At 43.8% G+C, this 72,089-nt stretch overlaps 1 long non-coding RNA gene across 1 annotated transcript; it reads right to left on the reverse strand.

The window, feature by feature from the left end:
- Positions 1 to 26,891: 26,891 nt before the first annotated feature.
- On the reverse strand, positions 26,892 to 31,821 carry Gm39601. Its single transcript, XR_872268.1, has 5 exons — positions 31,697 to 31,821; positions 31,350 to 31,515; positions 30,609 to 30,690; positions 29,004 to 29,148; positions 26,892 to 27,270 (listed from the first exon to the last, which is right to left on the reverse strand). It is a non-coding gene; the product is annotated as a predicted gene, 39601 (long non-coding RNA).
- Positions 31,822 to 72,089: the final 40,268 nt, after the last annotated feature.

A 72,089-nucleotide genomic window follows, 5' to 3' on the forward strand; every position in this document is an offset into this window, starting at 1 on the left:
ATAGGGTATAATTTTCATTTTACCTTTTGCAATATAAAGAACCATGTGCCTCATCACAGCAGTACCTGACTCTTGCCTTGGTGGTCTTGAACTTTCAATGGAGGTAATTATGTTGCTGGGAATAAAACAGGTTTTTTTTTTCCTCTTCAGATTTTATGTATTTTTCCCCCTTTTGCTTATTTTATTCAACTGTCTGTGACTCTGATACTAGTCAGTTTAACAGCAGCAAGAGTGGACATTTTTCTCTCTCTTCTAACACTAGTTGTGGGATTTCTGAAGTTTTATTGTTATATGTTATAGGTTTGTTATGAGCCATTTTGGATTTTTGTTTTATGTGTCTGTGTCTCATGTAGGACACTTCCATACAAGTACATATTGTTTGTTAAACATGTCGTCTCCCATGCCTCCCCCTTTCTCACCCTTCCTGTCACGTCTTTGTCCCCTTAGAAAGTTTGCTTTTACTTTCATACCATATATTCATATATGATTAGTTATTTCTATAAAATCTGGGAACCACAAATGAGAGAAACGAGGCTAGTTATTTTATTTAATGGGCCATCTCCAGTTGTGTACATTTTTCTGCACACCTTGTTCTTTTAATTACATTTTATTCTTTACTTTACATGTGCGCTTGCATGTGTGCATGTCCATGTGCGTGCACATGTGTGTATGTGTATGTATGTATGTGTGTTTGAGTGTGTGTGTGTGTGTGTGTGTGTGTGTGTGTGTGCACGCGCGCGCATGTGCACCATGGCACACAAATGGAGGTCAGTGGGAGTCAGTTCTCTCCTTCTGTCATGTACATCATGTAGCTACCAAGGGCCACACTGGAGTTAGTAGCTGGCACCTTTATGGGCTGAGCGAACTCACCAAACCAACTTTGATCTTCCATGTGGTTGAAATTTATTCCATTGTGTTATTTACAAGAGTTTCTTTATCAGATGCTCTGTTGCTGGGGACAGAATCTGATCCAAACCGTAGCTACTGTGAGCACAGCTTCAGTAAACACGGGTGCATGTGCCTGTAGTGAGCTGCAGTTCTTTATAGACAGTCTTCCAAAGGGTGGATGCTCTCTCCTTAGGAGGCGGACAGTGAGGGCTGAACAGTAAATGTTCTCTGTCCACTTCCCCTTCTCTCTGATAACAATACATGTTACTAAGTAAAATGTTTGGATGGCTTCCTTTCATGCTAGGTCTAAACCTGACCCAGGAGTGATAACATTTAATTTTAGAGAAAAAAGGCTCTGTGTTCAAATAAAATTGGTCTACCATTTCACTATTTTTCTTGTTGTGTCATGTTCACATTTGCTAACAAAAAGCCTAAAATGTGTCCAGTAGCATTTGGCCTTTATGGTCCTCTGAAATATTTGCAAGATATTTCAAAAGATCACATAGTCCTTGAACATAGGTTAAAATCCCCCTCTGAAACTCTCTGGGCCTTGTATCTGCTATAATCAGATAGTCATCATGGTTGTTAGTGTATCTGAAGTTTGTAAACAAATTTCCATTTCCATCACTTTAGAGAATGTTCCATTTTCTAGCCTTACACTCTGCCATAGTTATTCACAATCTCCCTTAACCTCTTTAAGGGAGCTACAGTAAAAGTTCTTTTATGTATGCTTCTTATTTTTCTTTCATCAGCGGAGTCTTAAGTTTATAAGTACCACTGAATTTGCATTCTCTTCCAATAAATCATTTAAATTTGTTGCTTGCCTTTATTTTTGGTCTCATCAATTCATGTTTCTGCCTTTATTTGCCTCACTCCACTTCCTTTACATTTATAATGTTACTACTTACCCATCTTCCAGAGGTCATCACTTACCTTCCTGTCATATTTCCTGATAGCTAACACATATTTTGAAAGCTCTGGGTTCACCTATGTATGTGACTTTTCTTTGGGCTTTTGGACACTGTATATGGTGCTTTCATTGTGTCCATGCTGTTAATACTGTTATCACCCTCCTTTTGAAATATGAATTAAGTGGCTTTCTTTGTTGCTGTTAGCATATAATTCTAATTACATTTCATTGACGTCAAAAAACATGTTTTCTATGGCATTGATTCCCTGAATTTGTTGAAGTCCATTCCTTGCCATGCCTACTACCCTCCCTCTTCTCCCTGCCCCCAATTGTCACCTTTGCCCCCCACAAACAGTTTTGCTTCTACTTTCAAGCCAAAAATATATACATTATTGGGAGTGTATGTGGGGGGTTGTCTTAGCTAGGGTCTTACTGCTATGAAGAGACACCATGACCACAACAACTCTTATAAAGGAAAACATTTCACTGGGGCTACATTGGGACAAGTTTAGTCCATTATCATCATGGCAGGAAGCATGGTGGCATGCAGACAGACATGATGCTAGAGAGGGAGCTAAAAGTTCTACATGTGGATCCTGAGGCTACAGGAAGTGACTAGACACAGGAAGTCTGCCACTAGGCCTTGCTTGAGCTTACGAAACCTCAAAGCCTGCCCCCAGTAACTCTCCCAAAAAAGAGCACACCTACTCCGACAGGCCACATTGTCTAATGAGTGGCAACTCTCTAGAGGCCTAAGGGGACTTTTTACAAATCACGGTGTGTGTGTGTGTGTGTGTGTGTGTGTGTGTGTGTGTGTGTGTGTCTGTGTGTCTGTGTGTCTGTGTGTCTGTGTCTATGTGTATGTGTCTGTGTGTGTCTGTATCTGTGTGTGTCTGTGTGTGTCTGTAGGGGTGTGTGTGTGTGTGTATGTGTGTGTGTGTATGTGTCTGTGTGTGTGTGTATGTGTCTGTGTGTGTCTGTGTGTGTCTGTAGGGGTGTGTGTGTGTGTGTATGTGTGTGTGTGTATGTGTCTGTGTGTGTGTGTATGTGTCTGTGTGTGTCTGTGTGTATCTGTGTGTGTTTGTCTCTCTGTTTGTGTTTGTGTGTATATGTGACTATGTGTGTCTGTGTGTCTGTATGTGTCTGTCTGTGTCTGTGTATGTGTGTGTGTGTGTCTGTGTCTGTGTGTGTGCCTGTATGCGTCTATGTGTGTCTGTATATGTCTCTGTCTGTCTCTGTGTGTGTGTGTCTGTGTGTGTGTCTGTGTCTGTGTGTGTCTATGTGTCTGTGTGTGTCTGTAGGTGTGTGTGTCTGTGTGTGTTTGTCTCTCTGTTTGTGTCTGTGTGTATATGTGACTATGTGTGTCTGTGTGTCTGTGTGTCTGTATGTGTCTGTGTCTGTCTGTGTGTGTGTGTGTGTGTCTGTGTCTGTCTGTGTGCCTGTATGCGTCTATGTGTGTCTGTATATGTCTCTGTCTGTCTCTGTGTGTCTGTCTGTGTGTGTGTCTGTGTATGTGTGTGTGTCTGTATGTGCCTGTCTGTGTGTCTGTAGGTGTGTGTGTCTGTGTGTGTTTGTCTCTCTGTTTGTGTCTGTGTGTATATGTGACTATGTGTGTATGTGTGTCTGTATGTGTCTGTGTCTGTCTCTGTTTGTGTGTGTGTCTCTGTGTGTGCCTGTATGAGACTATGTGTGTCTGTATGTGTCTGTGTCTATCTCTGTGTGGGTGTCTGTGTCTGTGTGTGTGCCTGTGTATGTCTATGTGTGTCTGTATATGTGTCTGTGTGTGTCTATGTATGTCTGTGCCTGTGTGTGTCTATATGTGTGTCTGTGTATGTCTGTGTATCTGTATGTGTCTGTCTGTCTGTCTGTCTCTGTGTGTGAGTGTGTGTTGACACTTTGCCAACAATGTTATCAGTTCAGGTGTTATCTGATGGAGTTGTTAGAGCTAGGTCTAAACCTGACCCCGGAGTGATAACATTTAATTTTAAAGGAAAAAAAAGCTCTGTATTCAAATAAAATTTGTCTGCAATTCCACTATTTTTCTTGTTGTGTCATGTTCACATTTGCTAACAAAAAGCCTAAAACGTGTCCAGTAGTGTCAATAGTACTTGTACTGCCTTCTATCCATATCCCTTTGTTCCTTTCTTCTGCTCGTTGCTCTGAGACTTGAAGTCCTAAGAGTGAGAAAGTGAACTCTCCTTCATGGTCGTCATGGAATTGCTTTCAACTTTTCCACATTTAGTACAGAACGTTCACTTTTTGCAAATGCTTCATGTGTACTTTAAAAAAATAATAATAATATATTACCTATTTCTCTCTATTTGTTGGGCATAGTTTTTTTCTTTTTGTCTACATTCAGTTACTATTGTGTGCTCAATACATAAACGTATGACAAAATATATAGCAATCTCAGTCTAATGCTCTAACAATTGAGTTATTTCAGCTGTGATCATAATTTCAAATTTATAAAATTTCTTGTGCAATTTTCTAAAGTTCCACTTACTCTGTGGAACAAGACTGTGTGGTCAGATAATATGAATACAGGGTTTTAGGACTTATCCTGGTATTTGATGTTATTAGTTAGTGTCCACGGTTATAGTTACTAGTATTTTCTTAAGTTTATCTTATCTGATAATCTACATGAGATTTCTTCTGGTTTCCATTTGCCTAGTATATACATCCTCTGCGTCTCTCTGTTTTCAACATTCCTCTGTAACTTTGCTTTCAGTTTATAATGTCTGAATATTAATTTGGGTGAGTTTGGGGAAATTTTATTCCAACTTCTCTATAAAATCTTCTACCAGATGCCTGTTCCCTTCCCAAACCCTATCTTAGTTTGGTGAACCACCCATTGAGACAGTACATTAGGTGGCTGAATAGTAGTTTCCCTTGTCTTTTTTTTGGAACACAAAACAGGAAAAAATATCAAATAACCAAAGCAATCTTTAGCAAAATGAATAATATAAGATGAATCAGACTATATTACTTCCACATAGATTAAAAAGCTATAGTAATCAAAACAGCATGGTAGGAGCATAGAAATGCCCACATCACCATTGCCCATGGACCCAGCTTCCTGTTGATAGCTTATACAATACATCCAACGTGACAACATAGTTGGCTGACTTGCTATTATATCCTTCACAGTAGGAGCTCAATGGAGACAGGAACATGTAAATAAATAATGAAGACAACTCACTTTACCAGAAAGACAGCAAGGCAGCAAGTAACACGTTCATTTTTCTCAGCAGACTACAAGTTCTTGAGGCCAAAACTTATGTCTGATCTATCATACTGCCGAGTTTATTACCTTGCATATGGTAAATGGGCCATAAATATTTTCAAGGGCCAATACATTTCTCCTGTGGATTTTCCATATGGCAAAAAGAATGATGCCCCGGCTACAGGCAGCTCTGCTCAAAGGATTAAGTGAGCACCTCCTGGGTGTTGTAGCATGTTGGTTCTTCCTCAGAAAGTATTTTTAAAGAATGACTAGATAATGAAAAGCATTACATCTAAGCATAGAGGTGATCAGGCTGAAGGGGGATATTTCTCACTAAATTACATAAAATAGGTTATATCTAACTTTCATTAATCAAGAAATCAGACAGACTGCATATGTATCAAAAGATGGCCTAGTCGGCCATCACTGCAAAGAGAGGCCATTGGACTTGCAAACTTTATATGCCCCAGTACAGGGGAACGCCAGGGCCAAAAAGGGGGAGTGGGTGGGTAGGGGAGTGGGGGTGGGTGGGTATGGGGGACTTTTGGTATAGCATTGGAAATGTAAATGAGCTAAATACTTAATAAAAATGGAAAAAAAAAAGAAATCAGACAGAAACCTTTTCTTTCTGTCTTCAGACAGTATCAGGGACCAGCTGTAGGGGGATGCTAAGCGCTCACAATTCCTCTGGCTGAAATAACATTTTTCATGCCACAGACCAAAGGACAAGGGGACAAAGACATTGTCCTTATTGATCGATTACTTTTGGAACCAAGCCCAGCACAAGGAAAGTAGAGTCTGATGATAAAACGATGAGTCTAAGATCTCCTCCCCATCTCCCCATGAAGCAGCCACAAGATTTCTAAGAGACAAAGACCTTTAGCTGCTTTCAACTCAGAACTCACAAAAGGGGGGCATTCCCATATATTCTCAAAGTCAATCCACAGCTTCCAAATCAACAGCTTTGTAAACTGTGTATGTTTGAATGTCTGCTTGTGGTGACCTGACTAAGAACTGTTCCCCATAGGCTCAGACCATTGAGCTCTTGGTCCTCAATTGATATTGTTTCAGCAGGTAGTGGATCAAGCAAAATAAACCCTTCCTTCCTCCCATTGGTCATGGTATTTTATCACAACAATAAGTAACTACTACACTGCTGTGAGAGTGTTTCCAGAAAGGTCTAACTGAAGAGAAGTCTACAGTTGGTTCCATCCCCCACGTCCCCCACCCCTGGCCCTGACTGCAATGTAACCACACCCACACCCACCACCCACTCCCCATTCACTCGCTAGCATGCTCTCCTCAGCTAGCAGGCTGGCCCTGAAACTGTGAGCCAAAAGAAAGGCTTCCCTCTCTGCGTTGCTCTTTTCAGATATTTTTATCAGAATAATGTGAAAACCCAATATACAAACCCTCCATCTGTCTCCGTATATGTTCTATCTTAACCCGTGAAACAGGAGTGGAGACTCATGTAAGCAGAGTGGGCATGCCTGAGTTAGTTCATGAGGCTAGAAAGCCACAAGGCCATGAGGGTTAGGAGCCTTCCTGTGGCAGAGATTCAGGGCTTCGGTTAAGTGAGGGATGTGAGTTAGGTAACAAATTGTCTTAAAGCTTTTTCCAGTAAAAACATTAACAGGCTCTCTTCTTCATTCTCTGTAACAATTGCTACCCCTCGGAGGGGCATTTGTAACCTAGTAAACATCCGCCATTGACTGGCAAGGAATCCCTTTAAAACAGAGTGAGATCTTCAGAGGCATTTGCCTACAGGCAAAGGGAAAGTTCTCTCATCCTTCAAAAGCTCTTCCTCCTAGAAGTGAGGGCTAAGAACACCAGAGCTCCCGAAAGGACTGGAAATGGGATCCCAGGGGCTCAGTGAGGAAAAATAAATGGTACACCGCAGCACACAGCAGTGGAGCACACTCTCACATAGGAGGTTCATCACGGCTCAGTTCCTAGACCGGATGCGCCTCCCTGGAAAGTGCATCTGAAGGAAATGGCATTCAAGATTGACAACTGAGTAATATGAAAGCTTGATTATATGCAAATCATCACTTTCTGTTGACTTAATTGTGATCTAATGTAACATGTATAATTAACGCATGTGTTTAAAATAAATGTATATTTAATTGATATGCATATTTTAGAAGTGAATATTTACATTTATATGTTGTCTTATGTTTTGTTATCTTTTTTTTTTAATTGAGGGTAGATTTCTTTCCTACAGAAGTAAGGGGTTAGGAGCCTCACTGTGAACCAAAACGCAGGAACAAAGGGAGGAGAGCTTGCTTTGTCTGCATGAACCAGAGAAAGCAATGAGTCTAGCTCTAGACCATCTCCGTCCCACGCTGTGAGACTGTCATTTCTAGCTCTAGACCGTCTCCGTCCCATGCTGTGAGACTGTCATACTTGAAACACAGATTTTATAACTGGGAAAGGAAAGGAAAGGAAAGGAAAGGAAAGGAAAGGAAAGGAAAGGAAAGGAAAGGAAAGGAAAGGAAAGGAAAGGAAAGGAAAGGAAAGGAAAGGACACAATTTCTAAGTCAAGTTTGAGTGCTACGATTCCATTATAAACTCATGGATGATTCTGATCTTCACTTGCTTTAGTCTAAATAGTTAGACTCCAGCCACAGAAACCAGAGACTCTCAGATAGCATTAATAAGCTTGAAGATTGTACTGAGGTTACAGTCTGTGGTGGCCCCCAGTACCATACTGGATACCAGGCTATATCCTACTCTGTTACTCCATGTTGTACAAAACTGTTTCCTTGGTTTTGTTTTTGTTTTTGTTTTTGTTTTTTTCAGGCTGTATCTTGCCCGAGAGACATCATTCTATAAATAGCTTTGCCTCCAGTGAGAGGGTGAAAGATGATTGGGTGCCTGGGTGGAAGGCACACATCAGCTGTCCAGAACCACCCATGCAACACAGTCCAATAAATGAGTTACTCCTGGGACTAGAGACAACCCTGCCCTATAAATTGATTGGGGGTGAATTGAGACTGTAGGGACACATGAATGTAATAAAACCTTATCAGGGAAACTAAGCCCAAGAAGTCATTAGATAGGCTAGACCCAAGGAAAGGGTAAAAAAACACTCTCACCTGAACTTTATAAAGTAGTGGATACCTACCATTGCACTGACATAGCCCCACCAGCCTGTCATGTGACACCCATTGAAAATCACAGAACATGGGCAGAGAACTTTCAACTGTCCCTGTGGCTTTTCCTCAGCTCAGTGCCCTGCTGTTAGTATGGCCTACTCAACTGCTGTGTGCCCGTCCACCTGCTCATTTGTGTGGCGCTGCATGTGCCAGTCCGCCCGATCAGGTTCTGCCTGTAGTCTCTACAGCTGCCTCTCTCTTCACTCTCACCCTGACTCCCCCTCAGCCTGAGTACCAAAGGAACAGCTGTTTCTTCTCTTATCCATACAGACTCTATTTGCATTTCTAGCAGCCCTCTTCTGGAACTCTGTGAGCTCTGTAATAGTCTGGTTAATGTGTCTCCATTCTGTAAACCTCATACACATATATATGCACATTCATTGAGAGGGACTTACTGTGTGTGCTCTGTGATAGGAAAGTTAGTATTAGTAATTAAGATTAGAATAAAAGAAGCTGCATTCTTTCTCTTCAGCCAGATTACCAAGGTAGGTGGGATCTTCTGTTTAATTGATGCCATTGAATTACCCTCACCTGAACCTTGTGAATTTTTGTTATAAAATAAATTGTTATGTTGTGAAAAGAGATAAGCATGATTGTCTTATGTTTATGGCATGGTGAACTCATGTTAAACATCTGAACACTCAGAAAACAGAAGTTTTGGGCACAGACTCTTTGATAGTTTGTATGTGCTTGGCCCAGGGAGTATCAGGAGTAGTAGCCTTGTTGGAATAGGTTTGTCATTGTGGGCATGGACTTTAAGACCCTGTTCTACCTGCCTGGAAGCCATTCTTCTCTAGAGGCCTTCAGATGAAGATGTAGAACCCTCACTCCTCCTGCACCATGCTTGCCTGGACACTGCCATCCTCCCACCTTAATAATAATGGGCTGAACCTCTGAACCTGTAAGCCAGCCCCAAACATTGTCCTTATAAAAGCTGCCTTGGTCATGATATCTGTTCACAGCAGTAAAACCCTAACTAAGTCAGACTCCATGGAACAAGAAAGCAGGATAGCTCATTACAAAAGGTAGAGAGTTGGGGTGCCCAGAGTTGGGCTATTGTGAGGAAAGAGAAAGGAGGAATTGGACAAGGTGCAAGGTTTCGTTGTAGAAACTTCCTATGGAGAAGGAGCCTTGGATCAAATACTTGGAAATTCACATGGAAAGGAAAGTATAATGGGCAAATGACCAACCATTATGCCATCTGGTAGACAATACACACAGGAAATGTCTATGTGCTTTCATCATTAGTCTTTCTCAATCTTTTGCAAGTAAAATAACTTATGGTAAAATATTATATGGGCCAATGAATTAGCAAAACAATAGTCCCTAAAAGGCTTTCTGTATGCTAGGATCTTCAATATTTTTTTAGCAGTATTATAGAGAGAAAGAGCCAAGGAGCTTGGCAGGAACCCTGTCCTGATCCTGGTTGGACAATGACCAATCTTGGCATGTTCCTTTCTCATTCCTGCCTGCCACCCTCTTTCTACTGCTTATATTTGAAAAACATAGCTCAACCCTCATAGAGTATGTGCTTAAAGACTGTCCCCACTCAAAGCTAGGATTATAAATAGGAACAAGACACAGTATGTGTCTTGGTTACTTTTCTATTGCTGTGATAAAACACCATGACCAAGACAACTTTAAAAGAAAGCCTTTAAGTAGGTTTACAGCTCCAGAGGGTTAGAGCCCATGATGGCAGAGCAAAGGCACAGTAGTGGGAACAGCTGAGAGCTCACAAGCAGAAGGCAAAGAGAACAATGGGGAAGAAACCCGCAAAGCCCCACCCACAACAGCACATCTTTTCCAACAAAACCAACCTCCTTAATCCTTCCCAACCATTATATCAGCTTAGGACCAAATATCCGAGCATATCAGCCCGTGGGAGTCATTGTCATTATGAGCATCACAGTGCACTCCCTCACAGGCTCGTAACCATATCACAATGCAAAATGCATTTAGTCCAACTTCAACTGTCCCCATAGTCTGTCTGTCTCAACGCTGCTTAAAGGTCCAGAGTCTCCTCTGAGACTCAAATCAATCTCTTAGTTACAACTCTCTGCAAATGCAAAAAGCAAATTACATACTTCCAACATACAATGGCACAGGATCAACCATCTCAAAAGGGGGGACTCGGGGCAATGTGAGGAAATGCTGGACCAAAGCAAGACCAAAACACAGCAGCGCTGATTTCAAATCTTGTAACTAGCTCCATGTCCAATGTCAAGGGGCTTAGATGGCTCAGCCCCTCCAGTGTTTCTACCTGGAGGGTAGAATTCTCTTTTAGACTGGCTCCACTCCCTACCTCCAGTTCTTCTGGCAGATATAACTCTGGCATCTCTGACATTTGGGGTTTCCAATGCAATCCGGGTTTCACTTTTATCGCTTTGTACAACTCCCTCCCATCCTCTCTAGCCCTTCCTGTAGGAGCTGCCCTGCCACACATTACCTATCCTCAGCAGCTCTCCTCAGGTATAGAGGGAGAGTGCATAAGCCCATTACTCATGTGCCTTTCATGACTCCAAAGCCAGAACTACAACGATCACATTGCCAGATTTACCTGCCTGATTGGAGTGAGCTCTGTACCCGCCCCTTCTTGAAGCACACTTGTGCCAGCTGTTGGTAATTCCTTAGGCCTTTTCCTTTCAGGAATTGGAATGTTAGCTGGGAGTGGGGGCACAGGGATCTTGCCCTGAGAGCATTCTACTCTTTATTCCAGAACAGATTTGCCTAGGTTGTTTTTTTTTTTTTTTTTAATTTTTTTCCTTCAAATCCTTATTTCTTTGAGCACAGGTCAGGGATTAAACATTAAATGACTTCGTGCTTTTTCTCTTCAAAACTGTACAGTTTGTGTTTGTCTGCATAAGACTAAATAACCACGTGAGAGAATTGATATTGGGCTCTTGAACTCTCCTCTGCCAAGGATATTAGTCCTTTACTTTTCAAGTTAGCCTCAAATTCTTAGGACAAGGACAGAAAGCAGCCACATTCTTTGCCAATATATCACAAGAATGGCTTCTAGCCCAGCTGCTCCTGAGTCCTTGCTTCCATTCCCTCTGGACCCTCTTGAGCCAGGCCTCTGCAGTGCACACTGCTCTTAACACTACCGTCTTCCAATCTCCTACTAGGCTCTTTCCTTAGCCCTGCTTTCAGTATTCAACTGATTCTCTAGTCCAAAGTCCAAAAGTCTTCCATATTCCTCTGAAACTCACATTGACAGGACTGTTACAGCAATAGCCTAGTCTCTGATACCAACTTCTGTATTGATTGCTTTCTATTTCTATGATAAAACACAGGGAGGAGAGCATTTAGTTCAGTTTACATGAATCACAGTCCTTCATGAAGAGAAATCAGGTCAGAAACTCAAAAGAGATGGGGACTGAAGCAGAAGCCATGGAGGAACAGGGACACTGCTTACTGGTTTGCTCCTCGTAGCTTGCCCAACCTGCTATCTTTTTAAAATTCAGGACCACCTGTGGCCTGGGAGGTGAGTCCACTCTCTTTAAACATCAATCAAGAAATTGTATCACAGGCTTGCCCATGGCCAATCTGGTGAGGTCATTTTCTCAACTGAGGTCCCCTCTCTCAATGCCTCTAACTTGTACCAAGTTACCATTAAACCAAAAAAACAAAACAAAACAAAACAAAACAAAAACAAACAAACAAACAAAAACCCTAGCCCACATACCCCTTGCCAGTAACATACCGCTTCCAACAAAGCCATAGTGCCTAATCCTTCCCAAACAGTTCCACCAATAGGGGATAGAGCCTGGAGGTTGGGACACTCTCCTTTAAACCATCATAGTAGGTAAGGGTCTAAACCCTCAAGGAATCAAAGCAGCTGCCTTACTGTGTGGACCTTGCTGAGATGAAGAGGAAGAGACCAGTGAATTCCCCAGGAGGGTTACTCGGAAAAGGGATTCTTAAGAGTCAGCCTAAAAGTCAGCCAAAAAGTCAGCCACAGCAATGTAAACAAAGGGAAGTCTTGTGCATGCATCAGGGCTATAGACAAAAACAAAAACAAAAACAAAAACAAAACGGGGAAGCGGGCATAACAACCACAAGGCACACAGGCTGACACACTCACTCTCCCTCCCTCTCACTTCCTCCTTTTCATTCTCCTTTCTCTCTCTCTCTCTCTCTCTCTCTCTCTCTCTCTCTCTCTCTCTGTGTGTGTGTGTGTGTGTGTGTGTGTGTGTGTGTGTGTGTAAAATGTGCAGGCACACACATTTTTCTGTCTGTTTCGATGCGTGATATCAACTGAGTAATGGTGCCTTTCACAAGCAGACGGAAATAAGGGGACTTTAAAAGATAGAATTTTATTGTTCTACCACATATCTTAAAACTGATGGAAGCCTCAGAGGAGAGAGAAACAAAGCCAGCTCTCAGAGGCTTTCTGTCAACTCCTTCAGAAAATTGCCGGCATCCCAGGCAACACTTAGAAAAGTATTAACATTTGAGCAACACTGGTTTACTTGTTCATATGCATCCCCATAGAGTTTCGCACGGCATCCACAGAAGCTTCAAAGGCTCCACAGTGAGATCCATCAGGATGTGGGGAGCTCGGAGACAGACACAGCTCCAGTGTTTGGAGACATAAGGCTGGCTCGCTGGCTCTCGGGCATCTGGTAAAGCCAGCCTGACAGTGTTGCGATTTCAGGCTGTTTAATGAATTCTGATAACACCACATCGCAGGTGCTTCGGGAAGTATGTTAATTTAAGATCACATCTTCCCAATCCCCACAGGTTTCATTCCAACCTAATAAATGAAATAATCTCCTTGCAAGTGCCCTGCTTACCTAATTAGGCATAGGACAAAGCAATGGCATTTGGATCACCTTGGTGCCACTGGCCACCTTCAGAAGCATAACTGTGACCTGGCCGTGGGCTCCTGCCCCAGGCTTCTTTCACGCACAGGTCAAAGACAAACAAATATGAGGCCACAGGCCCCTTTCCCCACCCACACCACTATTTCCCCCCTTTCTCAATTTCTGGTCTTGCCTTTATAAATGCTATAATGCCAGAACCTGTGAAACCTTACTTGGATTAATTAAACTAAAACTTAGGTCTAATTTCCTGCCAATTCACTAAATAATCATGAGATTCAGGTTATTTTTAACCAAATGGGAGTTTCTCCCCACTGAAGAAGAGCTAAAAGGAAGGCTGTGATTGTATCCAAGGCAGTGAAATCAGACCTAGACAGCAGGCATTATGCCTTCCCTCCCTCTGCTATGCACTGACCTTCGGAAGCTAGCCTCGCCTCGATGCCCCAGTCTTCTTCCCCTCCAACACTGCCCCTCACTCCTTCATAGCTGAGTTCAAACATTAGCCCCTCAGCAAGGCTCTCCTGACCACCTAGGCCATAGAGCCACTCGAGCTGAGAACTGGCACCTATACCTCCCTGCACAAAATGACTGTAATTCCTAACTTATAGGAGAGGTGTAGACCAACGTGCCAGAGCACGGTAACCAAAGCTGACCTTCGGATATACCTGGGTGGATTTAAAGTCACCATCTGAGCCTGATATCCTAATTCATTTACTTTGTAATGAATTCTAGATCACAATGGAGACCTCTGGTGCTGAGTCAGGTAGACTCAGTGGCAGTCATCTAATGGGGTGGCCCATTTGCAATATCTACAAAATCAAAGGGGTCATTTCATTCCCCTCTTTACCACTAGATTAAGGGAAAGGTATTTTATTTTTAAAATTTTTAGACTGAGGAAAAGGGCTTAGATTTTTTTTTTAATTTAATTTTGTTCTTAAGTTTATATATCCTATTTTTTGGTTTAGCATTTCTTCTGCATGTGTATATATACATGCATGCATGCTTGGTGCCCTCAAAGGTCACTGGAGTTATGGGTGACTGTGAATCACTCACCATAAGAGTGATGGGAATTGAACCCAGGTCTTTGGTAAGAGCAACAAGTACGCCTAACCACTGAGCTATCTCTCTGGCTCCCCAGGGCCAGAATCCCTGAAGGAATGAATTTCTATAGATTCCAAACTCCTAACCTGGCTCCCCTGCACCAGAAAGTGTCCTCTGGCCTCTAGCAGGGAGTCGGGGGGGGGGGGGGGGGAGTATTTTTCCTTTGCCCCAATGGGAAACCACTAGACTGAAGAAATTGAAACAATGTTTAGAGAGTCAACCTCTGGCCCTCAGAAGCATGGGAAGGAGGTGATGTGGAGAGAAGAAAATGCTTGAGCTAAAGACGTTCTGGGTAATGCTACTTTCTGTCAACTGTCATTTCCCACTGGGTCCAAGCAAAATCAATGAGGACTCACATAGAAAATCACCTCTGCCAAGCAGGGCCCCAGAGGGACTGCCCTTTGAGGACAGGTTCAGAGCAGCCAGACACAACAGGAGCCCAGTCTTGAACTGGCCTCAGATCAACTCTGAGTCCACAGAATTTACAGTACTATTGCTGCTGCGATTGGTCTAATTCTCAGCGGGTATAGAACAGGCTTGGTATGGGACTGGTCTAGCCTCAAGCTTCTGAACTCAGTTGGCTTCTTTTATTTTCCATTTTCTGAGCTTGGCTTTGAACAAAACCTCCCCGGGGAAACCCAGAAAGCACCGCCAAGTTTCTCCGTCCCCTGCTTGAAGTAATCAAACCCCCAGCGTACGCCCCAACTCAGCCAACGCTGGCTTCGCTGCCAACCCCAGCCTTGCTAAAAAATTCATAAACCACAGAACAGCTGGGCCACATTCTGCTTTCAGAGCAAAGCGTCCACTATCAGGTTTTCATCTGGCACTACTGAGAACTAAGTGTTTATTCTTGACAGAGACTTGAAAGAGGAAACCTCGCCGCCTGTCTACTCGGAGTCACACGAGGACAGGTTTGATGGGAATCCCATACATATTCCAATGAGATGAAAGATATTATTCATTCCTAAGATGTCTTCAGAGACTCCATTAATGGAGAAATTCCAAGTGACAGAACCAAAAACAGGTCCCCTAATATCTACATAGAGTCATATTAGAGTGGGTGGGGGATGGGATGCGCAAGAACACGCCTCCCCAAGATCAGTTTCCTTCCTTTCCAGAACAGAAGATAAGAGATGGCTGTGAGGAATGGGGGGATCAAGGGGTCCCCAGGAAAACAGATGGGGGCAGTTAAGAGCTCCTTGCCTTAGCGGGAGGGATTTCACCAGGAAGTTTCTGTATTTGAACAATTGCTATGGAGACGTGTCCACTCAAGGATTTCCTCAATTGTGACAGTCTTGGTAAAGGAAACCTAGTTATTATGCCCTCAGTAGTCTATGCCTGGATAAGCTGTAGTTGAAATAAGCACTTTAAATAAACCTCTGTACTTTCTCCAAAGACTACATCCTAAGGGAAAAAAGACAAAGAAGCCAAAACTCTGAAATCTTGAGTCCAGTCCAATAAGAATCGCAAATCAAGATTCTCAAGAGTCAGGGAATGAACCTGGTTTTGTCGTATAAGGGTCTGTTGTGCTGGCACTGCTGGTAGGTGATAGGCGTGTGCATGTGAGTGTACCATGAAAGGTCATTTCCTATCCCACCAATCAAAACTCCCCACTAGCCTATCTGCATGCGCAGCCATCGCACAATGATAATTTCTGCTCATGCTAGTGATCATGAAGTGTGATGGTGAGCAGCTGTCCTGCAGGGCCCTTCATAGCCGCAGCAGTGTTCTGGCCTTGCATTCTCAGCTTTTATAACAAATTGTCCAGCAATAATAAAAAGTGACTCTAAGTTCCCTTTAATTCTATTTTCCTTGCATACTAACTGAGGTGTCCAAGTCAAGTATGAAAAGAGAGAACAGGAATGAGTATGGGAAAGGAAGAGGAGGGGCAGGGAATATTGTAGCCTAGGAATAATCCATGCTCCCGATTTAGATGAACCGACCCTGGATAAAGTTAGTTAAGTATAGATCAGTTCTAGACCCTATCTTCACAGTTCTAGTAACTCGAATAAACTCATTATTCATTTTCATGGCCTGCAAAATAGCTCTAATCAAAATGTACGGTGAAATAGAAAAGGTGCAAGCTTAAAAAGAACTAGTCTGAATGCAGAAGGTAATGATTTACACTGGTAAAATGGCTTTCGTCTTTCAAAACAAACATGCCAGGGCTCTGGAAACACCCTTGGGAGATAGAGTGAGATGAGATATCAGAAGCCAGGAGAAAGGTACACTTCCCTCAAACTACATAGATGGTTTGAGATAGACTCAGAGATAGGACCCACGGAGACTTTCATCACTCTGGGCAAGTTCTTGTATTAATTAGACTGCTTGCCCTATGGCCAGAGATAAAGACAGCAGCTGAGCACCCACTGAAGAATCCACAGTACACCCCACAAGCAGGCAACAGCATTCCCTAGCTTACCACTGGTTTTGCTGGTTGCTCTCTGCTTCTTACCATTCTTACCTCATTTATTTGTGAAGCAACCCCAGGTCTTCCAACCCAGGCTCCTCCCCATTCTAACTCTTAGTTTTTACCTTCTGTGGCACTTGTCAGATCTCTCGAATAGCTGTCATGAAATTTAATTTGCATTCTGAATTCCTACTTACTGTGAGTCCTCTGCATATGGGCTAAGCACTGACCAGGACAGGCACAGGTAGATGTGAGCATCAGCTTCTTCCAGCATCAAGCCACCTTATTCTGACCTTACTTCCTTCTCCATCCCTATGGCTTGGGGTATCAAACGTACCTCCCTGTGGGAAGAAGGCATATAAGCACACCAGTTCATGAGAGTCTGAAGCCTGATGGAAGGAGAAAACAGAAGGCCATTTTCTAATGAGACTGACAGTGGAGGTGGAGATCCCAGCCTGGAGATGCAGAAACGATACATCTGGCTCAAGGTTGAGTCTAGAATGCGGAAAATAGGTCAACATCACAAGCAAGTCCAGGTCCTGCTGAAAAGACATGTTAAACCCTGGACTTTCAGTGCAGCTTTTTATCTGCTCTAGTTGGTTAGAATTGGGTTCAGTGTAGTCAGCTTATTCCTTATACTTAAGTCTTTCAGGGATAACTACTTAAGGCTACAGAACTTTCTTTGAACTGAGTATACATTTAAAGTTTGTTTCTACAAATCAGTTAGAAAGGAAAACCGGAAAATTCCTGAAATGCTTTCATCAGCTCATGGCAAAGGATTGAGAAAAGTCCCCCTGTCCAGAGCCAAGTAAGAGAAGAGGAATCACATCAAAGCACGTGAGCACGCTGGCTGAGATTGTTAGTGTCCATCATCAGCTCTGAGCTGAACTGTTCTCAGTTTCAGGGTCCCTAAAATCAGGCTTAGGTGAGCAAAGGAGTCTTCCAGTCACTAGGTTTGAGCACGAATTCTTCCAGAGGGCATTTGCCTTTGTCTCTGATGGTTCGAGTAACCTGAGACCACTTGAAATCTCTCTCCTCCAGGAGTGTTAGCCCCCACCAAAAATGTGAATTCAGCCCTAGGGCCTAGGCAAGTCTGCACCTGCCTATGACTCAGGTTCCGAGATCTTTGTCCTTTCTTGCCTTTAGAAACCCACTTTTGAGGCCTATAGATTACTTTGCTGGTCTTTCCGGAGAGTTTTCCTTAATCTTTTCCTCTGTGTGTATCCTGACTTGACACAGGCTGTTCTGTTAGACACTCACCATGGATGTATTTCCTTCATGTGAGCGGTATAACAGTTCCTTTTCTAACACATGAGCATCTAAGCTTTGATGAAACATATTGCCATTGAGAGTTCACAGCCCAGAAGAACAAAGATGGTTGTGAAACCAGGGAGGGACTCTCTGGACTGCTTCACTGATGCCACTGGCTGCCTTGCATGCATTGGACGAGCATGGGCCAGGATAAGCTTCTTCTTGAGCCCCGCCATGCCCAGAGCAGGTAGTGCTTAGCTTACATGTATATTCTGAGTTAGCTACATTAGTGCTTGCTTAAACCCTGATGGACGTTACTGCAGCTGAAGACGCAGAGGAGAAATGCAACATGGAGGCTCTGGAGCTGACTGGCCTTCAACATGTCCCTAAGACGTGTCCCTAAGACCAGGGTCCCTGTAGAAAGAGGCTCCCCTTCCAAAAAAAAGACCAATTCAATACTTGTCCATTTTATGAGAAAGTCACCACAAGTAAGCCACTCGATGCTGTCGTTAAACGTGGTTCACAGAATTCCAGAGTCAGAGACAGGAGGATCTTAGTGAGTTTGAGGCTAGCCTGGTCTAGCAAGTACCAGGACAGTCAGGTCTACATGGAGAGACCCTGTTTCAAAAAAATAAAATAAAATAATTTGTTCTTACACAAAGCTCACTGGGTACTTGAGTAGTCTTCCAGATGCCCACCTTGCTATCAGTCAATCAGATAGCAATGAGTATTTCTTTCCATTCATTTGATCGTCCATACGTGCAGGGAAAATATTCTCCCGTCATCTAGGAAATGATTCCAGAGAAGACTGAACACGATGCAACCCTTCACCCTCTAACTCTATTACCGCCGAGGTGAAACCTTGGTTAAATCCAGATTTATATCCTTCCTCTGCTCACATTGCCTAGCGTCCCTTCCAGCACTGCACCACATTTGCTGCCAGAGAGAAAACATTTGCTCAGTGAATCTCTTGGTCTCCAGCTCCTTTCTCTTGAGGATTGCTAGAAAATAGAACATTGACTCCTGGTCTCCTTCTTTCTCTTTTCCCCTTAGAGCCTCTTGCCATATAACAAGATTGTTAAAGACAAATTGCCAACCATCCCTCTTACACACACACCTCATTAAGTAGCTTGCACAATTTTCTCTCCTTCTTTCTCCGGGGCTGCTGTAGGAATAGAGCCATTTATAATCTCGCTGCTGTCACGTGGAACTGCTGGGCTCCCCTGAAAAAAAAAAAAGGTGCGCACTCTTTGTTTTGCAAAAGGCTTTCTTTCAAGTATAAGTAATTCCTTTCTGTCTCCTTAATGATTGGCATGTTAGGAGACCTTAGGTTACCTGGGGTTCATATTGGTTGCTAATGGATTCCATTGAAATAGTAGAAACTACACAAGACTGCTATATGTGTAGTTTCTACTTAAAGGTGATCTGTTGTCATTGTCCTCATTTTTCAACTTTATTAAGAAACTAACATGGGGGCACAAGAGTCAGCCTCTCTTACTGCCCTGGCCCACCCAATTAAAACCTAAGTTTCAAAAATACAAATGAAAATTGGGGAGAGGAATTGGTTATTTTTGGACAGGGTATCAGGTAAGACTGGCTTTTCCTGATCCGCCATTATGCAATCGGTAAGCACCAGCTGCCCCATTATGAAAGGGAAGTAGAAACACTCTCCAACCTATACAACATGGGTAATAAACCCAAATAATACTTTGTGAGAAGAACTTTGGATTGCCTAAAACAGCAGACTTAGGGGAAGGCCTTACTGCCAGCATATTAACAGGATGTCATGCAGTTTCTCAAAACTCTTTCTATACAATTTCAGTTTCTTAACCGAGAGTCAGAAACGAATGAAACGAGGCAGCAGGTAGCTGGGGATGAGGAGGTTAGGTAATGCTGGGCTTGTCGGGGCTCTGGCACCCAGTTCCAAATACCATCCATTGTGATATGAATGCCCTCTTAGGAGATCTGCTCATCAACTGGGGGAGATCACAGGACTGAGAAACAGTGACTACAGCCTGTACCAGGAATGATCACAAGGCTAAGACAAAGTAATTACAGTGTAACTAGTTAATGGACACAGCAGGACGCAAAGCAGAGCTTCCAGGGGGTCTTGTCTGCCTGTGTGCACTGGACAGGACAGAATCCATCTAAGCTCATTTCTGGGCTTTAGCTGGTACTTAACAGCAGCTTGGGAGGTAAGTGTGACTAGACAATGAGGGCAGAGATGGTTTCGCTGTCTTGGAGTCCCAGATCCCCACATACTCAGCAGCAATGTACCTCTGTCTCTTCCTGCGCCCTCTTCACTACTGTTATTAAAGGCCTTCCATGGGCTTAACCCAACCAAGGAAACTGACCACACCTTAGACATCCTAGAACTTGGTGGTGCCCTACGCAGAACCTTACACTGTTCCTGTCTACTCCCCAACTCACTAGCGTGATGGCATGGTCCCACCACCGTCTCAGTGTGGGCCTCTGGAACCCACACACCCATCTAAGAGAGTCTCGTATGGTGAGAGCTGTACCGCGATTGGATGAGAGCTAGTGAGAGCTGTACCATGATTGGAAGAGAGGCATGAGGGCCCGAAGGCCTGGTTTGGTCCTCAAACTCCATGTATCTAGACTGGTGGGACTCCAGGCAGATGCCCCACCAACAGAGTTAGCCTCAGAATTGAGTGAGTATATGTAAAAACACAGCATATCTAGAAATTTCTATTCAACTCCTAGTTTTTAAATACTAAAAAGGGGTTAGTTATACTTTTTTATTCTCTAGAAACAAAAGGTATAGAATTTAGAATTCGTATTGATGGAAATCTTAGGTTCTCAGTAATGATTTGTTAATTGAATAATGAAGTCTATCTTTCAGTTTCTTTTTTAAATAAAAACTGTAAGTCAGGTGAAAATGTATTATGCAGCTCTATGTATCTAAGATTCTGAAAGTAACCCAACTTTTTAATTAAGCAAAACTTCTCTTTTCTTTTAGTTTTTCTTTTAGATTTATCTTTATTTGAAATGTGTGGATGTTTTGTCTGCGTGTGTGTCCATGTACCACACACATACCTGGTGTTCACAGAGGCCAGAAGAGGGCACTGCATCTCCCGGAACTGGAGTTACACAGGGTTGTGAGCCTCCCTGGGTCCTAGGAAACAAACCTGGGTCCTCTGTAAGAGCAACAAGTATAGGGGCCCATCTCTCCAGACCCTCCTTTTTTCTTTTAATTAGTCTGTTACTTTATTGGAAAAGTGACTTACTTTGTAACCTGGAATGCCCTTGAACTTGTAATATAGCCTTGAACAATCAAGAGTGTGCCACCACAGCCTCAAGAAGCCATTTCTATTGGTAGTAGCTGTCTTTCTCCTAAATGCAGAGTGAGTGGTTGGGGCTAGAGAGTTGTTCAGTGGTTAAGAGCACCAGCTGCTCTTCCAGAGTGCAACACCTAGCAACAGCATGGTTTCCAACCATCTACAATGCATTCTGATGCCCTCTTCTGGCATGTAGGTGTACATACAGATAGAGCACTCATATACATTAAATGAATGGATAAATAAATAAATAAATAAATAGTGGGCACATCTATGGTCTACATCCATACTAAATACCTCCTCACAGTCCCTTGGCTGGTAAAGCTGGTAAGAGGATTGGGGGTCCACTGCAATGAAGACCCCTTGGGTGGTACCTTATCAGTCATAGAGGAACGAGAGTAACACATGGAATCAGGCTCTGGTGGGAAAGCCAGCCAAGGAAGAAACCAGAAAATGAATGCCAACTCAACAGACTACAATCAAGCTGCACAAACAGGAAACAGAAGCATCAAAGCTGAAGGGAGGGAGCAGAGAAGAGACAGATGAGATAGATCCAGAGCAAACTGCGGGAGACGATAGGACTCCGGTTTCCCAAGCCACCATGTAAGAACAATGATGGCAGTTTCCATTTCCTGCCTCTGAAGATTTCCTGTCCACCTTTCCACAGGGCTGAGGACTTTGCCATGCCAGGTGGTCAGTGGTCAGTCCCACCATCAGCAGTCTACTCTACAACTTGACCTGGACCAGCCAGCTCAGTGCCCTAAGGTCTGCTTTGCTCACCCTCTTCACATCCCACAGCTGCCAGCCTATAATAAACTTCCCTTATTTTGTAACTAAATTCCCATGTCTGTCCAGAAATGATATACTGACCTCTTTCCACCCTGCCGGTCCATTATCTCTGCTAAAAGTATCTGTTTCCCAAACCCTCTGACTCCTTCCCAGGTCCCTGAATTTTAATACCATTGTTCCCACCCTGAAAGCCATTTCTCTTCTCTCCTCCCTCCAGATATTTACTATCTTTCTGCACTATCCAAGATAAAATGGGGAGGGGGGGGGAAAAAACCACCACACATCACTTGAAACAAAAGGCAAAAAAAAAAAAAAAAAAGTCTCCATGGAAAATAGGGCTCTATTCAGAGTACACCATGGAAGAGTGGATTATATACCCAAAACGCAGAGAGAGGGGTCATGGGAGATGACTAAGAGGAACCATAAGGGGAAGGGGGGATACCTGGTTCAATTTGCCTGATAGGATACTTGTGAAAACAGGCCAAGGTTGATCAGATACCACTTGTGAAGCAATTGGCTGATATAGTACATGTGATGTCACAGTGGCCAGATATGCAACATGACCTTCCAGATAGGCCAGCTTAGCAGGGCTCTTGCTAAAACTGTATTTTGCAAGGGAGTGCACAGATGAACCAGTCGCTGAGTCTGCTCCTAGTCCATGGGTCCCCAACCATCTATTATCAGTTTTGAATAAATGTGTCTTGTAGGATGGCGCTGGGCTGATATCTTTTATCATTTCTGATATTTAATTTTCTTTGTTTACATCTTATTTATTTTTTTAAAAAATCTCTTGTCGCATTCTTATATATATATATATATCACAAGTGCCCAAGAAGATGGCTCAATTACATCAAGCCTTAATGAATATTTATTAGCTGCTTTGTTGAGGTTGCTGGCTTTGCACTTCTTCCTAGGTGTCCTCTGATAGATCACGCTAAAGCAAGGCAGTAGTTATGGTGCTGAACATACTCTGGAGCGAGAACACAAGACTCTAGCTGGAGATGACACCCACCACCAGCAAGACCTCGGGAGATTCCCTGCCCCTTCTCGCCCTCCCCATAAGCACTGGAGTGGTGCCTGAGGAAGTTACTGCACAGAATGAATCTAGAACACCTAACCAGAAGGAGGCAGCTATGATTAAGGGAAGTCACATGCATTAGATGTTTGCAAGCTTCATAAGGGCTGTCTGGACTGGTACTGTGCACTGAGAGGGCATAGAAATGGGGAGAATTAAATCTATTATGCTTCCGTGAAATCCCAAATTAACTCAAATGTTTTTCCAGCCTATGGACTGGTGTGTAAGGGTCATTAAATATATTTTGGTTGGCTTTTTGAGTTCAGAGGGAAGTCTTGTAGCTTTGGCATCTATTTTTTTTAAAAAAAATCAAAATCCTTCCCACTATCTCCCAATCATTCTCTCTCTTCAAAATGAGACCTGATTAGTTTTAATAGTGAAAATGTTGCTGTAGACCAATTCAAAATCGATTTATTAAAATTGACAGATTATCCAGTCCTTTACCATAAAAGGATGCTCTCTGGTGCTCTGTGTTTCTCCAAGAAACCTGAGGTTGTAAATGCCTTCCTAGAATGCTATCAATTTAAATGATTGAAAAAAAAAAACACAACACATAATAAGTGACAGATTTTTCAAATCAGATAAAGATGGGAACCAGATTATCTGTCCGGGGTGATAGATTGCAGCAATAATAAATTCACTTCAAGACACTGGATCAATTTTTAATCAAGCCAAGAATTATTATTGCAGAAAGATAAAATGACCCATGAGAAGATGCCTTAATTTTCCACCAATCAAATTATAGCCTTTCTAAATAAGATGTAATGAGATCCACGGAATATCCAGGTTACACATCCCACCTAATTACCCCTGTTCCCTGCCATGCAGTGATATACTGGTGGTAAACTGACCTCTGCATTTGCCCAGATGAAAAGGTAATTAGTTTTTCCACTAGGCTCTGGTGAAAATAACAGCGGTGACACATGTCATCTCCTTCCACCAAGTCACAGTCTCTGAGGTGTTTGTTCTTAAAATATACAGGATATGACCTACTGGGTAATAAACTACGCAGTCATTAAGTGAAGCTTGTGTCTGACAGAAAAACAGCCGCCACCTCGAAGTCGGAGAGAGGAAGCCTGGAGGTAAAGAAATCACTCTGCACTTGACATTAAACTTTCTCAGCAGGTAAAGACGTCCCTCCCCAACCTCCCCCAGGAACCACCAATAGGGAAATGGAGCTTGAATTACTGACAATTCCGAAGGCTATAGAGAGGCCAGATCCTTAGTTCCCATCATCCTTTTAGGCTAACGTTCCTCCGTGTGGGATCTTGAAGCTTCCTTTTCTCCTTCAAACACTGCTGAAAGAAAGAGCGTTGGTTTCTCCTATCCAGATCTAGATGGGAGTCCTCCAACATTCATACATTCGTTCAATGACACTCACTGTTGTGAGGAGAAACATCCCCTGTCCTGTCGTCCTGTCGCTGGCTTTTAAAACAGCCCATCTAGCATGGATCAAACAAATCAAATTGTTTTATTCTCCATCAGAGTTGTGCTGGCTGGTTTTATGTCAATTTGACACAAGCAAGAGTCATTTCAGAAGAGGAAACCTCAATTGAGAAAATGACCTCACCAGGTTGACCTGTGAGCAAGCTTGTGGCACCCTTTCTTGACTAAGACTGATGCAGGAGAGCCCAAGCCACCATAGGCTGTGCCAAACCTGGACAGGTGGTCCTGAGTTTCAGTTCCTATCTCCAAGCTCCTCCCCAGACTTCCTTCAAGGACGGAATACGATCTGGAAGTATAAGCAAAATAAACCCTTCCCCCACCAAGTTGTTTTTGGTCATGGTGTTTTAACACAACCATCAGTAGAACCCTAACTAAGACAAGGGTCATGGGACACAAACTCTGCTGTCTTAGTACTAGAATTCCTTATATTTCTAGAATGTTCATTCAGATTTTCTCTTTCAACCCACAGTTAATCTCAAGCTGAAACTAATATGATCCTGTTCAGAGACTATCAGTAAATTGGTGGCTCCAGGGTTATAGTCAGATTTCCTATTTTTGATGAAATTGGAAGCCAACTTGAAGTGACATTTCCGAGATGTTCAGACCACTAAATCCTTTGAAGGGCAGTTTACACTTTACCAAGAGTGAACAAATTGCCATGATCTTAAGTTTTCAAATATAGTGTAAGGCCACTCCAAGCACCCCATCTGATGGCTCTCAGATATGGGGGGGGGATATGTCAGTTACTCTAAAATTACGCAAGTTAATTCATTCAATTGCAGATCTCAACACAGATAGTCACCATATTTACTCACTAATAATAACTGTGCTATTATTATTTTATTTTGATCATTTAGTATGTTTTTGTGTTATGGAATATTTAGGTCTCTTCTACATTCATGTACTGGAGTCTCAGCCTCCAATGTGAAAGTACCAGGAAGTCTTTGGAAAGTACTGAGTTTTCTAAGACTCTGAAGCTGGAGTCCCATGCTGGGATTGGCACCTCTATAAGAAAAGAACTAGTTCTCTCTGCTGTGTAGGGACATAGCAAGAGGACAGCCATCTGAAAATTATATGTATGTTTTTAAAATAATGGCAGCCTTTCAGAGCTGGAAAGATGCTTCACCATGAGCCAAATCTGCTTATACCTCGATGTGGGACCTTGAATCTTCCTTTTCCCCTCCAAACACTGCTGAACACTGGACTCCAACACTGGAAGAAATAAATCTTGTTTAAGCCACATAATCCTTGCTCTTTTCATAGCAACTCAAGATGGTTCCTATATAAATATATAAGGTAACAATTGTTGTATTGATTATGTTATAGTTAATATGTAGTAATATGTAATGTATAACATAATGTAAACCTTTGGGGAGCACATTGTTGACAATTTAATATTAACTGAGTCAACCCCACAGCACAAGACCCAACTCCTTTATTTGAACTACAGAAGGAAAAATCAAGGCTTATACAAAATACTAATGTGCACAAAGTCCCACAAGTAATAACAACCCGGGCACTCATTCTCCACTTAGCTACAAAGATACAAAGCAAACGTTCCAGGAAATGGGTCAAGTTCATTTTTAGTTAGTCTTCAAGGAGGATTATAATTCCTGGACAACAGCCACAGCCAGCCATGTTGTCCCACTGGCAGATTTTCCCTTTCCTGCCTTGGCTTGGGATGTTAGTGTGTCCTCCACGCACTCCACCTTCAAAATACTTGGCACAAGTACAGAGAAAGTCATCCCAAATTTAATGAGTTCCAGCAATTCATCGCTTGGCTCCCCCTTCCTTGCTAATTTATTAATAACACTTACAATGAAATTGGCATGCTGTATAAATTCTTACATTTTCTCTTTTCCTTAAAGTATCATCCCAGCTGATCTGAAGGGTGCTATGCTAAGATTTACCGTTTATTACCAGTAACGCAGCAATATCCAATTGACCATAAAAGCCAGCTACTTTTAAGTAATTCAAACTGTCCATTGTAGTGAATAGAATATTTGCTCAGCTGTATCTTGGGAATATTAACATCTTCAAATATCCCTTTGCATCTTGTATTTGAGCAAGCTAATGCCTATGGAAACATTGTTTGAATGTGCATTTCTGTCTTCACGAGTATTCTTAAAGATGAAACAGGATAACTATTTAAACCACAACAGGCAGGCGGCTGGTGGTTGATTTATATTACCTGGCTATGTTAGTTATGTGATTTGGGCAGGTGTTCATGGACTCAACAGTAAACATTTCCTTCTATTTTTATGAGTCTATTTTGGAAACACATTGTAAATGACACAGCATCTCAATTCCACGGAACCTGTAGTCTAAAAACATTCACACACAGGTAACGCTCAGCTAGCTAGGGTATTGTAGTCTAAAAACATTCACACACAGGTAACGCTCAGCTAGCTAGGGTATTGTCTTAAGTAGGTTTTCAAAATGTTACTTTACTAAGAAAATGGTGGCAGAGCTGTTGAAGTCCTCGAACCAGATTGGATAAAAAGAATCTGAAAAGAGCCACGTGGTTACTGGACGCATACATGTTCTTTCAAAGGCAGCAAGCACTAAACACCAGATTCACACCAAATGTGTTCTCTAAGGAATATGTAGGCATTTACATCAAGTTCAAGTCTCAAAGCTATCCAGACACAGTCCCTGCTCTTTACCTCTTAGCACTCAGCCGGCACTCCTTAGGAAACCTCTGCCGCCATAGTAATGATCTCCATACCACCCCACGCCCGGCTTTGTGGATTGAACCATGGCATTCAACAGCAGTAGGTGTTCCCATCAGCTACTGTATCAAAGGTTGAGATGCTCTCTGGTATGCCACTTGTTAATGCAAAGTTCACTGAGAGAAGAGGTAAACATTTGATTGACATGAAATGTTCTCCCTGCTTCTAAGAAAGAAAAAAAAAAGATGCTTAATTAAATGTTTAATGTTTATAGTTCACATAATAGCTTTAGGTCAAATTTATGATGTGCTACACCTGTGGGGTTTTTTTTATACTATATAGACTTTATAGTTCATTGAGATTTCTTATATAATCAATGTATACAGTATATCCAAGCCAATTTATATGACAGAGCACATTTTTATTCTTTAAAAGTATGATAAAGGTTTATAGCGTCTTTGCTTTTATGGGGTATTTTTGTCATGTCCATGATTTATTTAATAGTAAGTGCTTGGTCAAGATTGCAATGCTCAATTATGACATTGTTCTTATGGGAAAATGTGACTATTTTACAATAGTTTCCAGGAATGGATTGTGGTCAATGCGCACGCATGTGCGTGTGTGCGTGAGTGTTGTGCACATATCAAGCCCCTTCTCTATCTGACATGTGTCAGTAGGCAAATTCTTTCATTGTGCAGGCTTGGAGAGACACCTGAACTTTTTAGGTGCTCTGGCCCATGACACAGGAATGTGATGGAACAGGACAGGTTTCCTAGGGTGACCCATGAGTCCACCATATATTGAAAGAATAAAGACCACTCTGGCCTCCCAGCCACCTTTCCCCTACATGTGTAGCCATGTCCTGGCTCCTGGACATTGTTTGCAAGTGCATGATAATCCATTTGCCTACTCCAAATGGACTTATGGGAGGCCAACTATGGTAAAATGGCTTAGAAAATAATCCACAGCACCAAACTTTAAGCAAGTGTGGCTTCACTGTGACTCCGGAGTCCTTTAACACACCTGATTCCCAAAGTGCCTACATTTTATTTACAAAGGTTTCTTGTCTTCAGCACAGATGTTCAATTCTCCCAAAAGGATTCCCTGAGCAATACTATTTATAACACCCAGAAAACCACATAAATAGCAGTCTTGGAATTGAAAAGTACCTCCTCGGTCATTTAAAAAGTACTATCTCCCTTTTTAATTGTGTGTATAGGCAATGGGGGACACATTGTGAATGTGAATGTAGTTCCCACAGAGGCCAGAGGAGGGCGTTGGAGCCTCTGGAATTAAGGTACAATTGGTTTGAGCTGAAACACTTGAGATCCAGGAACTGAACTCTGGTCCTCTACAAAACAGAAAGTTCTCTTAACTTATGAGCCATTTCGTCAGCCATCCTGTCCCCATGAGGAAACACAAGATTTCACACTATATCCTAGGCTGTTATGGAACTCACTGTGTAGCCCAGGTAGCTCTCAGCAATTCTGTCTTGGACTCTCCCGTATTAGTATTATAGTGATTTTAATATGTCAAGTAAATAAGAAAAAAATCCCAGCTGGGCGGGTTTAATCCCAGCACTTGGGAGGCAGAGGCTGGCGGATTTCTGAGTTCAAGGCCAGCCTGGTCTACAGAGTGAGTTCCAGGACAGCCAGGACTGCACAGAGAAACCCTGTCTTGAAAAAAAAAAAAAAGAAAGAAAGAAAAAAAAGAAAGAAAGAAAAGAGAGAGAGAGAGAGAGAGAGAGAGAGAGAGAGGAAGGAGGGAAGGAAGGAAGGAAGGAAGGAAGGAAGGAAGGAAGGAAGGAAGGAAGGAAGGAAGGAAGGAAGAAAGGCCCCATGTTTCAGGACATAGCATAGGACATAGTGGGAAACTTCTAATCTGCCTTCAAAGCTCTAGGACATTAAACATGGAACAAGAAGACACCATGAAGCTATAGAAACTCGTTTGCCACTCACCCTTTTGTATCTCTGGCTATTGAATATCTGTTTCCTCTTCCTGCAGGGAGAGAGGTCCACAAGACTCTAGAACAGCAGTTCTCCATCTGTGGCTTGAGGTCCCTCTGGGAGTCCCAGTGACCCTTTCACAGGGGTCCTAAGACCACTGGAAAACATAGATATTTGCATTACAATTTATAACAATATCAAAAGTAGTTATGAAGTAGCAGTGAAAATAATTTTATGGTTGGGGGTGAGGGGAGTCATAACATTAGGCACTGTATTGAACGGTCGCAGCATCCGGAAGGCTGAGAGCCACTGCCATAGAAGCTAACAGCACTTACAAGAGTCAAGAAGCTAATGAAGGTACAGATTGATGCTCTCCGCCTCCCCACACACACCTACCTAAGGGTCTAACAAGCTAAGGAAAGGAGACTCTGGTCAGCCCCACTGCATGTAGCATTCATACTTCATCACCCACGCTGTGGTGAGCTTTTTGATGGTACAGCTATATGTAAACCCCTCATCCATGCTCCTGTGAGTAACTCTAGTAAATTCCCTGGTTCGTTCACGAGGCTAGATTGAAGTGAGTTGCTTCTTTGGTCTGTAACTGTTGAACAAGTAGATGTGCATTTTATCTCCCTGGTCAAAGTCACTCAGCACAAGCTTAAGCAAGCTCAGGACGGTTGCTTTCTTTGTTTGATCAGGCCACAGGGCCTGCTGTGATTAGCAGCGGTAGCAGCCACATTCATACCAGGAAATGTGCCAGGAAGTGTGGGTCAGAGAAGACAGATCAGATGCCATGTCAGGCCTGGGTATCACATGCACTGACTCTAGTGGCAAGCTTTTCAGGCTGGCAAGAATACGGGAAAGGAAGCTGGTGAGGTCAGGGAGAATGACAAGTGTCCAGTCAGTGCCTCAGCCGAGACCCAGCTGCAGCCAGCAGAAACCACTCTAGCTGGTTTCAACACAAAGTGATTTATTAATAGGTGTTAGGTGGCTTAAAACATCTTTGCAGAGCCTCGAGGAGTGACTCCTGGCACACTGTCACCATGGAAAAGCTGTCACTTCTTTATGGCACGTGGGTGTGTTTGAGACAGAGGAACCCTTGCCTATCTACACCAGCAAAGCGGGTACTTCGGGCCTAGCCTGGTCATACACTACACCAATCGAGCATACTGAATCTGAGCTCTAAGGGAATGTATCCAAGCTGGTCTTCTATTTTTCAGCCTTTACAGCAAGAGCATTAAATTCACAGATGTGGCCATCTGTGGAGGTATATACTGCTAATCCTAGTGTCTGGGACCTAGGGGCAGAAGGATCAAAAATTCAAGGCTAACCTGGGCTGGCCCCATCTCAAGGAAAAAAAAAAAGAATAAAGAAGATCAGAATCTAAGTCAGCAAAGGCACAAGGGCACAGGAGTGGCACACGCACAGGTGCAGACGTGGCAGAGACCGGCCCCTTACGGAAGAGGAGGGACTGGCTCAGCTGGTTGCTTCAAATGCTCTTTGCTTATTGCATCTTGAACTTACTTGTTTGTTTATCTGAGGAAGCAAGTAGAAGCTTCCTGGCCATGCCTTGTATTCTTTAAAGGAGATTATGGAGAGAGAGAAGGAAGGACTTACTTTGGCTTTCACTTCAAGGGCACATTCAGTTGTGGTAGAGAAGGCATGGCATCAGGAGCGGGGGCAGCTGGCCATGCTGCATCTGCAGTCAAGAAGCAGAGATCAAGGAATGCAGGCACTTTCTCCTTTATATTCAGTCTAGGACACTCAACCTATAGAACGGAGCCACCCACATTCAGGGTGGACCATTTTGCTTCCATCTAAACTAATCTAGAATCTTCCTCTATGACACGCCCAGAGATTTGTTTTCATGATGATTTTAAAACCCATCAAATTGACAGTTAAGATTAACCATCACATAAGATAAGGTCCAGAAATCTGTTTTAACAAGGCTTCCAGAACTTTCTACCGGTTGCTGCTGTGTAAGACCACCATGTTGCACAATACTTGACTTTTTAGGAATTAGGGTAATTTGCATTTTTGTGTATTCAGGATTTTATATTGCCTCATTTACTTTCTGCTTTAAAGTCTTTTCTGCCATTTCGAAATTGAGTCTTGGGCTGTCTTTCAAGTTTTGATATATTACAAACGTCTGCGCTAATTACTATCATTCAGGAGACGGTTTCTTAGGATAAAGCAGAGAAGATATTGCCCCTCTCCCTAAAGATCCATTGCTCTTGTCTCCTCCCCAGCAGAAGAGCATGACAGCTCAGTGTACAAAGCCAGTCCTGAAACACACCGGAAACTTAACTGGCTATTCAAATCCAATCAGCTTAGCTGCTGCAGGCTCATACTTCATACCTCAAAAAGGACTGTCCTCGGAGTCCTGTGCTTGGAGTAGATTTCTACACAAGAGTGGAAACATCTCTCCAGAATATGCCCCGCTACAACAGAAACAAAGATGTCGTCGCTCTTATCCTCCCCAGAACCATGGACCTCCAATTGCTTCTCCAGGCCTCTGTGCTATCTATGATCAAACACATCAACACAAAACATGCGAGACAAACTAAAATATTGTCTTCTCCTTGAGTTAAAAACCAAACCAAACAAACAAAAAAACCCACATCCCATTTTGTTCATTTCATAGTCTGCTGCCTGCAGGCTGCCACCCTCCCTTCACCTGACCAGTCCAGCCCACTCATCCTCACCTCAGGCCTGCTGCGGTGGACTCCAGACAGGGGATGTTAGACGTCTGAAGCATGCTATGCACTCAACGACAGCATGTGTTTCCCTGCATCTGCACTAAATTCAAACCATTCTTCACAGCTACCAAAGGCACTGGTAGCCAGTAGGTGTCCTTTGATTGTATTTTTAGAATGACCCATGAATAAAATAGAGTTGGATTGCCCAAAGAAAACCCGTAACTAAATCTGACAGTTGGAATATATCCGGAGAATTCCAATGTGTTATTTGAAGGCTCGTTCCTGCAGTGCCATTGGAAGTAACGTGTTCTATTCTGATTCCTGACTTCCGATAACTCGAGAGTTGATTTAGGTGTTGAAAGAAACAAGAAAGCAACTCTAATGCCCAGAGCCATTGAAAGAATGAGAAATAGATGTGTTTGCACACATAAGCACATGCATGCAAATGTGTCCAGTGTCATGCAAGACCAGAAGGGAAAAAAAAGAAAAAGAAACCTCACAGGAAGAAAAGAACTGAATCCACAGACTCAGGCTGAATCACCCCTGCCTAAATCAGAGCCTTTCTTAAGAACTCAAAATACACCCTCCCCTTACACACACACACACACACACACACACACACACACGCACGCACGCACGCACGCACGCACGCACTGCTATCTTCAGTATTTAATTAATTTGCACCCACATTCCTACAATTCATATTCCTCAAGTTCCATCTGATCCCAGCCCCAGAGAATCAGACACATATTTGCACTCTCAGAAGCTGGTGCTCTGGCCGTATTTAACAAGCAGCAGCACTGACAGTAATTGGACTTTCATATCAAGGTAAATAAATGGCAAGATCATGAGAACACACTCCAGTGGCCCTGCGCATCCTGGAACCGCTAACATCAGAGAAGCAAGTTTTAACATCAGGCCTCGGTGGAGTTGCATTTTCTATAAACAAACAACGTGAAGAAAGCCTCGCCTTTGTCATGTGTGAGTCCCACTGAAGAGAAAATGAATATTCCGTTTCATAGATGTGTTACCAGAAGCTGCCGCTTTCTTTATTTAGCGGAGGCTCTCAAGTCCTCAGCGCACAGCACGTCACATGACCCACAGTGGGCCCACAGGCGCTCCCAGCAGCAGCTCCTGATGTAAATTGTCCAGCGGATTAAATGTGCTGGGGTATTAACACTCCAAGCGAGTCCGTTTTACAGGCAGCTTGTCTTTCTCTCTCTTTTAACTACATGGAAGGGAGTCCTTGCCTTCTAAAACCAGTGAGCTTCTGCTGGGGCCAGTGCTCTCTGCCTCAGCACCACAGGCATTTGTTGCTGGCTGGCTAATTTTGTTTCGGGATGGTAGGAGGCATAAAAGCAACTCTACAGACATTAAATGACCTGAGACCTAACTCCTGGGACCTGTGGATATGTCACACAACATGGTCAAAGGTAATTCAGGTTCACAGATGGAATCAAGGTTGCTAATCAGCTAACCTTGAAACAGAAAGGCTCTCTTACAGGACCCGGTGACCCAGTGAAGTCCTAGGTCCCTGGGAAATGAACTTGCAAGAGGTACAATCACGGGAGAGAAGACAACAAACTTTCAAACTGTGATTGGCACTTGGCCAGCTTCCCGTGGCTTTAAATATAGAGCAAGGGACCCCAAGCCAAGGAATTAGGGAACATATGGAAGCTGGAGAGGCCAAAGGAATGGATTTTGCTGTAGAACTCCAAAAGAAAACAGCTTAAGGACATCCTCGATTTAGCCCTCTGAGCTGCATGTAAACTCTGACCAATAATATAAAAAGTAAATCCATATTGCTATAAGCCATTGAGTTTGTGGCAATTTTTCATGGCACTAACTGTTACGGCAGTCGTATATTAAAAGGGAATAAGAGACTATCCCACGATGTTAGCTGATCCATGTCCTGTACCTACTAGATGCCCAAAGGATTTTCCCCCTATGGTGTCAATCAAAAATGTCTCCAGACATTGTCCCATGCCCCTGGATGGCCAGTCTACCCGCACTAAACTACTGCCCTCAGCTGTTTGCAGAATCATAGTCTAGTCTATCAGTGTTCCAATTCTATCACTGTTAAGCCAAGTAGTTTCAAAACCCTAATATTGTGCCTCCCAAAGTACTTCTGTTTTGAAAGGAAAAGAAAAGAAGAGGAGAGGAGAGGAGAGGAGAGGAGAGGAGAGGAGAGGAGAGGAGAGGAGAGGAGAGGAGAGGAGAGGAGAGGAGAGGAGAAACGAGAGGAGAGGAGAGACGAGAAGAGAAGAGAAGAGAAGAGAAGAGAAGAGAAGAGAAGAGAAGAGAAGAGAAAGAAAAACCCCCACTCCAGATGTAGTAGTGTACCTTCAAAAAGGCTGAGGCAGTAGAATCTCAAGTTTGAAATTTGATCAGGTTGTATATGGTGAGACCCTTCCTCAAAAGGAAATATTTACTACTATAGAAGAAATCAAGCTCGCTCTTCAAAGGCTGACGAGAAGGCATGAAAGACACAAGTTAAACACAGACCAGTGTGGGTCTTAGCTGACACCAGGGAGAGTAATAAGGGTGCTAAGAGATTAGCATCTGCATTTGTGTAGCCTCCAAAACTGCATTGTAAACCACACACACACACACACACACACACACGTGCACACGCACACACACACGTACACGCAAACTCACACAAGGCATGCTGGGACATTCTTCCTATTGCCTGTGTGTTTCTGTAGCCTGTAGGTCAGAGGTGGTAAGGCAACAGAAGAGGTGGAGAATATAGAAGCCATTCTGGGTGTTTGGAAAGTTTGAAGGGTGCTGAACCTTGATTGACAGCCATGAAAAGGGCACACACAGGTCTTAGTGTTCAGTCCTCAGCTCCTCTCTATGAGCCAAGTGTTCACATCACTTCTGAGGCTCATCGTTTGCTGAATTTTGGCAGTTCTGGGGACAGAATCCATGGTTTTGCATGTGGGAGGCAGGAGAGATGCCACCAAGCTACAGTCATAGCCCCTCATACCACTTCATGTTTGCATGTGTGTGTGTGTACATGTTGGGGTGCCTGCATGAATCTATGCAAATGGGTGTGGAGGTCACAGATCAGAGGTCAGTTTCAGGTGACATTCTTTAGGCACTATCCATCTTGTCTTTTGAAACAGGATCTGCCACTGGCCTGAAAATCACCAAACAGACCAGGCTGGTTGGCCAGCAAACTCCAGGGACCTACCTATCCCTCTGTCTTTGCTGGGATTATAAGGAGGAACCTCTACATGTGGTTTTTTTTTAACATTAATTCTGGGAATTTTAACTTGAGTCTTCACCCTTCTTTCTAAATTGGATACTTTATTTATTTACATTTCCTGGCTTCCCCTCTGCAACCCCCCTTTCCCATCCACCCTTACCCTACTTCTATGAGGTGTTCCCCCATGCACTTACCCACTCCTGCTTTGCCACCCTAGCATTCCTCTACACTGGGGCATCAAGTCTTCACTGGACCAAGGGCCTGCCCAACCATTGATGCCAGATAAAGTCCCTTCAGCTCCTTCAGTCCTTCCCCTAACTCCTCCATTGGGGTCCCTGTGCTCAGTCTGGTGGTTGGCTGTGAGCACCTGCATCTGTATTGGTCAGAATCTGGCAAAACCTCGAAGGAGACAGCTGTATCAGGCTCCTGTCAGCAAGTTCTTCTTGGCATCAGCAATAGTGTCTGGGTTTGGTGTCTGCATGTGGGATGGATCCCCAGGTGAGGCAGTCTCTGGATGGCCTTTCCTTCAGTCTCTGCTCCACTCTTTGTCCCTGTATTTCCTTTAGACGGGAGCAATTCTGGGTTAAAATTTTGGAGATGGGTGGGTGGCCCCATCTCTCAACCGGGCGGTCATGCTTATCCTCTGGATATGGTCTCGACTGGTTCTCCCTCCCCTTTGTGGGGTATTTCAGCTAATGTCATCCCCATGAGGTTCTGGGAGGCTCTTGCTTCCCTGGCATCTGAGACTTTCTGGTTGCTACCCCAGTTCCCCACCCCCCATTGCTACACACCTCTGTTCAATTTCCTGACCCTCTGTACATCTCCTCCATCTACTCCCATACATGATTCTGCCCTCTTTTTTCCCTTGTCCTCCTCTCTTCCTCCCAGGTCCCTCCCACTGTCTACTTCCTTTGATTAAATTGTTCCCCCTTCTAAGTAGGACTGAAGCATTCACACTTTGGTCTTCCTTCCTCTTGAGTTTCATGTGTTCTGTGAGTTGCCGTGGGTATTCCACACTCTTTGCCTAATGTTTGGTTGAAAATTGATTTTATTTGATGTTAGAATGGCTACTCAATTGTTTCTTGGGACCATTTGCTTGGAAAATTGTTTTCCAGCCTTTTACTCTTAGGTAGCATCTGCCTTTGTTACTGAGGTGTGTTTCCTGTATGCAGCAAAATGCTGGGTCCCATTTACATATCCAGTCTGTTAGTCTATGTCTTTTTATTGGGAAATTGAGTCCATTGATGGTAAGAGATATTAAGAAATAGTTATTGTTCCTTCCTGTTATTTTTTGTTGTTAGAGGTAGAATTATGTTTGTGTGGCTATCTTCTTTTGGGTTTGTTGAAAGAAGATTTTTTTTCTTGCTTTTTCTTTCTTTTTTTTTTTTAATTAGGAATTTATTTCAGTTACATTTCCAATGCTATCCCAAAAGTCCCCCACACGTTCCCCCACCCACTCCCACTTCTTGGCCTTGGCGTTCCCCTGTACTGAGGCATATAAAGTTTGCACGACCAATGGGCCTCTCTTTCCACTGATGGCCTACTAGGCCATCTTCTGATATATATGCAGCTAGAGACATGAGCTCCGGGGGTTACTGGTTAGTTCATATTGTTGTTCCACCTATAGGGCTGCAGATCCCTTTAGCTCCTTGGGTACTTTCTCTAGCTCCTCCATTGGGGGCACTGTGATCCATCCAATAGCTGACTGTGAGCATCCACTTCTGTGTTTGCTAGGCCCCAGCATAGTCTCACAAGAGACAGCTATATCTGGGTCCTTTCAGCAAAATCTTGCTAGTGTATGCAATGGTGTCACTTTCTTGCTTTTTCTAGGGTGTAGTTTTCTTCCATGTGTTGGAGTTTTCCATCTATTATCCTTTGTAAGGCTGGATTTGTGGAGAGGTATTGTATAAATTTGGTTTTGTCATAGAGTACCTTGGTTTCTCCATCTATGACAATTGAGAGTTTTGCTGGGTATAGTAGCCTAGCATTTGTGTTGTCTTAGGGTTTATATGATATCTGCCCAGGATCTTCTAGCTTTAATAGTCTCTGTTGAGAAGTCTGGTGTAATTCTAATAGGTCTGCCTTTATATGTTACTTGACCTTTTCCCCTTACTGCTTTTAATATTCTTTCTTTGTTTTGTGCATTAGGTGTTTTGACTATTATGTGATGGGAAGAATGCCTTTTCTGGCCCAATCTATTTAGAGTTGTGTAAGCTTCTTGTATCTTTGTGGGCATCTCTTTCTTTAGGTTAGGAAGTTTTCTTCTATTGTTTTGTTGAAGGTATTTACTGGCCCTTTAAGTTGGGAATCTTCACTCTCACTCTCTTCTATACCTATTATCCTTAGGTTTGGTCTTCTTATTGCGTCCTGGATTTCCTGGATGATTTAAGTTAGGAGCTTTTTGCATTTTGCATTTTCTTTCACTGTTGTATTAATGTTTTCTATGGTATCTTCTGCACCTGAGAGTCTCTCTTCAATTTTTGGTATTCTGTTGGTATTTCTTGTGCTATGATTCCTGATCTCTTTACTAGGTTTTCTATCTCCAGGGTTGTCTCCCTTTGTGATTTTTTTGTTTCTATTTCCATTTTTAGATCCTAGATGATTTTGTTCAATTCCTTCACCTGTTTGATTGTGTTTTCCTGTTATTCTTTAAGCAATTTTTGTATTTCCTCTTTAAGGGGTTCTACCTGTTTACCTGTGTCCTTTTGTGGGTTTTTTTTTTTTTTTAGTTATTTATGTCCTTCTTAAAGTCATCTATCATCATCATGAGATGTAATTTTAAATCAGAGTCTTGCTTTCCTGGTGTGTTGGGATATCTAGGGCTTGCTATGGTGGGAGAACTGGATTCTGATAATGCCAAGTAGCCTTGGTTTCTGTTGCTTATGTTCTTGCCCTTGCCTCTCACCATCTGGTTATCTCTGGTGTTAGCTGGTCTTGCTGTCTCTGACTGTGACTTGTCCCTCCTGTAAGCCTATATGTCAGCACTCCTGGGGGACCAGTTCTCTCTGGGAGGAATTTGGGTATGGAGAGCTGTGGCACAAGGTCAGCTTTGGGGTGCAGAAGGAAACCCAAAGGATCCTGTCCCCTGACTTACCTTGATTCATGTCTCCTGATGGCTCTGGGTGGGTCCCTCTTGGGCCAGGAATTTGAGCAGAAGTGGTGGTCTCACCTATGCTCTCAGGTATGTCAGCACTCCTGTGAAACCTGCTCTCTCCCAGTGGGGTTCTGGGTACAGAGAGATGGCACAGGGTCAGCTCCAGGCATAGATGGAATCCAGAAGGATAAGATGTCTTCACTCTTGTGTAGCCAGTACTTTACCCACTGAGCCATCTCCCCAGTCCACTTTATAGCACTCCTGGTAAACACAAACATACACACATACACACACACACACACACACACACACACACACACACACCAGTGGGAGGAGGAGGAGGAGGGAAGGATAGGGAGGTCTTGGAAAACATTTTGGAATAAGAGTTAGCCATGAAAAGTAACAATGATAGATACTCAAGGTGGGGCTGTTCTCCCTCACTAAACCCAGCTTCTGGTTCTGTTACCTGTGTGTCATCCCCGGGAGCTTTAAACAGTGCTGTTGTCCAGGCAGTCAGGGTGTTTGGAGGGTACCCCTCTGTTGAATGACACTGTCTGCTCCTAACCCCCGGACATCGAGCTTCCTTTGTTTTCATACCCTTTTATTAGTATCAACTATCCTTTGCTCCAGAGCCTTCTGGACCCATTTGCAGCTCTTCTACTCGAAGAGCTTCCCAATGACCCAGCAACATTCCCCATCCCTAGGCAAGCGCCTCTTGTATCCAAGCTCACTGGGCTGTTACTATTGCCGTTCCCTATACTCCTGACAGAGGACCTATCTCTCATTTCACTGCATAAACCCAAACCTACCCAATGTCATCTTGTAGGATCATCGATTTAGAGTGTCAGAAAGAGAAAGCAACTGCAAGAGACACAGCCACCAGAACTTCCCCCTGTGGGTGGTAGTAGGCATTCATAAAGGAACATCCTGCTAACGTGGATTCTTCTTCAGGTCTGCATGTCTGACTCACTTTGCGATCATATTAAGTACAAGAAATAAACATCAAACCCTTTGCAGAGTTCGATGTCAGGAATATTTCTTGATGCTTACCTGAATTTCCCTTTCCTTAGCTTTCTGCCCATCCCACCCACTCCTCCTCCTCTCTCCTCCAAGAGGTAATTAGCCTTGGAGAAAGAAGGATAGACATGGAACGGTGCATCATGGGAAGCATTTGGACTATGCTTTATTGATGTCATGTTTAACACCTCCCCCCAAGCCAAACAGTAGTTACTTAAATTGGTATGTGATGGGGGCTGTTTTGTTATCTTATATGGAGCTAAACAACTGGAAGCCAAACCACTTCTACCATCCAGTTGGTAATTAGGGAGAATAAAATGCAATTTCACATTGAAAACAAAAAACCAAAATAACAAAATAACAAAAAACAAACAAACAAAACACTTCTAAACTGCTACAGGATGGCAAGCCTCGCTGGAAACGCCTGTTGAGTGCTGGAAAGCCAGCCTGACTCCAGGCTCTATGCTATTCTATCCACACGAGGAGGCATCTTCAGCAGGGAGTTCTGCCCCCAGCATCATAATTGCAGGGAGAAGATCCCAGGCAAGTGGCACACAGCATCTTTCAGCAGCAGGACCCAATCAGATGGAACAGTTAAGAACTTTGCCTCTGGAACTTGTCAAGTGTTTGGGCAGATCCCACTGGGGTGGCTTCTGTATCTGAGGTACCTTCTCTTCTGTAGGGGAAATAAGAGAAAAGCCTGAGGCAAGTCTTCTGACCCCAGTTTAAGAGCACACCCTGAAACTCCTGTAGGGATGTACTGTGTATGACCCATGTCTTAGAGTTTTACTGCTGTGAACAGACACCATGACCAAGACAACTCTTATAAGTACAGCATTTAATTGGGGCGGGCTTACAGGTTCAGAGTTTCAGTCAAATATCATCAAGGAGGGAGCATGGCAGTGTCCAGGCCAGCATGGCCCAGGAGGAGCTAAGAGTTCTACATCTTGATCTGAAGGCAAACAGAAGACTGTCTCATGGGCAGTAGGAGAAGGGTCTCAAAGTCCACACCCACAGTGAGACACATACGCCAACATCTATGCCACATCTCCAAATAATGCCACTTCCTGGGCCAAGCATATTCAAACCACTGAAAATGGCATTCCTGGAAAAAGAAACATGGAAAAGTTGAGTCAATTTTTTGAGGAAACTTCATTCAACCAATATTTATTTAGTACTTTTCATGTAAAAATGATGTTACAGGGAAAAATTTTTTTAAAGGGCAACACATAGGACATGGCTCCTTTCTTAAAAGTAGGTCAATACATATACAAGCAATTATGCTACAATTTGGAATCAAACTCTTGTTCTATAAATAGTACAGCCAAGTACTTTGCTGCCATTCTGTGATAAAGGGTCCAGAGGGAAAAGCCAGAGTATCTGAGCTGAGTCTTTCAGTGAAATAAGGTAACAAGGGAAGTGCCCAAGCTGGGAGCACAGCTGGAGCAAAGACTCACCTATACAGATGCAAAGCACATCTGGGGGTTGGTGCTCCCTAATCGGGGCTGAAAGCTGAGAAGGAAAGTGATGTTCCTTGATATACTTGTCCTCAAATAGCTTCATCTGTGCAGTGCACTGCAGCATCACTTTTTTGAGCTTCATCTGTGCAGTGCACTGCAGCATCACTGGATTGAGCTTCATCTATGCAGTGCACTGCAGCATCACTGGATTGAGCTTCATCTGTGCAGTGCACTGCAGCATCACTGGATTGAGCTTCATCTGTGCAGTACATTGCAGCATCACTGGATTGAGCTTCATCTGTGCAGTGCACTGCAGTATCACTGGATTGAGCTTCATTTATGCAATGCATGGCAGCTTCACTGGAACTCTTGAGTACTACTGTACCCTCGGTGGGTATGAACAGCACATTGCGAAGTGGCCTCAGTGGGTCATACCCAATAGGTCTGTGCTTCAGTCTGAATGCAACTCATGATATGCTTGTAACCAAGAGAGTATGTTACAAGTGATCAGTTGTTACTCTCCTGATCTGGTTACATGCTAAGTTACTTTCAGGGTTACATTGTATTTTGCTCTTTAGACTTTTCACTAGGAGACTGAAGAGATTGCTCAGTGGTTGAGAGCACCAGTTGCTCTTGAAGAGTACCTAGGTTTGGTTCCTAGCACCCACAGGACAGCTCACCACCATCTGCAACTCTAGTTCCAGGGGAATCTGACACCCTTTTCTGGCCTCCACAGACGCCAGGCACGTGTGTGTTTTGAATATGAGCATGCATACAAAACCCTCACAATATAAAATAAAATAAATAAATCTAAGGAGAATAAAAGACTTCCCAAGGCTTCATGAGACACTATTTCAAAAAAACAAATTAAGATTTTTATTTTAGCAGGGCAGTGGTGGCTCATGCCTTTAATCCCAGCATTTGGGAGGTAGAGGCAGGTGGTTTTCTGTGTTCGAGGCCAGCCTGGTCTACAGAGTGAGTTCCAGGACAGCCAGGACTACACAAAGAAACCTTGCCTCGAAAAAAAAATTTTTTATCTTATCAGGAGAGAGAGGCCCTGTTGTTTGCTTTGGAGTAAGAAGTAAGATACGATGTTTTAAGAGGCCATGTGGCAAGGAACTGGGGCCTCTAGGAGCATTTGGTGGCCTCTGAACAACATTCAGTGAGGAAAGAGGCAGATGATTTCTATCAATAAAGAGAGCAAATCTCTCCACATTTTGTTAGTAACTCTCCTCACTGTGACAAAATGCCTGACAGAAGCAACTTAAGGGAGGAGAGACTGATTTCTAGATTATACCTTCAAAGGTTTCAGCCCACCCTGAATGTGCTAGAGTGGATCCTGACCACCACGAGGTGGAGAAAAGGGGAACCCGAGAAGAAATGTAGTCCCTATGGGCCACTGGAGGAAACCCCTGCAGCACATTTCACCACCCACCAAAAAATGCCTCAGAATATGAATCCATACAGAAGTTGGTCGGTCCATTCAATAGGTCTAAGCTATTGAAACCTATGGAAACGCCCTCAAAGACACACCCCAAAGTATGCTCTACCGATCCCTTGGTTTTGCTTTTTTCTTCTTTTACTTTTGTTTTTTTAGATATTTTCTTCATTTATATTTCAAATGCTATCCCAAAATGTCTCCTATACCCTCCCCCTGACCTGCTCCCCAACCCACCTATTCCCTACTCCCGCTTCCTGGCCCTGGCATTCCCCTGTACTGGGACATATAATCTTCGCAAGACACTTGGCTGTTTCTTAACCCCCTACAATTTGACAATCAGAACCGATCAACACATCCAGGCGAGCCTCAGATGACTCCAACCACAAGCAGAGCATCCAGAAACCCTGGATAAGAAATACCTGGACTTCCGGCCCACAGAGACAGTAAGCAGTTGTCCTGGCTTGGTGGTTCTTTCATAGTCGTTGTTGTTGCTGTTGTTGTCTTGGATATTCTTTTTTTTTTTTTTTTGGTTCTTAATATTCTTTTTATTACGTATTTTATTACGAGCTCTGGGGTACTGGTTAGTTCATAATGTTGTTGCACCTACAGGGTTGCAGATCTCTTTAGCTTCTTGGATACTTTCTCTAGCTCCTCCATTGGATATTCTTTTTTCCACTTCCCTTTAGTGTAACATTGTAATCAATCCTTTGAGAATTCCATGTATGCATGCAGTATTTTTTTAATCATATGTACCGTGTATCCCTACCTCCCAGCTCCCCTCAGATTCTCTTCTCACTCACTTCCCTATCTTGATTTTGTGACCTCTTCTTCTTTTTTTAATAACCCACTGAGTCCAATTTTTGCTGCCCATGTATTTATGGGTATGGGTCCTCCACTGGACATGGCCATCCTATCAAAGGCCACAACTTGAAGGGACCTGACTCCCTGGCTCTCCACTCCCTAGCAGCCAGCAGTGGTCAATAGGTCCTTAGCAAGGGGAGCGGTGGGATGCTGATTTGCTTGTTCAGGTCTCTGTGCTGCTTCGAGGTCCTGAGTGCAGTGGTCCTTTCATGACCAGAAGCTTCACCATGATCCTCCCTGGTCTCTGCCCCTTAGTCTTTCTTCCCCCTCTTCCAAAATGGTCCCTGAGCCTTGTGTTAAGGAAACAGGTTCCCATTTAAGACGACACTGCACTGACACCTACGCTTTGCACTTTGACCAGTTGTGAGTTCTGTGCTCACCACCATCCTCGGCACAAAGAAACTTCTCTGATAAGGTCTGAGAGTTGCTGTGATGACTAAGGCCGTATTTACAGCAACGTCATTCTGCACTGACACATGAAGATAACAAGTACTACAGACAGCATTCAAAACCAGAGCAGGGAGAACTTTGTTCCTTAGAATTACAAGCACCTTCCTAAGTGAGTTAGCCTATCTGTATAACACTCAGGAAGAGGGCCTTGGGTAACAATCAATGTCCTAAAAGAACATCGAGTAGTTGCCGTGCAAGGTGACAGACAGTACATGTCAGATCTTAGATTCTAAACTCAGCTCCGATGTCCAACCTTGTAATTATCCCTTTGTCATGGATGCTGTTCAACAAGATGCTGCTTCCCAGGTACAAGGTATATATAATAGCTCTTCTGAGTGCTGGGCAACGACTCACCCCACCAGACTTGCTCAGTGATAAGAGGATGACACACAGTATTCTACGGCCCATCTCAAGCCCTGCTCAAGCTCCTACTCATCCTAAGGGCTATGGATAGAATTCAGCAAAAGTAGAAATCACTTCTCTCTGAAAACTGTGTCTTTCATGAAGCATGGTTGGGTTTCCATTCCTGTGGAAATGGCAAGTAAGAAAGAAGGGATGGGTGGAACCTTGTGAGAGCCGACAGTCCATCCCACCCTGAATACATCCTGGTAACTAGTCATAGAAAAGCAGGAGTCAGAAAAATCCCTGATTCCCCTTAGCTGTTTAAATGGGCAGCTATGTTCTTGAGATTAGAAAGCTCTCACATTTAAACTGAAGACTTAGCTTCCTGCCTGGGAAAACATTTCAATGGACTGGAAACATAATGGACAATGTGTGGCCCAGTGAGCATAGGGTAATATGCATGGAATTGGGGAAAGGGAACCTCATTCCATCCACACATTCCAGTCAGTCGCTCTTAAACGCACATTTTATACAGATATGTGTGTGTGCACGCATGCTGAGAGCATTCACACGGTGGGCTTGAAGTTAATAATCAAATTTGCACATCATTTTAATTAAATCCACATTTTTCCTGTCTCCCCAGCTGTTGGCCTGTTGTTTTGTGGAATACATCTGGTGGCCCTCAGCATTCTCCACAGTCACCAGTGTTCTCGGTCCCTAGATACACCTGCTTTCTGCAGCTGGTCCCCCAACAGGTGCAACGGAAGGCCTGCTTGATGGGCATTGTAAACACCCCGCTGTTGAGCATCTGTGAGGTAACAAAGGGCCCAATTCTAACCTCAGTACAGCTTCCTTCAGGGCAGTTAGAAACACCCTGTGTGAACCAAACAAGCTGCCCAGGCACCCTCCCATTCCAGGAAGATGTGCTTCTGGTCAACTAGGCATTAACAGCTGAGCCACCTTCCCAATTATTAGCGAAGGTCCACACAGAGAGCTGGGCCTTGGTTGTTCCTGGTTTATCTCATCTTCTAAGCCCTCAGCTAGTGGCTTGGATGTCCCATCTCCACCCTAATGAGCAAGGCACAAATCTCCTCCTGGTCCCCCAGTTTGTGACCATTAGCCACCTGGTTTTGATTGGGGGAACCTGCAGACCGGTGCTTCCCACAGAACTTTCTAATGAGAAGCATATGGAAGCCACACAGAATGTGAGAATTACCACACTGCCGTTCATTGTTGATGGATTGATAGATATTTCAAAGCAAGACATTTTCAGAATATTGTTCAGCATCTTTTGGGTTTGATTTGGATATCGTTCCAAACCCTGGAGTTAGGAAAGAGATCCAGATAATTTCTCCCGTGCTGATCTGAAAAAATATCTCATTCTATCCTGATGGCATCTGTGTAATTAGTCCAGATATAAACATGGGTCTAAAACTGTGCTCCATGCTACCCAGGTTAATGGACTCACGCAATAAAGCAATAGGTTACAATAAGGAAATTCAATACAATTAAAACCATAAAGCTAATGATGATCTGTTTCAAATGGATCTCTAGACAGGAACGAAGCACTAAAATCACTTCTCCATTAAACAGCTCTGGTTCTGCCCACAGAGGTGCACAGAGGGCATCAGTCCTCTAATGTATAAGCTGAGCTGGGACTAAACACATGAAGATGGCCATGGCTTCCCTGCTCTCCCACTTTCCTGCACTCTTGCTTTCCTCCGAACTCCTCATCTTCTGCCAACGCACTACCCCGCGGCGGCCAAGGAGATGGAGTTCAAGTACCACTCCATTAGCATCATCTTGAAGCCTTTGCATCCACACTCTGAGCTACGCTGTATAATCCAGGTATTCAGTCAGTCATTCGAGATGTGCAGAGGCTGGGTCAGGATGTCACATGATCCTTAGCAGCCACGATGCCCTGCTACTTGTTGGACAAACTCGTTACATCACGCTGTGACTGTTAAAGGATCTTAGAGCACTGTGCTAGAGCCTGTGTTTATTTCCATGCAGGATTCTGATAGATAAATCACTATAATATCAATAAAACAATTCCTAACCCAATGAAACCTGGATTTGGAAAGCAAAGCAGGTGTTAGCCGACAAGTAAGAGTGTGAAATAGAATACAGAAGCTTGGGCCTGCAAACCACACAGCTCTCACCCACTTCCTCGTTCCTTCACAGAGAACCACTGCGGGAACCTGTCAAGGGGTGTTCTCACAGGAAGGAACCCATCCGTGCTCCTAGAGATAGTCTAAAAAGTTCTCACAGGGATCTCCCTCTTATAAATGCTGTTGCAGAGCATGGTGATCACAGAAGGCAAACGTTATAACTTGTGCTGTGGGAAGTTAGACAGAGAGGCTGGCTGACCTAGTAACCAAGTCATATTATATGAACATTGTTCAGGAATTTAGACATGAATCAGAATCACCCTTGACCTTTCTAAAACTACAGATGAGCAGACTCCACCCTCTGAGGATCTATATGTTCCAGTTGGTACATTTTATGTATGAGAAAGCACAAATTTCCAAGATGAGTCTGCTGGCTCCCATACCTCCCACAAGAGGAACTGCCTCTGAGTCTGTTTAAAGGCTGGTTCCTTCACCTGGACTGGCTCAGTATTGCTGGGCTTGAGCCACAGTCTCAGCGTGTTCCATCCCATAATGTATTCAAGTATTTTCTTCTTGTTTGATATTTAGGTTCTGTTTCATATTCTGCTGTTATAAATAACAATGCACTGAACATCCTTGGGCATCCAATTTCTGAATAATTTACTCTATAATAGACTTATAAAAGAGAAATTACTGAGTCATAAAGGATGTGAACTCTTTTTCAGTTCTTAATACATATTGCTAAATTGATTTCTGTAATGCTTATGCCAATTCATATTCCAAACAGCCAAGTCTGCAAAAGTACTTCACTCTACCCTTACCAACACTGAAGATCTTTATTGTTACCAATTTGATAGGTAGAAATAGTTTCCCATTTCAATTGACAATTCTTTATTAGCAGAACTTTCAGTGTTATGAGCCATTTATAATTCTGCAAATAGCCCATGTCCTCCGTTGGATCAGTCTTAAATTATCCCTTTGTCAAATGTTTTCAGTATAAGTCTCCTATAGATTCCCACCCCCTTGTTGAGACTACATTTCCAATTTCATAACTGAAATCAGAGGAAGAAACAAAAACTTCTTCAAAGAAGTTAGTTCATCGACAAGTTGTGAGCGCACCCTTGTACTCATATGAGGAGGGTGTGTCTGTCCCCTCACTCACGTGGCAAGGGCATGTGTGCTCCTACATTCAATTGAGGAAGGGTGTGCCTGCCTCCTCGATCACATGACAAGGGTGTGTCTGCTCCAACACTCACATGAAGAAAGGCATGCCTGCCCCTGCAGACACGGGTTTGCTATAAAATTGGAATGGTATACTGTTTTTGCCATAACATTTATGTGTTTCAACAGCAGGAAATAAAGACAAATTCTGTATTTTGTTCCTTTAGGGACAGTTTTTTGGCAGTTTTATGTTTTTTTAAGCAAGAAAAGAAAGGAGAAGTAATAGAGATAAAACTGCCATCAACGTTTCCTCACATCAGAGTGAAATAGCCACACAAAACCAGGGATTATGCAGGCCAATACATAGTTCTCTGTGTGTGCGATAATGCAGTTGGAACACTTAGACTACTGAATTTCAGACTGTAAAAGCCAACAATAAAAAGATTTCTTAAAAAGCTAAAATATTTAAATCTTTTGAAGTCAATGTGAACTATGAGTACTAAATTCAATCTACATACTATGGAATCTATAGTCAGCCAGAGTTTATTAAGCATTTAGCATGTCAAATTTTAAAGATTTACTTTTTAGCATGTGTGTGTCTATGTGTGTGTGTCTGTGTGTCTATGTGTGTGTGTCTGTCTCTGTGTGTGTGTGTCTGTGTGTCTGTGTGTGTCTCTGTCTATGTGGGTATGTGTATGTGAATGGCTTTGAAGGCCAGAGATGTTAGATCTCCTGGAGCTAGAGTTACAGGAGGTTGTGAGATACCCAATTTAAGTGTTAGGAACCAAACTCAGATCCTCTGTAAGACTAGTCCGTGCTCTTAACCACTGGGTCTGCATTCCTGCCCCCAAATTCATGATTTTAAAGACTCGTTTGTGATTCTCAAGAATGTTCTACCACTGGACTGCATCCCCAACCCAGGGTGAAGTTTTGAAGGTAGTTTCATGCATTGTCGATTGAAATGTAATAGAAACAATCTCTTTGGAAAGCCAAGTTCAATGTATGTGTCAGGAGCTTTCAAGAGTCTTATACTTTTGAACTAGTCACTTCCTGTCTAATGACTTACCAAAAGGGAAGAAAAGAGGAAAGGAGAGAGGCATGCAAAGAGAAAAGGAAGGAAGGGGAAGGAGGAAGGAAACGAGGAGGGAAGAGAAAGGAACAGGAAGGGAAGGGAGGAGAAGGCAGGGAAAGAACAGAAAGGGAGAGGTGGGAAGGAGAGGAGAAGAGAAGGGGGGGAGAAGAAGAAAGGGGAGGAGAGGAAGCCAATCACAGGAAGATTTTTAAGTACAAAGTTGTTGCTAGTGCTTGCTCCTTAGTTATGATCACAGCTATATAAAGTAAAAAGGCAACAAGATTTTTAAACTAGAAATTAAGCAATAGTGCTAGCAAGGATGTCTCTGCTGCCACTCACACATTTTATAGGTTTCCTGTTGGGAGCTTCTGTGTCTACCAGGCCTTTGTGGCCTCGCTGACTCTAGTCTTCTCTTTCCCATTTAAACAGAGCAATGCTGTAAAAGCTTCAGTTTAATCTTGCCACTCACCTGGCTTAACCTCTGACGAGCTGTCACTTCCCTCAAATCAAAACCCAAACTCCCCCACCACTGCCCACAGAGCACCTACAGCTTCTGCCAGGCTCAGCCAAGCTCAGCACTGCTTCCCACACACCATGCTGATGTCCACCTGAGGACTAACGACCCGTAAGGCTCTCGTCTCCGCCCTCTCATGTATAGCTCCTTGTTAACTCTGTTCTCAGACAAGTGATGTTGCTGACTGAAGAGTAGGAGGCAGGGGTTACAAGTCAAAGACCACAGGCATTTTTACAAGCAGAAAAGCAAAGGAATGGGTTCTCTGCATGACGCTGGGCTGTCACCTCAGACTAGATCAGGTCCTACCTACAGCTACTTTCACGGGACAAATGTTTAGATAACTACAGATATATAGATGTGTAATATGAGCACACAAGTCAAACATACACTGTTAATGAATTGTAACGAAATGTATTTTGAAAGAATTCATCGATGTATATGTGATTTTATGATTTCTTAAAGTTTAAACCCAAATTTGCATGTTAATGAAATGGGTGTGTTTATTTTGGCATCCAGAACTAGACCTTGAATATTTGATACCACTGGATATAAAAGCATCTTCAACATTTTTCAGAGCAGATCAATATTTTGATTTTATAATCGTCAGTGTGGAGAACACAAAATGGCAGAAGGATATCTAGGGTCATTTCAGAAGTTGTTGGAAACACTGTCCTAATCTCAAGCCAAAAATTAATTTAATAAATTTTTTATGAAACTCAAGGGACAAATTCAAAAAGAGTAATTTATAAAAGCAAAAACTCTACCACAATAATTTCCAAAGATGTACTAATTTGATATTCACAGGCTGGGCAATAAGAGTAGGAAAACATTTTAAATTATTTGTTTCTGTAATCAAACTGTGAGGTTTCTCTAAATGCGCAGTCAAAAGCACTGCAACTTGTAAAGGACGTGCCTCTGAGCAGAGGCATCTCAGGAAGTTCTGTCAGCTTTGCATGTGAGGATATGTGTAGGGTTAATGGGAGCCCCCCAGTCCACTCTGCCATAGGGCTCCGGTGGCTTGTAAAGGCTGGATGTGGGAGTTTTGACTGCGCTTACCCCATGCTGGCGCTGAGCAGGTGTCAGGCTATGTGAAGCCCCTGGACACTGCTCTGAGGGGTTGGGGAGCGCAGTCTGAGGTCCCCGGGGAATGCCAGAGAAAGAGCTGAGAACAGAGTGGGAGCCAGCGCCCCCACCCCTACACACACACACACACACACACACACACACACACACACACACACACACACACACGCAGACTGGATCTAGCCCGGGGCCAAGAAGGAAAGGCAAGGAGAACTCTAGCTGGGACCCAAGAGGAGAGTCCTTGGCTTGCTGGGTGGGCGACTTGGCTTAGTGGAGGCCATGACTGGGAGCCTTTAGCGGTTTTCTACCGGAGACAAGGATGCCTGCTCTTTAGGCGAAGGCCTGTTCCATTGCTCCCCACAGCGGATCCCAATGAAAAGAAACAGTCCATAGTTTTAAGGCATTTATTATCACAGTGGAGAGTGGCAATGAGTAAAACCGTACCCCACTTTCTCAGAGCAGACCTGAGGTTAAATACCTTTTGCAGGGAGGAGTGTCTGGGAAGGAGAGCTTATTGGCTAAGCCTCCAGGCCTTTAGGTACCTCGTTAAAATGGAGATCTGTCTTGAGGTTACTTGACCACAGGTCACATCCTCTACCTGTGGAGGGGCTTGGGACATTGCCCTTATATGACTGATGGCCACAAAATTATGGAAAGCTGCGGCCTCATGTCAGGAGCCTGGTGTTCAGGAGCTTTGCAAAACATCTACTGTTCCTTGCAGGGTACTCCCCTGCAGAGTCACTGGGATTTCAAGTCTTAGCTCAACCAGAAACCAAGCTGCCTTTCACGGTCCTACAGATATGTACACCAGGAAGTGCAGCCATTGTGTGTTGAGAACACAGGCAGCAGTGAATCCACACGATGTAGCTCGGGCAAGCCTGGGCTGAAACACCTTGGATCCACTACATCTTTGATTTTGAATTGTTTTAGTCATTGCACATCCAGAAACCTTTTACTGTTGCCAAATGTTTTCTTGTCCCCAGATTTCATTAAGCAAAGCATTGTGGGTTCATAGCACAGTTTAAGAAAGTTGAACCTAGATCATGAGCCAATGAACTAGAGCCCTTAGGTCAGTCCTAGCCTGGCTTTGGGATGTTCCCAGGGAACACAGACCACCTATCCATTATGCTTGTTGTTGTGTTACTTTTTCTGGGCAGACAAATAAATATCTTTCCACCCTAGTTATGACGTCAGCAACAGCCCAGAGAAACAGTGCTGCCCAAGTCTAGTTTGGTGGAACAGTGAGTTAATTGGACTTACTCAGAGGGACATAGGAGCTACACACAGGAAAGAGGGTGGGACTACACACACACACACACACACACACACACACACACACACACACACACACCAGTTATGTCATTGCAAAGTCCTCCTTGTCATGGATGGCCTCATGGAAGCAGCTTATGGAGTCCCACCTCCATTTATTTTAACATCTTCCATATGCTCATATGTCTCCCAAGATCACACATACCTGAGAGGGAGCAGACTCTCAGAAGAGTATCCTGTGGCTCTTCCTCTCTTGTCCTAGGGAGAGTTCATGGTCCCATTACCATTTATGGTAGACTAAGCTATCAGTATAGAACATGACTTGTACCCTTGTCATGACTATGGGGCCAAGGTTACCACTAGATGATGATGATGATGATGATGATGATGGAGTAGTCATGGAATACACAGAGGAAGAAGTCATGCTTCAGCAACAGCCCACACTGCTTTGTCAGTACCATAGCTGAGCTGAGTAAATTCATGCACTTCCCATAGCACAAAAAGCCAGAAATGCCACAGTACAGAATCAGTTCTTTACTAAGAAAGTTTGACAGCTCTTCCAGAGACACTGGAGCAGTCCCTTAGAAGCTCTGGAGCAGGCCCCAGGAGCCTTGGAGGCCTCTCTGTGCAGCCATGATGAGAGGGACACACCTGCCTTTCCCTACAGTTGGTTGGGTGACTCATATGTCTGACCAGCTCTGTGATGGTGAAGCAGACAACCAATAAGTCAAAGAGATCCTGTTCTCTTTCCCTCTGTATATTCCATGACCACTCCATCACTATCATCAGGCAACAATCACCTTGGCCCCCTAGTCATTACAAGGATACAGGGTGGCAGGCTAGGATACAAGGACACAGGGTAGCAGGCTAGGATACAAGAATACAAGGTGGCCTTTAATCCCAGCGCTTGGGAGGCAGAGGCAGGTGAATTTCTGAGTTTGAGGCCAGCCTGGTCTACAAAGTGAGTTACAGGACAGCCAGGGCTACACAGAGAAACCCTGTCTCAAAAAACCAAAACCAAAACAAAACAAAACAAAACAAAACACAACAAGGTGGCAAGCTAGGGTGTTTGTTTCTGAGTCAGCTATAACCCCAGTTGATCCCCTTATTCTAACTCAGAAGCTCCCAACTCTTTCCACCATGTTTCTGACAAGATCACACTAATAATACATTTTTCATTGCCCATCAATCATGGTGCTCCGCTGCTTTCTGCTCACATAATCTGTGTCATTCATTATTTCAGAAAAAAAGGAAAAGGGAAGAATGAAAGAGGTACAACTGAGTTCTTCCTACGGCTCACACTTCATAGCAGATGTCACAAGTTACTGTCTTAGAAGTGGGTTTTGCTAAAGGAGGAACTGGTATCACTCCTATCCAGAAGTTTTCTTTGCATATATCAAGAGCAGAACTCGGGAACTAAGTGGAGAATTCCACTGCAGATGACAATGAACAAAGGGCAGGATGAGACATAGAAACTCCTCCTGCCCTGTGGATGTGGGAAAACAGCTTCTCATCTATCTGCTCACCCCACAGGGAGTGGGGAGGTAGAGGTGCTGCTAATAGGTTGAGGGACAATCCTGAAACTATTTATACTGGGACTTTCTCCTTCCCCCACTGGTTCAGAGTTCGAGTAACACACATATGGTTCAATAACTGAAGAGTATCATTTATGGAGAGAAGGCTCAAGTAGATTAGAGTTAACAGTCTTCTATTTTCACACAGGCAACACCTTGTATGGGGTCATATAGATGTTCTCTGATAGCCCTGTGGACCCTGGACAGAGATTAATTAGTGCTCAATAAGGAGGCATTTGGCATACAGCAAGAGTGCTATGGCAGGCTCTCTGATAGGGCTGCCTGCTAAACCATGATGAGAGACAGAGTGGAAGACACCAAAGTGAATCAGCCTCCGGACAGTCTGAGACATCCCAGCCCAAGGTCCTTTGGTAGTGGAAGCTAACAGCCAAAGAGGAGGAGAAATGGGCTGAACCTCAACAAGAAGTCAACAGATGCCCAGGGAAGACAAGTGACTACAAAGCAAGCCATGTCCTCCCTGGCAGGGCTTCCTGGGAGGAGTCACAGGGTGATAGGAGCCAAGAATTAAGTCCACAGCAGGTCAACATAACTGAAAAAATTGCATCGAGCCAGAACAGACCAATGTGTGAATTTGAATGAGAGTGCCCGCTCAGAGGGGAATTTTGCTTCCTATTTGGTGGACTGTTTAGGAAGTATGGCCTTGTTGGAAAAGGTGTGTCACTAGAGGAGAGTTTGAGGCTTCAAAAGCCCATGCCAAGTATAGTCTATCTCTGCCTTGGGTTCATAGCTCAGATGTAAGCTCTCAGCTACTACTCCAGTGTCATGCCTGCCCGCCTGCCTCTTGCCTGCCTGTCTGCATATGCCCCTCCAGATGATCATGGACTAACCTTCTGAAACTATAAGCAAGCTCCCAGTTTCTTTTATAAGCTGTCTTGGTCACAGTGTCTCTTCACAGCCATAGAACAATAACTAAGGCAGGAGCTTACAATTTCAGAGAGTGAGTCCATGACTATCATGATGGAGGACATGGCCACAGGCAGGCATGATGCTGGAGCAGTAGCTAAGAGCTTATCTCTTGAGAAGAAACCAAGAGGCAGAGAGAATGGAATGGGCTATTGATTTCTCAAACCCACCCACGGTGACATATCTCCTCCAACAAGGCCACACTCTTGATACTTAGCTATCAAAATGCTAACTGGGGGCCAAGCATTCGCACATGAGCCTGTGGGGGTTATTTGCATTCAAACTACCACAGGGGTCAAAGTACCTGGGCAGCAGCATCACCTTTACTTGTCTACAGCCCCACAGCCAGCGGAGCGACCACCAGGCTTCCTCGCTGAAGATCACTGCGGAGCATTCTTCCAAATGGAGCAGCTCATTCTGTCGTTCCTACATTGCAGACCACACAAAGCTCTGCCCTCACTTGGCAGCTAGCAGGCCCTCACTATACAACCATCTCCTATACTATATGCCCTGGGTTGAGACTCTATATCCCTTCCCCCAAGAAACACAGAACAGGGTGAAGACAGAGGCGTGTGGCTGTAGAGTTACAGTATTTCTCCAAAACTGGAATTAATTATCGCTACTTGCTCCTCTGTCCCTCTTAGATCTGCAAAGTGTGGGTCACAGTGACTTTGTTTTTCTTGGCCCACCACATATTGAAACCATTCCTGCGTGTCGATCCTGAATATCTATCTCAGCCAAATCCTTGTGAAAATTACTTACTGTGCAGTATAACAGAGAGAGTTTCTAAAGTTAAATGTCTTAGGGTATTTTATCTTTTTCAAGTGCATACCAAAAGCAATTAAGTTCAAACTATGGGGTACAGTCTTTGCCAGTTTCCATTCTTGACACATATGTGTCTGGGTTTACAAGTTCAAAGGCCTCTTAAAGGATCAGATCTCTAGCTTCAATTTTCTCCCTGTAAGCGAAAAGCAGGGCTGTGTCCTTGCTTAAATCATCTGCAAGGAAGTCCATAGCACAGGGCTTCTGCCCAAGAAATCTCTCATGTGGCTAGAAGACCAGAGCCAGAGCCCTGCACCTTCCAGGTCAGGCCACAGGGATACTACAGGGTAGAAGGTTCAAGAGACTACTACAGGGCTCAGAGCAAGGCAGAGCAGTAGCAGTCCTGGGCCAAAAGCGTCTGAGTCAGCGTGCTGTTGCCGCGTTCCCAGGCCACACTGCGTTCCTTGTGGCCTCACCCTGCTGCCTGCTCATTTCATCTTACCCAGCCCCATTTTGTCCTCCCTTCCCCTGGCCGCGGAGATCTTTGCTTCTAGATTCCTGGGGCTTCACACAGCCCTTCCCTTTTCTGCTTCTGTCCATGAGTACCACAGCTCCTTCCTTCCACTTCTTTCCCACTCGATCCTGGAGAAATTTTCTGTGGGATTCGCAGTTAAACAAGTATTAAGAGCCCAGAAAGCCTGTTGAAAATTTCAATCTCTCTCCAAACCCTAAGTTTGCTTTTCAACACCAATTATCAAATTGCAGCCCAGTCTCATTTGTGGAGACCGTAATTCGGAACCTGTAGGCTCACCCAAGTTTATTTATAATCCCAGACAGTCCTGTTGAAGCTGCTCACAGCCATGGGCAGAGCTGCAAGGCACTGAGCTTGCTCAGTGCTCACACTCCACTACTGAGCTGGCACAAGGCAAAACTCTGCATTGCTTCAGCTGGATTGCTATAAACAAGCATCCTTCTTGATGCCTACTTACGACCAGTTGTTTTGTATTTTTACTTTTTTGTTAGTGGTTTTGCTGTATAAAATTGACCCTGGAACATGGGATCAGTAACCCTGGATCAGTAACTGCTGAGTTGCACAGGAGGAAGCTATCCTGATTCCCCCTTACACTGGAGCACGGTTATAGAGAAGAGTAGTTCAGTATACATTTTACAAAGCCAAAAGGGTTTTGAAAGTTTCCACAATGAAGAATTGATAAATGTTTGAGTAAATATTTTAACATGACTTCATATCACACACACATATGTATGTATGTATGTATGATGTGTGTATGTGTACATATATATGTATATATGTTAAAACAATGCCCCACTAATATATAATTTTCATGTTTTATGTACTAGTTAAAGACAAATTTAATGAACAATGAAAGATAAGTAAACAAACTAAAATGGCTGCTGAGGGCTCAGCTTATCTGATGTCCCATGTTTCAGGCAGCTATGGTATACTCCATGCAGGTAAGCACCCAGCTGCATCCAGCAGGTTGTGTCTCTTGATTATGCAGCTCATAGTAGTTCACCATAAATATTTACTAAAGGAGATGCCTTCAAACAGAAACACACATAAAATACAATTATGGGGCCCAGTGAGATGCTCAGCAGTTAAAGGCACTGGCCACCAAGCCTGATGACCTAAGTTTAATCCCTGGACTACACATGGTGGAAGAGAAAACTGACTCCTTCAAGATGTCCTCTGACCTCCACACATGCACTGTAACTCACACACATACAGACACACACACACACTCACACACTCACTCACTCACTTGGTCAGCCAGTCAACCAATAACTGTAAACACTTAAACTTCTGGATTCATCAGTTGAGGAAATCATGACCATAGGTCACAGGGTCACATAAACCTGCCCTTGAAGTTCCCACAGAGGAAACAGCTGTGTCTACTACTACAACATGCTCACTGACTTTATAGAACATAACTACCATGAATAATGAAGGTTGATGGTAAATAGGACAAAGAATTGGGATTGTTAAGGTTATACAACTAGAAGAAAACGTCTTCCTTCTTACTGCCAGTTCTCAGCCTTGTATCACCTGCTCCCTCTGACATCAACCTCCAGAATTTTCCACCTCCTGTCTAGGCTGCTCTCCTCAACATGTCCTCCCTTGCCACCATGAATAGCCTCAGTTCCTGCATCAAAGTCTGCCCCTCGCCTGCTGGCACCCAGCCCTGCCCTTTTGAAGCCTCTGCTCTAACTCTAAAGTAGAGGAGGAGTGGGCTCCAGTTGTTTCTTTGTGGATTCCTGTCTCACTGGCCGCAGTCCTTCTGGGCTTGTGAGTTGTCCATTTCCCCAGTAAGACCCACAGTTCCAGAGTTCCTTTTGCTCATGCTACTTGTGATGGGTATTCTCGGTGGTCAACTTGACTCTATATAGAATGAACTACAATCCAGAAATGGAGGGCACACCTTGACTGGATCTTAAGAAGATAACATGCCTTGTCCAGATTGTGAGTGAGGCTGGAAAACACAGCTGTTGATCCAGATCTTGAGGTGGGATGACACATACTCTTAATCTGAATTGACACTCACCTTTAATCCAGATCTTGGGAAACCCCTTTAATCTCGGTCATACCCTCTACTGGATGCCTACATAAAATCAATGGGAGAAGGGAGGGTTCACTCTTTGCCTGCTTGCATTCACTTGCCAGCACATTCATTGGAGCCTCTTCAGGATTCCAGCTTATACAGAATACCAGCTCAAATACCCAGCCTTGTGGGATGGAGCAACTACTAGATTCTTGGACTTTCCATTCACAGCTGGCAAGGTCATACTACAGCCTATAGATCATTCCAATAAATTCTCTTTATGTATATAGATTCATTCCATAAGTTCTGTGACTCTAAAGAACCCTACTGTTAAGACTCCATGGAGATGTTCACTGTCCTAATTAGGTTTCTGTGGCTGCAATAAAAACCATGACCAATAGCAACTGGGGAGAGGAAAGGGTTTATTTCAGCTTACAGTTATCATAAAGAGAAGTCAGGGCAGGAACTCAAGAAGGAACCTGGAGGCAGGAAGCGAAGCAAAAGTAACAGGGAAAGATTGCTTATTGACTTGCTCCCCCTGGCTTACTCAGTTTGTGTCCTTATCGCCCAAGACCTCCTTTCCAAGGGTGACACCCTCCACAGTAGGATTGGTGTTTCCACATCATTGATAAAAAAAAAAAAAAAAAAAAAAAAGCTCCACAAATTTGCTGATAGGTCAATCAGATGGAGGCATTTTCTCAACCAAGGTTCTCTGTGTCAAATTTAACCAGACCTTAACCAACACACTCATTGACTCAAACTTTCCTGTTCCACGCTTACCTTCCATTTCCCCCAGTACGCTCCAAGTAAGACAAAACCATCACTGTGGTTACTCTAACTGCCCTTCCCCCGTCTCACTTGAAGACCTTGCATGTGTAGATGTCCCAGTCAGTCTGGTCCCGACACAAGGAGATGACTGCGATGACTTCAGATAGTCCACAAGCCTGTGTCTATCCAAACCATGTGTTGTGAATAGCTACTGTGTAATTCTAAGTGACCAGGACAACCTCGCTAAAGATAACTCTCTGGCCTATCTCTTGGCTCTGTCCCCATCCCCCAGTGAGCCACTTCCTCATCTGTCAGTGTCACCATCACTGTGACCTAAAAACAACCATTGTGTGACCCCAGAGAATTAAGGGATCCAGACACTGTCCTTCAAGGACGTCTTCATGACAAAGGGAAAGCCACATGACAAAGCCCACCCCCACCACAAGGGAAACAATAGCAAGTGCTCATGTGATCTTCTGTCAGCCCTGCAACTAAGGACAGAGGGACACTTCCAACTACACCACTGAGGTGCAGCCAGCTAATTTCAGACTCGCAGTTATGGATCAAATAACTGAATTTCTACAAATGGTTAACAGTGAAGGGAAAGAAGAAATTGGAGAGAGCTTACAGATTCATCGAGAATTAAATCCTAACAACTGATTGCAGTGTATGTAGTTTCTGTGGACTTTATTTTAATAAACTGTTAAAAGTAAGATATGTATGAGATAATTAGAAAATTAAGTACTACCTGAACATTCAGTAGTATTAACAGTGCATTGTTAATTGTTTTAAGCATAATGACACTGTAATTATCATTAAAAGAAAACAGACCTTATCTTTTGTGCAGACATATTTTTGGGAACTTTTTTCTTAGCATACAAGGAAGTAGGTTTGACAGTCTGGATAGAGATTCACACAAACATATTTGTTGTTGAAATGATACAGTGGTTTGGAATGTACTATGTAGTAACACGGGGTGGTGAAAGAGAGGGGAGCAGAAGACTGGCAGAGACTCTGCTAGCTGCCGCTGAGTGAAGGCAGATGGCAGGCACATCAGGCCATTCTATCTGCTCCTGTGCATATTCAAACTCCCCCCACCAAACGAGGAGATGATACAAGCATACGGAATGCCACTCTACCGCTTCCCAGCCACATCATCTTTCCTAATCCCTCAATCTCTCTGAACCCTTTCCTGCACAGTGTCTACTGCCTGTTAGTGTCCTACTGAGAATATGAATTAAGATTCATAAGCACAAATCAAAGGGTCAATGTATTGGTTACTTTTTTAAAAAGAGTCATGTTTATACATATATTGTGTATATGCACGCATGTGTACAGGTGCCCACAAAGGTCAGAAAAGGATGTTGAATCCCCTAAGTCCAGGCTGTTGTGAGTCCCACTGATACTGGAAACCCAACTCGGGCTCTCTGCAAAAACACCAAGTGCTTCTAAAGGCTGAGCTCTCTCTCTCCTCTCTCATGATTTTTCTATTGCTATGATGAGTTGAAATGACCAAGACAACTTATAGAGAGGTCGGTTTATTTGGCTCACAGTTCCAGAGGGTGAAAGTCCATCATGGCAGGAAAGCATGGTAGTGAGCAGTAGACATGGTGACTGGAGCGGAGGCTGAGGGCTCACACTTGAACTATAAGCAAAAATCAACAGTGCACCCAGAATTGAGTTTGAGACTTTGAAACCTCAGAGCCCACCACTAGTGACATACTTCTTCCAACAAAGCCACCTAAACTCACCCAACCTGTGCCACCCACCTCAAACCAAGTATTCAAATGCCTAAGGCTATGGGGGACATTTATCATTCAGACCTGTAGACGGAGATTTGCAAAATCTGCTTTAATTATAGTTCTTTAATGCTTCAACCTCCTTTCTAGCCCACTACCCACCAGAGGTACAGGAAAAGAAAGGGTAATAGGAAACAAGTGGTGTGGACCCTTATAGAAATAGTTCTTTGGGGGCAATTCCAATCTTCATTGTCAGCAGTCCAGTCCACTAGCAAAACACCAAACATGAATCAGTAGTAGCAGCTAGATTCAGAAGAAACTATGAGTCTCCTCTGATCACCAGAGTCTGAGGAAGTACAGCAAGAAGCAGCCAGCATACCACCAGAAGTTCTTTGGTGCATTTCTCTCCACAAAGTCACAACAAGCAAAGATCAGTGAAGAAAGCAAGGCGAACCAATGTCAGAGCATACTCCACTGTTTGTTGGGTTATATTTATACCCTTTCCAAACATCACAAGTCCTCTCTAGCATCCACTCCAGCAAAACATCACATGCCCTTTCACCAGGCAGCTTCCAGAAAAACACTAGGAGTCTGCTCTCAGCAAAACATCCTCTCACAAGACAGTTTCCAGAAAAACATCACATGACAGAACTGAGTTTCCAACGAAACCAGAAATTCCCACTTCACAGATCACCAGTCAGTTTAATTTAGAGAGGAAGAGAGAAAAGAGGAAGAAGAAACTCTTGTCTTTTTTGGTTGGTTGGTTGGTTGGTTGGTTGGTTGGTTGGTTGGTTGGTTTTGGTTTTTGGTTTTTCAAGATAGGGTCTCTCTGTATAGCCCTGGCTGTCCTGGAACTCACTCTGTAGACCAGGCTGGCCTGGAACTCAGAAATCCACCTGCCTCTGCCTCCCAAGTATTGGGATTAAAGGCATGCACCAACACTGCCAGGCTATCTGTCTTCCTAATATCTTTCTAGTATCTTTCCAGTCTATTCCTCCAGTCCTAAAAGCTAATCAGAAACACAAAGCTATATTTGTAAATGCTAAGAAATAACTTCCCTAAGTCCTGCAACTTTGGACAGAAGAATCATTTATTTATGCACAGGATATTTCACTTTCTTCTGTGTCAAAATGTATAATTTGCTTCAAATATTTTCTGCCTTCCCATTTCCATTGTTGATGGCTAGTTCAGGTGTGAATCTCCACTCATTGCCTTCCACTGAGATGTGATTAATCTGATGAAGGTTTTGGACAGGACTTGATGCTCATTTACAAATGGAAAGGAAGACACACAAGGAAGAAACTTCATTTCCTTTTGCATGTGATGCCTGGAACTCCAGCAGCCATCTTGTGACAGAAGAGATTGTTTAAGAGTCTAAAGTTACTGAATAGAAAGGGGTAAGCAATCTGAGTTCTCAGTGACACACCCACCAAATGAGAGCATCAACAAAGCATGATTCATATACCATTCCTTTCTGCTCACTGCACTGCTCTCATCCCCATCCTACAAGTGTCAGAAAATTGCAGGCAAGCTGAAAGAGGTTACAGAAATGTCCTGCTTATTGTCTTACCCTCAATGTTCAGCAAAATGAGGAAAGACTTGAAAACTAGGAAAATTTCCATAAACCAGTGATCCACTGGCTCGTAAAACTTAGTGCTTTCAAATTTGGCCTCAACTTTTGCCCACACTTTCTAAGAACTCATTTAGCATCATGTCTTACCTGTGCTGTAGTAGTCCCACCCAACCCCTGCCCTGGTCCTCCAGCCCTCATTGTATTCATTTCTCCTCCAGGGCTATCAACCTCCTAAATACACCAGATCACTCACTACACCCCTTAAAGATCACCAGTAGATTATATTAGGTGCTATATCCTATCCTAATTCCTCTACAAGAAGGAAGTCTTCCTATAGCACAATAGCCTAACTCTGTTGTCATGCCTCCACCACATTCCCTTTCTCCCTCTCCTCTCAAGCCTACCTGACTTTCAGCCTTTCTAGTCCTGGCATCAGTTCCACTCCTCCTATCTCTTCTCTCTCTCTCTTCCTTCTCCTCTTCTCTCTCTCCCATATTCTGCTGTGATTGATATATGATGCTTGTTGGCTTGTCTCCACTTCCCCAGGCAAAGTTGGATTCTTTAGGCTTTCTCTTAAACCCACAGTAGGGGCCACTGTCACATGGATATGTAGTGACCTATCCAAAGGCTCACTCTCGCCACCAAAGTAAAACATCTTCCAGAGACCAGTGGCCATCCTGACTCCCACTCTATCTGGAACAGGATATGAAAGGGGAAAGAAGGTAGGTGCTGGCATTTCTCCAGCTGCTAAGTCTAGAAACCTGGAAGTTATGAATTTCCAGAAGAGAAAGGAATGTTGCAGGTCATGGTGCAAAACTCTCACTTTCAAGATAAGTAAATCGCCTCTTCTTTCATCCCCTTTGCTCAGTTTGTCATCAGGTCTAGTTGTCAGAGCCTCTCTGCCAAAAGAAGATCTGTCTGCCAAATCTTCCTGCCTTTCCACCAGCCCCAGCACCGCACAAGGCACACTCACACACTCACCTGGGATTGGTGAAGAGTTCTCAAGGATGGTCCTCCTTAGCCTAACCATTCTGGTAGAAGAAACCAGTTCTTTTAGCTTGTCACTTCAGGCACCCAAAACACCCACTAGACTTCACAACTAGCTGTGTTTTCAAGCCAAGTTCCCATCCTGACCTCCCAGGACTTGGCTTTCTAAGCTATTCTATTAGCCCCACTATCCCCACACTCCCGGAAATGCAGACTATGTCCCAGGATCCTCCTGGGATCAGAAATATGACAGCACTGACTCCTGCCTCCAACTTTCTGCTCAGCCAAAGACCTATTCTGCACTGACTAAAACCCTGTCATATTTCAACATGGGCTCAAGTGTTGACTACATGACCTTCAGATGATTCCTTTTGTAGTTATTGGAAATGTTGGGAGGAAGGAAGTCACTGGGAGTGTGACCTTGCAGGTTACATGGCCCCTCATCCCTGCCTTGTTCTCTGCTTACGGGAATTTTGCCATGCATTGAAAGCTCCAACAAGCCACAGGCTCCTGTGCTGTGATATTTGGCTGAAGTACTTGGGGCCAAGAACCTATGAGCTGAATGAACTGTTTAATAAAGAATCAAAATATATTCTTCATTCTATGCTAAGCATTCTGTCACAGTGCTAATAAAACTAATATAGGCCAGCAGTTTGGCTCAGTGAGTAAAGGTGCCTGCCACCAAGCTTGACAACCTGAGTTCTGTCCCCAGGACCTACCTGGTGGAAGTAGAGAACTGACTTCTGCAAGTTTCCCTCTGACATCCACAGATACAGGTGTGGTTGGGGGGGGGGGGTAATATATATGTAATATATAATGTATATATGTGTTATATATATATGAAATAAAAGTTTTCAACCCTCTAATACAACACTCCCCTCTATCTCATTTTCCCTCTCTCCACTGATTACGACCAACTCCCATGATCCATTTGCCACTGTTCAGTCTCTGTCTTAGGGTTTTATTGCTGTGAAGGGACACCATGGACCAAGGTAGCCCTTATAAAGGAAAACATTTAATTAGGGATGTCTGACAATTCAGAGGTTTAGTCCATTATCTCCATGGTGGGAAGTATGGTTGTGTGTAAGAGACAGACATGGTGCTCGAGAAGGAGCTGAGAGTTCTACATCCAAATCAGCAAACATCGGGAAGAGAAGTGACACTACGCCTGACAAGCTTCTGAACCCTCAAAGCCTACCCCAGTGGCCAAAAAGGCCTCACCCACTCCAACAAAGCCACACCCCCTAACAGTGCCACTCCTTACAAGCCTATGGGACCCATTTCCACTCAACCACCACAGTCTTATGCTTAGAATTAAGTGACCTGAGAGCATAGGCAAGATCTTCAGCACTTTGCCTGCCCAGGACTCTGTCTCCTGTAGTCCCTGCCTATTAGTTCCATTAAGACTCGGTGTAGATGCTTCCTAAAACTAAACATCGAGTGCCTCTGCACTGCTGCAGAACTTGGCAATATTTCTATTATTTCGACATGTATCATGTTCTTCCTGAAGTTGCAGCTGTTTGCTGTTGTGTTTGTTTTACTTCTCCCTGGGTAGCTCCAATCTCCAGCTCCCAATCACTTATCCCATGTGCCTCAGCACCACTCCAGTTTTACACAGTAAGCCTGTAGTGTGACTGTCCTTTACGGGCCTTTCTGGGTTTTAGGAATGGATATATATATTCCTAAATAGCAAACAGGGTCTCCACTTGCACTAGGTGGATGTGTGTCAACTTGACACAAGCTAGAGTCATCAGAGAGGAAGGAGCCTCAGTTGAGGAAATGTCTCCATGAGATCCAGTTGTAAGGCATTTTCTAAATCATTGGGGGAAGGCCCAGCCCACTCTGGGCTATCCTGGGCTGGTGGTCCTGGATTAGAAAGGCAGGCTGAGCAAGTCATGAACAAGCCAGTAAGTAGCATCCCTCCATGGCCTCTGCATCAGCTCCTGCCTTCAGGCCCCAGCCCTGCTTGACTTCCTGTTCTGCCTTCCTCTAGTGATGATCTATGGTCTGGAAGTATAAGCTGGATAAACCCTTTCCTCCCCAACTTGCTTTTTGCTCATGGTGTTTTCATTGCAGCAATAGAAACTCTAGCTAAGACCCCAAACATGCACATCTTTATTTCTGACAGTCTTCTCTAACTGGCTTTTTAGGGGTGAAAGGTTATTAAAGAAAGGGAAGACAGAGTGGCTGGTCCATTCTCACAAAGTCAGTCATGGTAACCAGGAACATCATTCTTAGTTCTAATATTGCAAGCGTCGTGCTAGGAAGTCCCTAGATCCCAGGAAAATCTGGAGTGTTCCCTAACATGATTTTAGCATTAAGTCATTGTGGGAAAAGTGGAACTGTGTCACCAGACAAAATCCAGGAATGTTGAGCAGGTTCAGAAACCCCAATACTTCTCATATCTGAGAAGGTAGGCATTTCATCTACTCCCGACCCTGGTTTCTGTCCTGGAGTACACGTCCAAGACACCCCACATGAGGATCATGACCACAAGTCACATAGCACAGAGTTCTCCAAGCCAATGAAATAGCAAGATGGGACCTTTGAGCCAATAAGCTTCCCTTCCTGAGCATTTTCTTCCTGTGAAAGATATTTAATTTCTAACCCACCCTGAGTAAGTTATGCATCCATTTTCCATGACGAACAATAAATAAACAGTTTGGACAAGTAAGGACTGTCTCATCAAGAACTGCTGTGGGAGGGAAGACTTCGTTGTGGTACAGAGCTGCCTAAGTCTCCTGCAGAAGGCCCCTCTGCACTCTGGACACTCACCCATGAGCCAAGCAGGAGTTCCTTGTCCCCTAGGCCCCATCAGCCCAAGTGCCGACCCCCCTCGTTCCCAACTCCATACCAGGTTCTCAGCAGCAACTGGGCGCCTGGGAGTTTGGAAACCACTGCCTCCTCAGCCTCAGCCTGCCTCATTTCTCATCCAGGGTTGGGGCCCCCATCCTTGGCTGTGTTCTGTCACCCTCCCACCCTGGTGGCAGTGAGGATGGAATATAGCCGAGTGCTCTCCCATTTCGTCTTTCCAAGTGAAGTTCACACACCCCAACAGCGAGATGAGACGGAAAGCAGAACCACAAGTCACCTCCTTATCTCCCTTCCCACTCTACAAATCACTGTTCACCAGCACCGGCAGAGGATATACACGCACCAGTTCCCCATAGGTTGATCAACACCAGACTGGCTCCTCACATTTCCCAAAGTGGACTCACATCCCTACTGTGTACCCCCCCCCCACTGTGTACCACAGGTGATTCAGCATATTAGAAACATTTTGGCTTGTTTGTTTGTTTGTTTGTTTGTTTGTTTTCCCCAAAAGGTGTTTGAGGTATGGAATAGTAGGTTCTCATTATCGATCTCACTGGATTTAGAATCAATGGTCACATAAACGCACCTCTGTGCGTGACTGTGACAGTGTTTTCAGACAGCTTTAGGGGAGCAGGGAAGACCCTAATCATGAGTGGCACCAGTCCATGGCTGGAGTCCTGGAAAGGGGGAGGGGCATCCTGAACACCAGTGCTCACCTCTCCCTGCTTCTTGACCTCAGATACAATGTTATCAGCTGTCATGAGCTACTTCATCCTCCACACACACCCTGATAAACTGTATGTTCAAACTATGCCCCGGCATGAGTCCCCCATCCCTAAGGCCTTTGGCCCAGAATTACGGTACTGCACTTAGAAAAGTAACTAAGGGAGACTGCTTCCGTTGGTGTACAGTAAACGGTAAATGTGCTGAGACCACATATGTCCCTGGGTGTCATTGAATGGCAGCGTGTCTTTCTCACTTCACCCTTAGACCACACATGAGCACAGTTGTGTTGCAAAACCTTCTGGAATGATGTCAGTAGGTTCTATCTGCCTTTGTGAGCTCTGTTTACTCATAAGATAACTAAACTCCTCTTCCCTCCTGTGTCTGTCTCATTGTGGTGGCTAAAAATAAAATCACCTCCTGAGAGGAGGCATTTCCAGGTCAAAGTTTTCTTTTTTAAAAAATGTGTTTTATGCAGGGCAATGGTGGCGCGTGCCTTTAATCCCAGCACTCGGGAGGCAGAGGCAGGTGGATTTCTGAGTTCGAGGCCAGCATGGTCTACAGAGTGAGTTCCAGGATAGCCAGGGCTACACAGAGAAACCCTATCTCGAAAAAAAACAAAAAACAAAAACAAAAACAAAAAAACAACAACAACAACACATTTTTAAATGTGGTTTTTGAGGCTGGAGAAATGGCTGCTGAGAGCACTGTTTGTTTGCTGTTCCAGAGGACTCAGGCTCAGTCCCCAGCCGGCAGTTCACAACTGTCTGTAACTCTAGCTCCAGGGAGTCTGATACCCTCACATAGATCCATGCAGGCAAAATGGTAATGCACATAAAATAAAAATAAATGAGTTATTTTACAATTAAAAATATGTTTTATTAATTATTTAACAGTTTCACATACATACATATATGATATATCTTGATTGGCCTGGCAAGATGGCTCAGCCATGAAAGGCTACACTCACAACTCACAAATTTCTACCAAGTATATTGTGTCTTAAGCAATAGTCACAACTAAAAAGACGATATTTCATAATCATATCTACCTTCCAACATCTTCCCAAGTAACCCCAAATACCACCTCCACCCCCCTCCATGCCCTCAGTTTTCTTAATTATTTTATTCTACCTGGTCCAGTTAATGCTGTCTGCTTGAATGCTGACTGGTGTTCTTGGTTTGGTCTTGAGCAGATAACCAAAGCTACTGAGTTCATTAGTGCAACAGTCCTCTCACGTTGAGGGTGGCTTTTCACAGTGCTACCACATCCGCTGGCTCTTACAATCTTCCTATAGCCTCTTCAGCAACGTTCCCTGAGCCCAGGGAGATCGATACAGACTTCCCTCTTAGGGGAAAGCCCCCAACGCCCAGTTGTCCTCAGCTCGTCAACCAGTTTTGAGTCTCTACACTAACTGCCACCCACTGCACAGAGGGCTTTTCCAGCCAAGGCTGAAACCAGCAGAAGCATATGGGTATCGACACAAATATTTAGAAGTCGATTTCTTAACATTTCCACTTAGCAGAGCAATGAAGGTAGGTTCTCCCTCAGGCCTATGGTGTCTCCAGCCATGAACAACTTCACTGGACTCCTCTCCTGTGGAGCAGGCGTCAGATCTGATCAAAAGGCAGTTGGTTACCCCCAACTTTTATGTCACTACAGCACCAATGAGCACATTTGCCTGGCAGGTAGAGCTATAGTATTTATGGTTCACCACTGGAAAAAAAAATCACTGACTTTTCTCCCCCAGAAAATATTTCAGGTCAGTTCCAGCTCCATTTCTGCAACCAAGTATATTGTGTCTTAAGCAATAGTCTTACTGCATAGTTCTGGTGGGCAAACAATACAAACAAAACAAAAACAAGAGTCTGTGTTGTTTGGGGGGCCTCTGAACTCACCTGAATAATAACTTGTAAGATGGTATCCCATGCCCAGCATTGAGTTTTTTTAATTAACAACCCGTATCTTGTAGCAGAAACATCATCCTCTCACACAGGACACCTGTGTTCAAACTCCTGTTTGTTTTCATTATATAGTAGCTCACAAAGTTACCACAAGAGGATTTTTAAATTACATTCTGTGTGTGGGTGTGTGGGTGTGGGTGTGGGTGTGTGTACCATAATACTCTAGTGTAGGTCAAAGGACAACCTGCAGAAGCCAGACTCCCCTTTTACCATGTGGATCCCAAGGATCAAACTTAGGTCTTTCAGGCAGGTGCCTGTACCCAATGATTCATCTTGCTGACCCTCTAAGGAGTTTTCATACATAGCTTTGATTAGCTAACCTCACCCCCTCCTTCTCCTGAACCCCCTATCCCGGCTTAAACCTCTAACCATCAGGACTTTCCCCCTCCTCTACTCTCCTATCACTTGTCCACTGACCTCTCATCCTGGAAATATAGGTCAAATTTCTATGCCTCATTCCTCTGAAAACATTCAGAATCAATGGGGACTTGACAAGTAGGACTTGCAGCCTCTGTATGTTCTGGGGATCTCTCTCACTGCCCTGGCTTTAGCATGGAACTTTCAGTGTGGGAATTTGTCCTCCTGCGGTTCACTGGTTCAGGGAGGGGATGGCAAAGCTCTCCCAGGGGTTGTCAGAGCTGTCTCCATAGCCTCCTACCATGCCTAATGTCTCGGAGCCAGGATCTGAAGTGATCACATATGCCCTGGTGTGACACCTGGGGACCTGGAAAATGTATTTCATTTGGTCAAACACTTGGTTAAATTCCAGGAGTTTCTGCATGATTTATGGCATTTGCATTGTTTCAAATGGACACAAATGGCTGATTTTTTTTTTTTTAGGATTAACTAGATATTCAGACACCTTCTAACTCCACCATTACAAGCTTCAAAATATGTGATTAACATTACCCATAAAGTTGGTAGAATCAATTATTTTTTTAGCAGGAAGAAACCCTTAAATTGTCCCTCTGCATCAGCTGTGCCGTCAGGCGAATATGCTATAGAACTTCACAGAAACATGATTTGATCCGAGAACATCTGTAGCCGTCTGGAACATATTTTCCCCAGGACTTTACTTCGAGCTCTCTACACATATCAGATGTTCTCCACAGAATCTGTGACATGTCTTAGGATTCTTGAATTAACATCAGTTACGCCTCTGTCTTGAATGGTGTCAATCTGAGTTGAAAATCTGCCAACCTTCTTAGCGCCACCACCAGCAGACTTCTTAATTAATCTGCAGATCTGTGCATGGACAGATTTAAATCAGAATGTACACACGGACTTTCTGTCCCTCTAGAGACTCACTTTAGTTTCCAAAGCTTTGAGAGGCATTTCAGCAAGTGACACCCCGAGAGCCTCCCGTCCCTGCTCACATTTGCTGGGACACTGCTTATCTCACGATGGCCCCAAGTCTGCTAATCATGCAAAATCAAAATACTTGAGCTCAACTGTCCTGCCCGTGTGTACTTTTTGATTATAGAATGAAAGAGTAACAGTGTGATTAATAGCCCTTATTAAATGGGAAGTCTTCATCTCCTACACTGAACTCTGACACAAATGTTCAGCAAATTACATCTGAAGTATACATCATAAAGGAACGAACCTACTTAATTAATTTTGATGAAATTATCTCAGAGATGCACAAAGATGTATGTACAAGGATATTCTTCTCCAGTGGCTTAGAAATTCTAATGATTTAGAAAGACTTGTGCTATGGGAATCATTAAAAGATCCTTACAAAGAGTGTACTTTTTTAAAAAATTAATGTAGCAAAAGTATTTTTACTTCAATGAAAAAATATCTACCACTAAGTGAGCAAAAAGGAAAAATTTAAAACAATATAATTTTCCTTATGCTTTTTAAATTGATATTGATTAAATTTAAATTGATATTGATAAATATTGATATCACATGGAAATAAATGTGAGAATACTGAGGCCAGGTAGTGCAAACAGTTATGGTGGTTGTGGGTAAACTGAATTTTTTTAGCTCCTGTTTGTACCACTTCCAAGCTATAACCTCTAGTCTCAAAACAAAAAGGGGTAGCCCAGCGTGACAGCAAAGGACAGTGGACTCATGGGTCAGGTGACTCCTACAAGCAGAATGCTTAGGAGGGAGCTAAGAATCTGTGCCCACATGGGGTGAGGCTGGATCTCCTGGTTGACTAAACGCCACATTCACAAGAATACTGAGCGATGTTTTTAACCCTCCCCCTGCTGTGGTCCTCTGGCATGTGCATCTCTGTGCATTTGTGTCTGTGTGCCCTTTTCTTTCCACTGTGTGCCCTTTCTTCCAAACAGCGCGTTTAGCAAAGAAACTGGGAGAGGTTTTCAGGCAAAGCAGAGATATGAGAGCGGTTGCCCAGGGTTCCTTCTCAGGTGACACAATGTATCCATCTGCTTCATCCACATGTGGTCCAGAACCCAAGCAGGGCCTGGACATCTACACTCAGTAGCACTCCATGAGTTCTGCCTCCGGGGGAAGGAAGAGTCTTTGACTTAGTTGCATTGAGCCAGTGGGTGTTCCTGGAACAAATGTAAAGCATTTTCTAAGATTTGCAACATGGCGCTACCTTTTATTCCATAACACGCCAAGAGGCATCCTTGCCTCCAGCTAGGATAGAAAGGGAGGGCATGGGCTTGATGTTGTTAGGATTATATAAAGTCTGAAGAGCTAGGAATCGGGGACAGGGAAGTGAACGTCCTTTTCCAAGGGATCTGGGGAAGGAACGCAAGGTCTTCAGCCCAGAGGTTTGCATGCAATCTCCAAAGAGAGATGTTCTTAAAAGAAGCTCCGTTGAGAAAAAGAACTGTCTGTTTCTACTTCCCAAGAGACTGGAGGCCAGAGAAGAAGCTGGCCCAGGAAGGTCCAATGGGACTTCCACTTGCCACATGCTACTGTTCCCAGCTGCACCCGGCTTGGCCTCGAGTAGTGGCACTTTACAAAAGGCCTTAGGAAAGGCCACAGCACTTCCTCTTCTCGAGGCCCTCCAGTAAGCCGGAACTAATTCTTATGACAAGTTACAAAACCGCTAGCGAAGATGATGGCAACCCTGACGCCACGCACACTGGGAGGCCTCACAGGATGCCGGACCAAGCCCCACTACTCAGCTGGCTTTCCTGGCAGTCCCAAAGCCAACAAGGACGCTGCAAAGCACAGCAGAACATCCCTACAGCTGTTTCGGCACATTGGATGAACATTTTCAAAGAATTTCATTCCTTTAAATAAGAAGGGTGAGGATTTGACTCTTTGTTTAACAGTACTGTGGTCTGCAGTGTCCTACTTTTATTAAAACCATGAAGTCCTAAAACAGGTTCATTCATGGCTCCCAGAAAGAGGGTGGGGAGAAAGAGGATTAGAGGAGGGGAGAGAGATGCCTTCAAAGCTGAGGCATGAGCACATGCAGTGTGGGGGTGGCACCCAGCCTCCACACAGCTCCCTAAGGGAGCTCTAAGGTGTGTTCTGCTAGCTGGAAAGCCTTGGGAGGGTTGAGGGTAAAGAGGCTAGAAGGCTAAATGAGTTCACATCACCCCCTGGCTGTGGCAAGCAACCTTCTCATCAGCCCGAACGTGAGTAGAGATCACTTGACAACCCAATCTGTACACATGGCTGAATATATAAGGTCTGAACCCAAAGTATCTGGATACCTCAGGGGACACCAGAAGGGACGGAAACTCCAAAGAGTTCCCTGATGTCCCACAGGTCAACTGGGCATCTTAGAGTTGAGCCATTATCCTCAATAAGTTCTGTCTCCTGTCTTCTTATAGATAAGTCACAGAGCACACAGTAGGACTCTCGTGAGAGCTCTCTTGCTAGCACCACAGGGTCAGCATAAAGTTTAAACTAGACAGCGTTCAGAAGTGATCTGTAAACTACTGAAAAGTCCATAAGTAGACAGGAATTCCCAATTCCTTTTCTCTCTCAATATAACGTCAACAGCCACAGCTCTTTGACAAACAAATCCTAAAGCCTTTGGTAGGCCTCTACTCAAAAGCATCTTTAGGTCTATAAGGGAACATTACCTTCCAAGAGCCCTCAGATTGTTTCTAGGGGATTGTCAGGATCCTATGCAAACTGCAAATTCATCTAACCTATATCTGCAGACACTTGAAATCAACACTCAAAATTCATCTCTCCTACTAGAACCTTTAATCATCACTTAGAGATGGACAGACAGATGACAGAAATCCGCACTTCTCCCAGAATCTAAGAGCCCCTAGGACAGTGACCAGATATTACATGCTACTGTAGCCTTAACAGAAGATAGCGGATTCTCAACAGTGGTTGAACCTGAATTAAGGTGTTCGGTATTCGCTAGCAAATCTGGGAAGCTTTGAACACAACTCTATTTTGAGTGATCTAAAGATGGGACTCAGAATCTTCCTGGCCAGAAGAAAAGCTTCTCTGTGGTCATTTTAGACCCAGGATGATTGCGTTCCCCAGTTTTTCCCTCTCTGGGGTCCATGGAGTCTCCAGACTTCAGCCTTGTTTTATGACCTTGCTGTGTTATTTTTAAATGCCTACAATGCAGAAAGATGGCTCAGTCAGTAATGTGTGTGCTATGCAAGCATGAGGGTCTTCAGATCCCCAGCACCCACATAAAAAGTTAAGTAAGGGACCTGCACCCAGAAACCTAGCAATAGGAAGGCAGAGACAGGCGAAACCCCAGGGCTCACTGCCTTGCCGAGTCAGTAAGTTTCAGCTTCAAAGAGAAACCCTGTCTCAGAAAATAAACTTGGAGATTAAGTGAGGAAGACACCCTGTGTGGACCTCTGGCCTCAGAACACATGCACATACGTGTACATGTACCAACATATGCATGTTTACATACATATGCATATACCCTCCCCACACAGAAATGTCTGATATCACCAACTTGTGAAGAGAAAAGATGAATTTGGGATCACCATTTTAGAAATGC

This window comes from Mus musculus, chromosome 11 (genome assembly GCF_000001635.26).
Source record: "Mus musculus strain C57BL/6J chromosome 11, GRCm38.p6 C57BL/6J".
Taxonomy (NCBI): domain Eukaryota; kingdom Metazoa; phylum Chordata; class Mammalia; order Rodentia; family Muridae; genus Mus; species Mus musculus.